The sequence below is a fragment of the Haemorhous mexicanus genome, chromosome 32, assembly GCF_027477595.1.
Source record: "Haemorhous mexicanus isolate bHaeMex1 chromosome 32, bHaeMex1.pri, whole genome shotgun sequence".
NCBI lineage: Eukaryota > Metazoa > Chordata > Aves > Passeriformes > Fringillidae > Haemorhous > Haemorhous mexicanus.
Genome location: NC_082372.1, coordinates 2264328 through 2319458, shown reverse-complemented (window position 1 = coordinate 2319458; position 55131 = coordinate 2264328). Strand labels below are relative to the sequence as shown.

At 53.9% G+C, this 55131-nt stretch overlaps 4 protein-coding genes and 1 long non-coding RNA gene across 8 annotated transcripts; 2 read left to right on the top strand and 3 right to left on the bottom strand.

Moving 5' to 3' along the window:
* Positions 1 to 10465: 10465 nt before the first annotated feature.
* Positions 10466 to 13103, bottom strand: LOC132340560 (uncharacterized). Of its 2 annotated transcripts, XM_059871631.1 has the most exons (3): positions 12947 to 13101; positions 11906 to 12466; positions 10466 to 11800 (listed from the first exon to the last, which is right to left on the bottom strand). In XM_059871631.1, the coding sequence occupies exons 1-3, from the start codon at positions 12959 to 12961 to the stop codon at positions 11351 to 11353; spliced, it is 1026 nt and encodes a 341-aa protein (XP_059727614.1). In that variant the 5' UTR covers positions 12962 to 13101; the 3' UTR covers positions 10466 to 11350. The 2 variants fall into 2 exon arrangements, with proteins under 2 accessions (XP_059727614.1, XP_059727615.1); XM_059871632.1 differs by having other exon boundaries at positions 10466 to 12466; positions 12947 to 13103.
* A 3401-nt stretch (positions 13104 to 16504) lies between these two features.
* Positions 16505 to 23639, bottom strand: LOC132340627 (uncharacterized). Of its 2 annotated transcripts, none has more exons than XR_009489939.1 (2): positions 19921 to 23639; positions 16505 to 19783 (listed from the first exon to the last, which is right to left on the bottom strand). It is a non-coding gene; the product is annotated as an uncharacterized LOC132340627 (long non-coding RNA). The 2 variants fall into 2 exon arrangements; XR_009489938.1 differs by having other exon boundaries at positions 20072 to 23639.
* Positions 23640 to 24150: 511 nt separating this feature from the next.
* On the top strand, positions 24151 to 31355 carry LOC132340507 (uncharacterized). 2 transcript variants are annotated; one of them, XM_059871543.1, is made up of 6 exons: positions 24151 to 24262; positions 24743 to 25050; positions 25123 to 25750; positions 26168 to 27175; positions 27493 to 28548; positions 28752 to 31355. In XM_059871543.1, exons 2-6 carry the CDS (start codon positions 24830 to 24832, stop codon positions 29607 to 29609), a joined length of 3771 nt encoding a protein of 1256 aa, XP_059727526.1. In that variant the 5' UTR covers positions 24151 to 24262; positions 24743 to 24829; the 3' UTR covers positions 29610 to 31355. The 2 variants fall into 2 exon arrangements, with proteins under 2 accessions (XP_059727526.1, XP_059727525.1); XM_059871542.1 differs by having other exon boundaries at positions 24743 to 25750.
* Positions 31356 to 33986: 2631 nt separating this feature from the next.
* LOC132340609 (serine/threonine-protein kinase PAK 3-like) lies at positions 33987 to 35779 on the bottom strand. Its single transcript, XM_059871696.1, has 3 exons — positions 35588 to 35779; positions 34541 to 34678; positions 33987 to 34091 (listed from the first exon to the last, which is right to left on the bottom strand). The coding sequence occupies exons 1-3, from the start codon at positions 35729 to 35731 to the stop codon at positions 34002 to 34004; spliced, it is 372 nt and encodes a 123-aa protein (XP_059727679.1). The 5' UTR covers positions 35732 to 35779; the 3' UTR covers positions 33987 to 34001.
* Positions 35780 to 41477: 5698 nt separating this feature from the next.
* LOC132340468 (zinc finger protein 3-like) lies at positions 41478 to 44289 on the top strand. The gene is made up of 3 exons (XM_059871493.1): positions 41478 to 41514; positions 42172 to 42244; positions 43537 to 44289. The coding sequence occupies exons 1-3, from the start codon at positions 41478 to 41480 to the stop codon at positions 44138 to 44140; spliced, it is 714 nt and encodes a 237-aa protein (XP_059727476.1). The 3' UTR covers positions 44141 to 44289.
* The last annotated feature ends 10842 nt before the right edge of the window (positions 44290 to 55131 follow it).

The window sequence follows — 55131 nt, the reverse complement described above, 5'->3', positions numbered from 1 at the left end:
CCACAAACTAATTAAGTTCCTTAAAGCTGATGTGAAAAACACCAATCACTTGTTTTTTAAAATTTTAAAGATTTAATAGTAATAAAATAGTTATAAAAATAGTAATACAATTAGAGTAATAATAATTTAGACAATTTGAATTAAGACAATATGAGACAATAAAAACAAAGAGTTACGGACGTCCAGGTACCTTTTTCTGGGCAGGAAAAGCCCCAAAATGGACACTCGTTAACAAAGGATTAACCCTTAAAAACAACAGCCAGCTGCATATTCGTACACTTCATGCATGATGTATAAATTCCATTCAAACACAAGATTCGGCCTGGTCATCCTCAACTTCTTCCTCCTAATCCTAACAGCCCCTTCGAGGTGGGAAGAAGTTAGTTCCTTCTGATAAGGGAGCAATAAATTCTTTTTCTCCGAAAGATTTAGGTGTCCTGTGGCTGCTATCTCGCTGCAAGTCCTTTCTTTAAAAAAAGTATCCTACATAGCATAGTTTCTATTTTAACAATTTTTATAACCTAAAACTATATTTAACACACTGCTGAAGAGAATTAATACAGCATCACTTTCTAACACAACACATATAATATTTATTTTAATATTTGCAAAAAGCCAATCATAAAATACACATTTTTCACACTGAGATCGCAGAAAGTGGAAGGGCAGTTACACCAGTGAACCAGGTTGTAGTCCCACCCTGATCCTTTGGGAGCTAGCTCAGAGAGAACATGAAAACATCCATTTTGGGGTTGAAAATCTTCTGAAACATCTAAAAAAGGTAGTAATAGGAAAGGGTATGACTGATATTCTACAATCAGTAGTGATCAAATGTGAGATCTGGTGGAAAAACAACCCTACATGAGGAAAAGAGTTGTGTTAGGAATAACAAAGGCAGGGGATCTTCCTGGAGATTAATATTTTTGTAGATCTTGATTAAGTGCTTAACATATGGGGACTTCTCTTCATAGTCTCTGCACGCCTTACAAAGCTCTTTCAATCTTCTATCAATCATGGATTCCCACTTTGGGTTCCTCCTCCTTTTGTAGTGGACAGGGGCTGCCAGGATCTGCCAGCCTCCCTGCAGTCTCCCAGGCCCCTTCTCCGGTCGCCGGCTGCCGCACCTCTGCCCAGTGAGCCTCAGGCTCAGCACTGGAGTCTGAGGAATCGCTGTCCTCCGAGGAGGAAGAGGGAGGTCTTTTGGTAGAGGAATGGTGCTCCTGGATAACCGGTGTGAGCCGGTGTTGGGAGCTGTTGGTAGCTAAGACGGCTGCCTTCTGGCCACTATCACGCCCACTTCCAGTTCCATTGATGTGGGAACTCGAAGTGTCACGGCCACCAGGGCTGGAGACTGAAGCAGGGAAGGTGGAGACCACGAGGGGAGAGCCAGGGCCCACCTTGGGAAGGGTGGTGCTGATGGCAAGGGGCAGTCCCAACGCAGGGGTGACCATCGACAGGGTGGGTGGAGGGGAACATGTTGCAGGGGAGGAATTCAATGACAGAGGAACTCCTGGAATGGAGAGAGGAGGAGGAGGGAGGTCCTGGGGGCCGTTTTGTAATGGTAAGATGAAATTTGGCACCACTTGGGCTAAGATGCCAGGTCCCCTCACAGGCCAGTGCCATCTTGGCTAATAAAACTGGACAGGGGAAGTGGTAAGAGGGCATAGGAAGGAGGGTTAGGTTCGGGCTCAGGATGGCGTGGCCAGCACCATCCTGAGAGAAGGACAGGAGAGGTCGAGGCACAGCAGAAAGCTGGTGGCATTCCTGCTCCTCTTGGTGGGTTCTGTCACTCGACCTCCCCTTAGGGGACGAGGGACTAGGGACATGAGGGGAGGAACACAGCAACTGGGGAGACAACTGGGGATCTAAACGTGTAACCTCTCCTGAACTCTCCCCTGATTTTTTGATTGAATCATAAATAGAACAAAAAAGATGATAAAACAGACTTTTTTCAATGGAACAAAAACGAGGATAAAACTTCCCAACCTTAAAAATTCCCTCCATTTGTAAAACAAATAACTTTACCCCAACATTATCCAAAAATCCAAGTGATAAAACTGATTCCTTCGTAACATTTGCAAAATATTTTGAAAGAAAATGAACAAAAGCTTTCAAATTCCCCTTTGAAAAAGGAATTCCCTGAGCAACAAGGGTTGCTTTAAGTTGGATATAAATCTCCTGCTGCAGAATGGTGAGTTTTGTGCCCATTCTACAGTCTTCCCATCCACAAGATTTAAAATGAGAAAACAAAAGAAAAGGGTTGCTGCTTCCTGAGCACACTTTTCCTCTCAGCTTTTATGAAACATCACCTGCTGGTGGGGTGGCATTACAAGCCTGATTAGGGTATACACATCAGCTGGAATAAATGTGCTAAAGGTAAAAATATACTGCAGCAGTGACTGTGCAAGCTGGGATTTTAAGCCAAATTGTGAGATTGCATTTCTTACCCTCTCTAAAATCTTCCAATCAAAAGGTTCCCAAATTCTACCTCCACCATTAGTTACTACAGGAAAAGCCTGTAAATCATTTGCGACAAAAGTCCCTTTTATAATCACTTCTGTAATAACCCCCTGCCACTTGCTTTTTGCCACACCATGCTGGAGATGTCTTAAAGCAAATCATCTCAAACTACCCCTCATGGATCCTACTACAATGCATCTTTCACAGTTCTCTTTCTTCAAAGTATCTAGGGATTTTTGCAAGGCCATCTTTTGAAACTTTTTTCTAGCTCCATTTCTCTCTCAACAATATCTGTCCTATTCCATGGCATTTCTAAATCAGCATTTCTTGTCTCAAGGTTTGTATACATATGCACACTGTGTGGGCCTTCTGTCAGGGCCTGAGAACTCTCTACAAATCCATTTCCCACATTACCCCTCTCTCTTGAACAGAAACAACTTTTGGATGCCCTGGTTCATTTGCCATGCACAGTGAAGTTCACAAGGCACTATCACTAACAATGCCACAATAACTATCAATGCATATAAACCCATTGTGCAAAGCTCTTTCACCAAGGTGCAAAACTCCATCCTTCAAACAAGTGGTCAAACCTTGATCCATCATAATTTGTTTTAATTTGAATTGTTAAACCTCTCCATTTTTTAAGTTGTTTGTGGATGGACACTGAATGGTCAGACAAGTTCATGCAACACAGTCCTTCAAAATCCTCACAACCATGCCCATGTGCCAGTAAAAGAAAATCGATTGCTGCTCTGTTCTGTCAGGTTGCATGTCTGACAGCACAGTCCTAACATCTGTCATCATGTCACTGACTGCAATGGCAGTAGCACTGACTTCTTTACTCAGCCAACACCCCAACTGATATAATTGTTTCAGTGCCTCACCCGAGGCAAGCTGAGGCAGAAATACAGCTGATGTAACTCGTTTTACAGGGCCCCAGGTTTTGAAATTTTTATTACAGTTTTTCTCATAATGATAGGCAAATCTCCACGGAGGGATCCTGGTGCATGAGGAGGGTCCAGTCCTGGTGCTGGTGCCTGAGGGGGGATCCCGGTGCCAGGTGATTCGGGGGAGTCAGTGCTGGAGGGGGGGTCAGGGGGTCTGAAGAGGGGGTGGGTGCAGTCTTTGGGGGGATCCCGGTGCCCCCTGGGGCCAGGGTCAGTGCTCAGCAGCAGGGCCGCGTTGCTGGCAGCCATTGGCCATGGTTGGGAGTGGTGGGGGCAGAGGCGGGGGCTGCCCAGGGACCTCCCCCCAGCACCCCAAATCACAGCTGTGTGTGAAAAACAAAGTTCACTCTTGGAAATTTGTAAAAGTTTAATAAGGGCTATAAAAGGATTTTGGCACTCAGCCAAAGAACTCGCCCTTAACTTAACCCCTTGTTCTCCAGATCCAGTTCCTCTGCAGGGCTACAAACACATTCCTGAGTTTAGATATTATTCAAATATTCCTGGGAGGTTTTGAACTCTTTTTTGGTTTTAACCTCTGACTTGTCTGCAGGACATTCTGTAGATTGGGTCAATAGATTTGATTTCTTCTCCTGGTTCCATCCTATTGTTTCACACCCCCTGATCAATTCATAAATTCTTCTCAGGTTTGTGTCACTGTTATCATCAGGAGAGGTCTGCAGGTGTGAGAAGCAATGGAATTATTTTACACCTGAGTTAGTTAGAGAAAAGCATTTCAACTTTGCATAGTCTCTATTTTCATATTTATTATTTATCTATTTACTATTTGTCTATTTTTAATATTTTTAGGCCTATGATATAATATCTCTTTCTTACTCTAGCATTAAATCGGCTACACGGTGCACAGATAAACTGATAGATTATATTGTACAAAAAGCAGCTACAAGGAATTATGAACTGACCATATCAAAATACTTGTGATCAATAACAATGTGCAAAATCCAATACAGAAATGCAAACCCCAATTATTGTATTGTCACTTATGACCCAGCTCTGTTGCAGCCACAGCAGACAGCTGCCTCTCCTGCAAGGCACTGAGGGGCTCATTCACCCCCTGACCCATCCCTGCCTCCACGAGTGTCCCCAGAGTGTCCTCAGAATGTCCCCAAGTGTCCCTAGTGACGTCACCCCAGGAATTCCCATCAGGATTTGGGACAATTTCAATGACAATTCCCAGAAAATTCCCAGATTTGTCTCAAATACTGTGGGGAGGAGGGAGAGGACAAGTGACACGAGCAATGTCCCCGATGGTGTCACTGCCCCGCTGATGTGATGTTGCTGTGCCCGCAGCAGCCTCGGGATGTCCTCAATGGCTCTTTGATAATGCTCAGCCACCACATGGCCACTGGGGCCACTGTGGCAACCACAGGGGCTCGAGAGGAGGGCGTGGATGTCCCAAAGTGTCCCCAGAAGGTGATGCATGGCCAGGCGGGTGCTGGCCTCCCACAGCTGCTCAGCCTCAGCCACCATGGCCACCAAGGCCTCGGGGACATAAGGGGGCACCTCCTTTGTCCCCTCCAGGGCAGCCTCGATGTCCCAGAGCCAGCACTGCAGCTCCAGGGGAAACACGGTGGCTCTGTCCCATGCAGCCACCAAGTCCCCCAGCAGCCACAGGGCCTCCTCCGCTGGCAGTCCCATCCTGGTGGCCGCGTCCTCCCCGTCGTCGTGGAGCTCGGTGGTGTCATGGTGTTCTGGATTGCAAGGCAGGATGTATTCTATTACCATCTGTATGGCAGTTGTCTAGGTGTTAAGTGGGCAATTTCCCCTTATCTCTCTCCCTGAGAGATCACAATCACTCCTCCCTCAGCAGGGGGCATCCCGTGATAAGAGGCTATTGAATGTCACTGCATGGCTGATAAGAACTGTAACATCCCATTGTGAGATGCTCCGCCCAGAGGGAGGAGCCGAGCATTGCTATCCAGATATAATCAGGAGATTCTGACACACCAGCACAGCTTCTCCACTGGATTCACCAGAGGAACAGCAGCTGCTTCTACTTCCACGGATCTGCGGAGGAAGAATCACCCTTTTTCTACAGGACCCCCTGCTCCAACAGAACCACACCTGACACCTCAGGAGGACTGCAGCCACTTTTCCAACTGGACTGCTGCCAGCACCCTGACCAACAGGGTGTCAGGTTGAGTTCTGACTCTGTCATTTTAGTGTACTGCTTTGTTTTTATTTTATCATTTTATGTTTTTTCCCCCCTTCCCTATTAAAGAACTGTTATTTCCTGCTCCCGTATTTTTTTGTTGCCTGAGAGCCCCTTAATTTAAAATTCATAGCAATTTGGAGGGGTGGGGAGGGTTTGCATTCTCCATTTCAGGGGAAGCTCCTGCCTTCTTTAGCAGGCACCTGTCTTATCCAAACCTAGACACCACCTTTACAGCAGTGAAAGTAGCCGGTGTAGACCCCTGGATTCACTATACCCGAGTGAAGAAAGTCCATCCTGGATCACAGACTGTGTAAACTGTAGAACCAAGACTGCAGATAAGATATGTTTAATTACTTTGAGAATGTTATTAGTAATTGTGCTAATGTTATGGTCATTAACATCTTTGGGATGTAGGGTGCAAAAAGATCAACTAACCACTCTTCATTCTAGAATGAAGAGAGAGGCAGAAACACAAGTGATAAAATTTCTAATGCAGTTCGAGCTGAGAATGTAATGATTGGATTAGTTAAAGATTTTGCCAAAATACAAAACACCAGTAGAATAACTGCCTGTCTGCCAATACCTAAGGCAGCAAGAGATCCAGTAAATTGGAGAATCATAACATCAAAACTACCTGAAATACAAAAGAACAAAACAATTGCATGCAAACAAGTACTCGAACCGAGACAGGTAGTCAAAGAAACTTGGGAGAAAGTAGGAACATGGATGAGACCTATGAGCCAGAAAGACTGTATTCTAAGTCATGGCATACTAAGAACCCCTTTGGGACAGTCAAGAGGCATCACACAATGGCAATGCTATTTGCCACACTATAAAAAGATCATAGAAAATGTTACAGAAACTAGTCTGGTATGGCAGTGTGAGACCGAGGATCAGAAAGATCAGATAGAGCCTTGGGATAGTGCGTGGTCTGTGAGTATACTTCAAAAATTCCAATATATGGCAAACACCCCTTGGTGTATTAAGTGAGAAAGTTCTGAGAGTGAAACAGATCCAAGAGTAACATACACTGCCATGAGTAGCAGAACATGGGCATGCAGTAAAACTTATGACTGTACTTCTGATGATGCAGAGATAAAACAGATACCACCCCTGGCAATAGCCCTACAGATTGGTTGTGCTTGCAGAGAGATCAAACATAAACAAGGCAAAATGAATTATAAAGTGATTATAAGATGTACCAAGAGTACAATTAAAAGTCCAAGACAATTTGTATGGGCAACAAGCGATGGTACCTGGACAACACATCTGCCTGTAGATGAGAAAGTAAAAGAAATTACTTTGGGCCTCCCAACCTTATGTCCAATTTGGAAAAAGTCCCCATTTAATAGAAAACATGAACTTCTGCAAATAAGAGCAAGACGAGAAGTTCTAGACAACAAAAATCCAGATGACACTTGGCAAGAACCCTCTAGTGGAGTGAAACTTGAGTGGGCCCTAGAGTCTTTACTCGGTCCTATAGCAAACTATCAGAATAGAGAGATGCTGTACAAACTTACAGGCCAAGTAGATAGACTAGCAAAAATCACCAGAGAAAGATTTAAAGAATTAAACGTACAATTACAAGCCACCACAAAAATGACTTTGCAAAATCGATTAGCCTTAGATTTGTTACTCCTGAAGGAGCATGGAGTATGTGGATTTTTAAAGGGACGAGTTGATCATTGCTGCATTCACATCCCAAATGTAACTGCAGATGTAGAATATGACATCAATCAGTTGAAACAAATAGAGCATGAGGCACAAAAAGAGCAAAAAGATTTGACTACAAGCTAGTTAAGAAAAATCTTTAAAAAGTTAAGGTGGAATGTGAGTTCATGGATTAAATCTATCATTGAGAGTGTGATAATCTTACTAATTGTATTCTTAGCAATTTGGTTAGTTTACAGCATTTTAAAGAGAGAAATACAGAAGAAAACGTCCTAGAACCAGAAAATAATAAAGGCACTGACACAAGATCCACACCCACTATCTTCTAGTTCTCCAGCACGTGATAGCATCCATGACAACTTTTACATCAACCCTGGATTTGAAGAACATCAAACATAAATTGAGAAGTAAAAGACTGTATCAAGTGAAAACATTTACACCTATAGTGAAGTGAAAATGCTTTCAAAAAGGAGATAATGATAGTGGCGCCCTAGAAAATGCTAAGATAAACTCTGAAATGTTAAGCCTTGTGTTTTACCTGCGTAAGTAGTATAATTGCTAGCTGAAATGATTGTTTAGTGATTAAAATAATTATTGTATAATCATAAGAAGAACAATGAGAAACTGTATGTTCCTAGTCTAAGGTGGCCATGCTTGGCTGAAATCTATGTATACTATAGAACAATGTAAGTTCAATAATTAACATGAAAGGTATATAACGATAGAATATAAAAGCATATCCATCCCGAACCTATGTCGGAGTCAGATTTGGGTCTTTACCCCTGACACCCAGAGCTCTTCAATAAAAGCACCTGCATATAATCATTTCTCGTGATTATGTGTTCCTGAACGCTAACACCTATGGTGGCCCAGGTGGCCCCGGTGGCCCGGATGGCCCCAGTGGCCGAGCAGTGGCTGAGAGGTGCCAAAGAGCCATCGAGGACATCCCGAGGCTGCTGCAGGAAAGTGTCACATGGGGGCAGTGACATCATCAGGGACATCACTGCTGTCACTTCTTCACTCCCAACTCCCCTCACAGGATTTGAGACAAATTTGGGAAATTTTCTGGGAATTTTCATTGAAATTCTCCCAAATCCTAGTGTGACATCACTGGAGACACTCAGGGACACTCTGGAGACACTCAGGGACAGGGGACAGGGGTGAATGAGTCCCCTCCAGAGCTTCCAGCTTTCCACTGTGCCTGCAGCAGAGTGAGGGGCTAAATGACAATTTAATAATTGCCTTTTCACTTTTCTATTGCCTTTTGCACATTGTTATTGATCACCAGCAATTTGATTTGATATGGTATTTGATACTGATATTGATTATTGGTGATTCCTTGTAGCTGCTGGTTGGTGCAATATAATCTGTCAGTTTGTGTGTACACCATACAGCCAATAAATAAATAAATAAATAAATAAATAAACAAATAAATAAATAAATGTCCTCTATATAAATCAAACCAGGCTGATCTGAGCTCTGTGTCAGACACATCCCTTGACCCCACTGAGGGATGAGTGGTCACTAAAGCCATCCCAAAGTTCCTTGAGGGGAGCACAGCCAGGGAGCTGCTTCAAGGCGCTGTCACTGAGAGATTTCCCTTGAAAACCCTGGGTGGAGTGGAAAACTGGGGACACTGGGCTGGTGGCCCTGGGATTGAAATCGTGCCGCTGGGATAGAACTGGTGGCACTGGGTTGGTGACACTGGAATGGAACTGGGGACAGTGGGACACAACTGGGAACATGGGGCAGGCAAACTGGGACAGGAGTGGGGAAACTGGGAGGAGAGGCTGGGGACACTGAGGTGGAACTGGGGACACTGGAGCAGAGCTGAGGACACCAGGTTGGTGGCACTGGAATTATGACACAGGGTTGGTGGCACTGGGATTGAGCTGGGGACACTGGGGTGGTGACAGTGGGACAGCCCTGGGGACACTGGGCTGGTGGCACTGGGATGGAACTGGGGATACCAGGACAGGGCCGGTGGCAGTGGCACAGGGACATTGGCATTGAACTGGTGCTACTGGGATTGAACTGGTGGCACTGGATGGGTGGCACTGCAATGTCCCTGGTGCCACCGTGTGGTGTCCCCGTGTCCCCGCAGTGGCCGAGGACACTCACCTGCTGCTGGCCCTGCCTGCAGTGGCAGTGTCCTGCCAGCTGGCCCTACAGAGGAGGGGACATCGTGGTGTCACCTGGCCACCAGCAGGCCATGGCTCTGTGGGGGCGGGGCCTGGGCAGTGACATCACCTCATCCTGCCCCTTTCCAGCAGGTGCCATGACTTGGCCATTAGCTCTGGTAATGTTCAAGTAGTGTTCTGGTTAATTAATTAATGATGACATCAGCAACCCAGTGCCAGCCCAGTGTCCCCAGTCCTGTCCCAGTGCCAGCCCAGTGCCACTAGCCCATTGTCCCCATACCAATGTCACCATCCTAGTGTCCCCATCCTGTCCCAGTGTCCCCCATCCTATCCCAGTGTCCCTGTCCCAGTATTCCCATTTCTGTCCCAGTGTCCTCACTTCAGCCCAATGCCAGCATCCCAGTGTCCCCACTTCAGCCCAATGCCAGCATCTCAGTGTCCCCTATCCTGTTCCAGTGCCCCCATCCCACTGTTCCCAGTGTCACCAGTTCCACCCCAGTGCCATCAGTCCCCAGCCCCTTTCTGACGTCCCCATCCCAGTGTCCCCTCCCAGTGTCCCCAGTCCAGTCCCAGTATCCCCATCCCACTGTCACCAGTCCCCTCCCACTGCCACCAGTTCCCATCCAGTGTCCCTGTTCCAGTGCCACCACTTCCAGCCCAGTGTTACCACCCCAGTGTCACCTGGGTTGCCCTGGTGTCACTGCTCCAGTGTCACCAGTCCCATCCCAGTGTTCCCCATCCTGCCCCAGTGTCCCCATCCCAGTATTCCCATTTGTGTCCCAGTGTCCCCAGTTCTATCCCACTGTCACTATCTCAGTGTTCCCAATCCCATCCCAGTGCTCCCATTTGTGTCCCAGTGTCTCCAGTTCTGTCCCAGTATCCCTGTCCCAGTGCCTCCAGCCCAATCTCACCAACCCAGTCCCATCCCAGTGTTCCCCATCCTCTCCCAGTGTTCCAGTTGTGTCCCAGTGCCACCAGTTCCATCTCAGTGCCAAAAAAGTGAAAAAAAGAAGAATTTATGAATTCTTTTCCCATCACCAGAGAGTGAAAACACGACACGATGGAACCGCAAGGAGAAATAAAATAAATTGGTTTAATGCACAAGATGGCGTGGAGGCAAGTCAAGGGTTAAAACCAAACAAAAGAACATCTGAACTTCCAGGAATGTTTGAATATAATTTATATAGAATATAGAAAAATATATGTATATTTATGTATATATAAAATGTTAATATAAAATATTATTTTAAAATAATATAGTAAATCAACATAATTATATATATGAATATAATATAAATTCTGTTGGTATAAAATATATTAATGTAAAGTATTTTTATAAAATCTATATTTCTATTTTATTACTCATATATATATATTTTTAGATCAATAATATATTATGAATATGCATCAACCTCCGTGAATATGCATGAACCTCTGTGATGTAACAGAATATAAAGAACGTGGTTTAATTAATGGGGAGCTTTTGGCAATTAGCACCAGGATTTTATCCCTTAACAAACTTTTATAAAAATCTCAATTCTGACCACTGCCTCCCGGGGGGGTCTTGGCTGATAATGGGGAAGGAGGACAGGACCGAGCCCCAAGGGACCCCCCCCAGATTCTCCTGCACAAGATCCCAGTGACAGCAGGAGCTGGTGGCATCCGAGGGGCTCTTGGTGACACCAGGAGCTGGTGGCACCCGAGGGGCTCTTGGTGACACGAGGAGCTGGTGGCACTTGGGGAGCTGGTGGCACCCGAGGGGCTCTTGATGACACAAGGAGCTGGTGGCACTTGGGGAACTGGTGGTACTTGAGGGGTTCTTGGTGACATGAGGAGCTCGTGGCACTCGCGCTGGTGACACTTGAGGGGCTCTTGGTGACACGAGGAGCTGGTGGCAGCTGAGTATCCACAAGTCTCTCCAGTGACATCACTGCCCCAATGACATCATAGTGGTGACATCACTGTCCCTGCAGCAGCCTTGGGATGTCCTTGATGGCTTCTTGGCACCACTCATCCACTGTGCGGTTACAGGGGCCACCTGGGCCACCAGAGGCACTCAAGAGGAGGTTGTCAATGAGCTCAAATATCCCCAGCAGGCGCTCTTTGGCCAGGCGGGAGCCAGCCTCCCACAGCTGCTCGGCCTCGGCCACCTTGGCCACCAAGGCCACAGGGACATTGGGGGATGCCTTCTTTGTCCTGTTCAGGATGATCCTGATCTCCCAGAGGCAGTAATCCATGTTCCTGATGAACATGGTGGCCCTGTCACACACGTCCACCAAGCGCTCTAGTGGCCCCAGGGCCACCTCTGCCCAATGTCCCCTCCTGGTGGCCGCCCTTGCCTGGCTGGCAGCCACCACGGCCTCTCCCATGGCCTTGTTGGTGGCTGCCTCCTCCTCACTGGGGGCCAGCTCCTCCTCATTGTGGGCCAGCTCCTCCTCACTGATGGCTGCCTCCTCCTCACTGGGGGCCAGCTCCTGCATGCTCGTGGCCACCTCCTCCTCACTAGTGGCCACCTCCTCCTCACTGGTGGCCACCTCCTCCTCACTGGTGGCCACCTCCTCCTTGTCGGTGGCCGCTGCCTCCAGGACATTGCATGTGGCCCCCACCCAGGCCACCTCCTCCCAGTCCAGGGCCACCGTTGGCCGCTGGGCGGTGGCCGCCAGTCTGTGCCAGGCTGTCCCCCGGCGGGCAGTCTCGTACCACAGGTCCCTGGCCCGGGCAGGGGCCGCGTCCGCGCAGGCAACACAGAGCTCGGCGGCCTCCAAGGCCAGCTGGTCCCATCTGTCCCTGAGCGCGGCCACCAACTTCTGCCAGGCCTTGGCCACAGCTCTCACATCGGCCCAGCTGATCCAAGAGGTGGCCCTGAGGGTGGCCAGGGCCTGGCCCAGGGAGGGGACACTGCCGTGGTCCAGGGTCTCACGGAGGCTCTGGGTGAATCTCCTCAGGGCAGCGCGCAGGGAGTCTGGAGACAAGCACTGCTGCACGCCCTGGTGTGACCCGGTCACGGTGGCCGCCACTTCACCCAAGGTGGCCACCACGGACACCAGAGCCTCCAGCAGCTGGGCAGGGGACACCTGGAAAGGGGACAGGGGAGGTGTCAGGGACCTGGTGGCATTTGTGGCCTCCTGCGGTGGCCCCTGTGCCCTCCCGGGGTCCCCTCTGTGCCCCTCCCTGGAGGGCTCTGCTGTCCGTCTGTCCCTCCCTTGTTCCCTCCGCCACCCCCTGCCCCTCCCCTCGTTGCCCCTCCCGCCCCCTGCCCCTTCTGCTGTCCCCTCTGCCACCCCCGCCCTCTCTGTTGTCTCTTTTGCCACCCCCTGCCACCACACTCGTAGCCCCTGCCACCCCCCGTGTCCCCCCATCCCCCACTCCGCCTTCCACCCCCTCTGTCACCGCCCCCCTTCCTTCCACTCTCTCCTGTCCCTTTTGCGACCCCCTGTCCCCTCCCGCCACCCCCTGTACCCTCCATCCCTCACCGCCCCCTCCCCCCCGTATCCCCTCCCCCCCCCGCCGTGTCCCCTCTGTCCCTCCCAGTGCCCCCTCCCCCCCCGTCGCACCTCTTGATGCTCCATGCTCACGGGGGACACCTTGGGGACACCTTGGGGACGCTCCGGCAGTGAACGAGCCCCAGGACAGGCGCCGGTCCCGGCCCAGAACCGGCCCCGGTAGCGGCGCGCGCGGCAATGGCGGAGCCGCTGAGGGACGAGGGCCGGAAAGGGGCGTGGCCCGCCGAGGTGACGTCACCGCCCCTCCCCGCACCTGGACCGCCCCAGCCCAGGGGAAGCCCCGGGATTTGGGCGCTTTGTAGGCTCCGTCCCGGGGGGCTCGGCTCCGTCCCAGGGGTGTAAACTCTATCCCAGCGGATTTAGGCTCCGTCCCGGGGGGCTCGGCTCCGTCCCAGGGGTGTAAACTCTATCCCAGCGGATTTAGGCTCCGTCCCGGGGGGCTCGGCTCCGTCCCAGGGGTGTAAACTCTATCCCAGCGGATCTAGGCTCCGTCCCGGGGGGCTCGGCTCCGTCCCAGGGGTGTAAACTCTATCCCAGCGGATCTAGGCTCCGTCCCGGGGGGCTCGGCTCCGTCCCAGGGGTGTAAACTCTATCCCAGCGGATCTAGGCTCCGTCCCGGGGGGCTCGGCTCCGTCCCAGGGGTGTAAACTCTATCCCAGCTGATCTAGGCTCCGTCCCGGGGGGCTCGGCTCCGTCCCAGGGGTGTAAACTCTATCCCAGCGGATTTAGGCTCCGTCCCGGGGGGCTCGGCTCCGTCCCAGGGGTGTAAACTCTATCCCAGCGGATTTAGGCTCCGTCCCGGGGCGCTCGGCTCCATCCCAGGGGTTTAAACTCTATCCCAGCTGATCTAGGCTCCGTCCCGGGGGGCTCGGCTCCGTCCCAGGGGTTTAAACTCTATCCCAGTGGATTTAGGCTCCGTCCCGGGGGGCTCGGCTCCGTCCCAGGGGTTTAAACTCTATCCCAGCGGATTTAGGCTCCGTCCCGGGGCGCTCGGCTCCGTCCCAGGGGTTTAAACTCTATCCCAGCGGATTTAGGCTCCGTCCCGGGGCGCTCGGCTCCGTCCCAGGGGTATAAACTTAATCCCAGCGCATTTAGGCTCCGACCCAGGGGGTTTAGGATTCATCCCAGGGGGTTTAGGCTCCGTCCCAGGGAATTTACGCTCAGTCCCAGAGGATTTAGGCTCCATCACAGGGGATTTAGGCTCCATCCCAGGGGGTTTAGGCTCCATCCCACGGGATTTAGGCTCCATCCCAGGGGGTTTAGGCTCCATCCCAGGGGGTTTAGGCTCAGTCCCAGGGGATTTAGGCTCCATCACAGGGGATTTAGGCTCCATCCCACGGGATTTAGGCTCCATCCTAGGGGGTTTAGGCTCCATCCCACGGGATTTAGGCTCAGTCCCAGGGGATTTAGGCTCCATCCCAGGGGGTTTAGGCTCAGTCCCAGGGGATTTAGGCTCCATCCCACGGGATTTAGGCTCCATTCCAGGGCATTTAGGCTCCATCCCAAGGGATTTAGGCTCAGTCCCTGGGGATATCACTGGCCCCCACTATTTGATTGACTGCATTTTCAGCCTCAGTGGGGATTTCACCACATTTTTCCTGTATAAAAAGTGCAGCAACTTGGACAAATTTGGATTCAGGAATTACAACTCGTACACCCTTCTCTTTTTTGAATGTAATTTCTGCTTCCAATTTTTCTATCAAATCCCTCCCCAGCAATGGTTTAGGGGAGTCAGGCATATGGAGGAATTGATGAGTTCCCCAGAGCTTCCCCAGTTTAAATTTTAAAGGTTGAAAGAAAAATTTAGTTTAAATTTTAATAAATAAAATAAATAAAGTAAAAGTAAAATAAATAAAATAAATAATAATCAAATTTAATACATAAAATAAATTTAAAAAATTTTAAACTTTAAAGGTGTAAAGAAAGGCAGTGTTTCGCTCACCTCGGTCACCCCAACAACATGTAGAGTATCGTGACTCAGTTTCCCTTCTGCAGTGTTTAACCCCAAATGTGCTGCTCCAGTGTCTATCAGAAACTCTGTGGGAACCCAGGGCACAGGGAATATTTCTCAGCCTGCTCTGAGGGGCCCTGACCCCCAGAGGAGACCTGCCTTTGACCCTCACCCATGGAGAAAGCTCCAAGAATGACTTCAAGATAGAGTGGAGCCTACAAGAGTGTGAGATGGATAATAGAGAACATGTAATTTGCCACTTGGGTGAGAGTTAGAGCCTGAATGAGGGATGTGGGAGTCCAGGTGGCTCTTTAAATTGCAATTTATTATATCCATGAGGTTACAGCAGGCCAGGGTCGTGGGCAACAGAGCCTGTGCCTACAGCTGTCAGCTCCAGCTGCAGGCAGGCCTGGAGATCCTTTAATTTTGGGTACAATGCATTTTATACTTTTCTTTGCTCACCATCTTAATACAGCAGAAACAATCTATACCTTAACTTTTACCTATAGCCTATTGTTGTATTTCACTGAATAGTTTATTTAGTTGTTGTTGTTGCACTGGTGATGGGCAATTTCTACTGAGCATGTTGGGTCAAGTAGATGGGTTTTCCCCCTCCCTCATTACATGGTCTCCCCCTCACACCCCCCCCGTTATACACATGGTCTGTCCCATAGGTAATTCGCCCCTCCCCAATGGCATCCCATTGGCTCCGGTCCCCTCTCCCCCGCCCCCATCCCCTAGGGTATAAAACCTCCTGTGTGAGAGGTCCACGCCCTCTTTTCTACCTGGGTGACCCCATCACCTGTGTCTTGCACCAAGCCAATAAACAAGATACTTGCACCCACGTGGAGAAGAGCGCCTCTCGTCTTTTACCTTCGTCTGTGCGGGTCCGTGTGGGCTAGAGTCTTAAGCTAGCCGGATTGGACTCGTAAGAGGCCCAGGAAAACCACGGGATACCACAGCCTATCATAACTACTGTAATTACCATATTCATGTTGCTGTTCTCCAATCACTAAAAGTCAGTACATTACAGTTTAAGCTAGAAGGTGTTTTTCAGTTTTCTTGCAGTGGAAAATTCTGAGACCTTTTTTCTACTTGCCACATTTGCTGACTTGTTTTCCTGTGCTCTCTTTCTGCTTGGTAAAAACATCTTCTTGTTTGGGGTGGGTTTATCCTTTGCTCTAAGCCATAAAACCCCTTCTAACTAATACACCCTTTGCCTCCTTGGTTATCCAGTACGACTGGCTCAGCAATTCTTTTCTTCTACATCAAAACTTGCTTCCATCTCTATTCCTTCTTCAGAGTCTGCATCCAAAAATATCTCTGCCAAGCACACACACCTGTGAGACTTTCTTGTCAAACTTTCATCCCTCCCAAGAGAAGTGGGTTTCCCATCCCACCTTCCCATGTCTGCCCCATGGTCACACAGACAGAAACACAGGTCAGCCCGTGGGGTGCACCCTCTCTGTCCAGCTGGGGGACGTTGGGCTCTGACTTTGGGGCCTGTGACTCGCACGGGTGATATGGCAACTGTTCCTCCTCACCTCCTCCCTCTTCTCCCCCATCTCCTCTTTGAGTTCCTTGACCATGGCAGAGACACGAGCCCGCATGGGGCCGTTGATCATACTCTCATAATTTCTGTGAAAAACCACAATCACTTATTTTCAGAATTTTAAAAGTTTAATAGTAATAAAATGGTTATAAAAATAGTAATATAATTAAAGTAATAAACATTTGAACAATTTGGATTAGGACAATACAAGACAATAAAACCAAAGAGTTATGAAAAGTCCAGGTACCTCTCTCTGGGCAAAATAAGCCCAAAAAAGGACACACCTTAACAGAGGATTAATCCTTAAAAGCAATAGGCATATTCATACACCTCATACATGATGCATGAATTCCATTCAAACAAAGGATTCTGCCTGGTCAGTGTCAACTTCGTCCTCTGAATCCTGACGGCGTCTTCATGGCTGAGCAAGGCAGGAAAAAGTTGGTTTCTTCTGATGATGGAGCAATAAATTCTTTTTCTCTGAAAGATGTAGGTGTCCTGTGGCTGCTATCTGGTGTGAGTACCTCATTCCTTTCTTTAAAAAATATCCCGCACACATAGTTTCTATTTTAACTACAAAAGTTACATTTTAACTGCAAAACTACAATTACAATACTATTAAAATGGTAATACAGCACTACTAATCATACATAATACACATAGTAAATATCTGCATAGAGCCATATAATATGTACTTTTGACAAGAGGTGAAAAACAAGTTGGCTTTGTCAGTGCTCTGCTCCCCGGGACCTTGCACCGAAGGAATTTAGAAATGCATCTCCAGGTGACGATCGGTGCGGACACGACTGCGTCCCCTCTGCAAACCTCATCCTAGAGGCAATCCCCCAATTCCTCCCAAGTTCTCAGACTCAGTGCAGCGCCCAGCTCCACTGGGAACCCGTGATCTCTGGCCCAGCCCAGCAGATCACAGAGCACTTCATCTGAGACTGCAATTCCCATGGGAGGTATGACATTCCTCCGCATGGCCAGAACAAGTTGTTCATCTCTGGAAGGTTGGTTCCCCATTTTTAAGGAAAACCCATCCCTCAGCAGGCGTCCACTTCAAGAGACAGTCTGCTGTGTCGGGAAAAGCCATCCCCTGCTCAGTTCTCAGCCTCCCGGGGGAGGTTTGTTTGGTCTGTCGTTTGCCCCCAACCCTGTGGTCTGAACAGGACCAGTCTCCTCAGGAAGACACGGGGCAAAGGCAGAGTTACCTCACTCAAGAGGGCAAACGGTGTCCGATCGCAGAGGGTCGCTGGGTCGCTCATCTCGGGACGTGTCCCGGCTGTCCTGCGATTCCATGAGGGGTCACCAGACCACGCCCATGTTCAGTCTCAGCTGTGAACTCGGCCGGATCCCTTAAGGTCCTGTTTCTTCAGCCTCGGCTGCACCAAAGGTCGGGGTCCAGCAGATCCTGTGCCTCCAGCCTAGGCTGCAGCACACGTCGGCGGTCACCGGATGACGCTGTTGAGTCAGGGATGGAATGAAAGACTCCGGTCCTCAGGTGGATCAGGAGGCAAAAAGCATTTAATGAAAGCAGCGGGTCTTGTATAGTGTGACTCGCTAAGGTGAGATCTGATTGGTCTCAAAGTGAAAACCTCTCACACTCTTGGTGAACTATGAATAGCACACTCTGGAGAACCCTATCTATAAACAATGGTTGCAGAAAGAGAGAGAATAATTGTTTGAATTCTTTTCTCTAAGTTTGCCACAGCTCCTCACAGCTTCCCAGGAAAATCCTGGCAGAGCTGTGTCTCTCTCTGTTCAGAGGATATGTGATTACCACAGGTGTCAGGGTGGTTATCCAAGTCAGCCTTCCCTTATCACTGAATGCTAAATAAAAAGGGTTAACAGGCCTATCAGCAACACCAGCCACTGTCTGATATCATTAGCATTTAGAGTGGATCTGAACCCTTCGAAAACTGGTGGGGCAGACCCAAAGAGCTGGGTGAAGGGTTGAGAGAAAATTTCTCCCGGTGTCATTTCCTCACAGTGGGTGCCATTATTAAAGTGACCCCAAAACCGTACAGTTAGGGTGTGGTAGCTCTGAATCCATGTGCCTGCTTTCCAGAGGAAGTTAAAAATCCGTTAATTGCTCACCTTATTAACCTGTAAAGCAAACTGGATAACAGCCACAGTAGCCTTGGTTACAGGACCCATGTTGAGATAAGGGCCTGCAAATGGGAGAAGTGTAGCCAGGGCCATGTGCCACCCAAAGCAGGGTAAGCTGGACCACATGGTGACACCTAACGAGGTTTCAATAGCAGCACACAAAAATTAGATTACTCAAGAACTGTTATTCCTTTTTCTCTCAATGCCCTCAAGCTGCATATTGGTGCCAAAATCTGTCTTGGTTTGAACAGACAGGAGTCTGCTAAGGAAGGCAGGAGCCTCCCCTGAAATGGAAAATGTAAATCCCCTCCCTGTGCTATGATTTTTGAATGTGGGGCTCTCAGGCAAAGATATGGGAGCAGGGATAACAGATCTTTATTAGGGAAGAAAATAAAATAAACAATGCAGTAAACTAAACCCACACTGCCTGAGTCAGAACACAACGTGACACCCTGTGGGTCAGGGTGTTGGCAGCAGTCCAGTTGGAATTGTGGCTGTAGCCCTCCTGGAGTGTCAGGGGTGGTTCTGCTGGAGCAGGGATCCTGTAAAAGGGTGTGTTCTTCCTCTGAAGATCCAGGGGAAGAGGCAGCTGCTGTTCCTCTGGGAATCCAGTGGAGAAGCCGTGCTGCTGTTCCAGAATCTCCAGATTATATCCGGGTAGGAATGCTTGGCTCCTCCCTCTGGGAAGAGCATCTCCCAATGGGATGCCATAGTTGTTATCAGCCATGCAGTGACATTCAATGGCCTGTTATCAGCAGATGTCTCTGGAGGGAGGAGTGGTGGGGGAAGAGATAAGGAAAACTGCCCAATTATCAGAAGACAACTGCCATGCAGATGGCAAATAGAACACAATGTGCTTGGCAACCCAGGACACTGAGATGTATCAGAAGTTTGAGATGTATCAGGAGTTTTGAGGGAGGTGGAACTGTGGGGACGTGCAGGCAAGGCAGCAGGGGGTGGCTATGGTGTGGAGAAAATGCAGAGCAGTAATGAAGAAAACAGTGAGGACAGGACAGTGGCAGCCGGTGTCTGAGAAAGGCAGGGACAGGTGAAGTTCAGGATTCCCAGGGAACATGAAGTTCAGGATTCCTGGGGCACACGAGGTTCAGGATACTAGGGCACACGGAATTCAAGAATCTCAGAGCACATGAAATTCAGGATTCTGGGGGCACACGAAAGTCAGGATTCTCGGGAGACACGAAATTCAGGAGTCCCGGGGCACACAAAGTTAAAGATTCCTCTGGCACATGAAGTTCAGGATTCCCAGAGCACACTGTTAAACAAAGGTTGGAAATTGTTGTAAATAGTTGATAGACCATTAAGCATGTACTGTTCATTTGGTTATTATATTGTAAAAGGGGTTAAAAGGGTAGTTATAAGAAATACCATACCCAACGTACCCCAACACACCTCAGTAAAGGGCACCACCCCCAAGGGAAACCAGCCAGCCTGGACAGAACTGCCATGGGCCAATCAAGCACCTTAAACCTTCATGCAAATGAAGGATCCAAAAAGAAACCAATCCAAAGGGACAAAAACAGGATAGAAAGGGGCTTCTGACCCACTGAATCTGTGCCGCTCCACCTGGGACATCGGGGCCATCGCTGCTGAGGCAGCCCCAGCGCCGGCGCTGCAGCATCCTCGACGGGAACGCTCCTGCTCGGCCCGCGGGCCCCCTTGCTTTGGGCCTTTCTTTTTCTTGTAATAAATGCTGAAATCACTTTGGTACTGGGAGCCTGCTCGCGTTTTTATCAGTTATAGTTATAAAGTTCAAGTTTTGTTCAGCTCAGAGTTGACAGTCAAAGTAACATCTCAGTTTCCAGTACTGTTCCATAGAGCGCTCTCCTTGTACCCCAAATTGGGACCAAATTGAGGGAAGGCAGTCGGTACCATGAGGGTCATGGCAGAATGGCTCCAGAAGAAGGGAAAACCAGAGGTGGGAGGCAAGACTGGATCGGGAACTCCTTCTGGGAAAAACTCTCAGGGCACCGAGAAAACCCCTGTGGATCAGAGGTGAGGAGGCCAGTGCGTACCAGACTGCCACTGGTAGCAGTGCTGCTACTCACTGACTGCAAAGGAAGTGGAGGAAACGCTTGTGAGAAGTGTTACTGTCCCTTGGATAGAGGAGATACAGTAAGTGCATTAATCAGAGTATACACAAACATGAATCCCAAATGTATCCATCACTCCCAGCTAACAGCCTGTAAAGAGGATAATAAAATATATTGGGTGGTGTAAAGAATGCCAATCACTTGTTTTTAAAAATTTAAAAGTTTAATAATCATAAAATGGTTATAAAAATAGTAATATATTTAGAGCAATAAATACTTTGACAATTAGGTTTTAGGACAATACAAGACAATAAGAACAAAGAGTTATGTAAGGTCCAGGGACCTCTTTCTGGGCAAAATAAGCCAAAAAAAGGACACACGTTAACAGAGGATTACTTGCAAAAAACAAAAGCCTGTTGCATATTCATAGATTTCATACATGATGCATAAATTCCATTCAAACACAGGATTCTGTCTGGTCAGTGTCAGCTGCTTCCTCTGAATCCCGATGGCATCTTCAGAGTGGAGCAAGACAGGAAGAAGATTGTTTCTTCTGATAATGGAGCAATAAATTCTCTGTCTCTGAAAGATTTAGGTGTCCTGTGGCTGCTATCTCGGTGGAAATACCTCATTCCTTTCTTTAAAAAAAAAACCCACACACATAGTTTCTATTTTAACATTATGTTTTAACCTAGAACTATATTTAACACACTACTGAAGAAAATTAATACTGCATAACTTCCTAACATAACACATAATATTCATTTTAATATTTGCAAAAAGCCAATCATAAAATATGCATTTTTCACAGCTGGCTAAAACTATTGCAAACCCCAGCTAGGAGATGTCATGAGAGTGCCCTGTGAAAGAAAGATGGGTAAGTTTTGAACAAGAAAGTGAAACCAACTTAGAGGATACATTCAAAGAGAAAGAAGTGCAACTTCTTTCTCCTTGCCAGTGAAAAGGCAAACGGATAGAGAGGGACAAATATATGAAAAGAATCTTTTTATCAATATGGTGGAAAAGATTATGAAAGAATTTAATCTGACTGATTGTTGGGTGTGTGGGGGGACACACTTAAGTGAAATTTGGCCATGGGATGGTATCAATTTAGGTCCCCTAGACATTTTAAAATGGATTACATCAAGAAAAAGTATGGTAGTACCCAAAAGCAGGGAAGGAGAGTGGAAGCTAAAATCAACAATAATAGGGAAAGGTGTCCTGGTTTAGGGCACATTTGGGAGAGAATCCCCAAAAAGGGCTTCTCCATAAAACAAACCCACACAGCCCCTCCCCCCAACCGGTTTGGGAAGAATTCCTCGGAGAGAGGTGGAAAGAACCTGTTTATTTAACAGGCACAGCACCCCCCAGCACACACAATGAACAAAACCGGGTGACACCACTCTTCCACTGCTCTGACAAAGATGACAAATTCAGAAAGTCTCTCCTGGGGGTTTGCTCTGTTATCAGTCCCTCCGGTGCTGAGGCAGCTGCTGCAGTCACAAGGTGCAAACTCTCTCTCCGTGCTCCAAATCCCAGTCGGGAGCAGTCAGCAGGTCCAACGGGGTGGGGGGAACAGTCCAGAAAGGAGTTTGGACTGTTTAGCTAAATTAACTAATGAAGGGACGGGGGGGGGAAGCAAGAGCAAGCAAAGCAGAAGCGAAGCAGAAGCAAAAAAGCAGGGGCAAGAACCAAAAAGCAGCAACATGCACTGGTGCAATCTGGATGTCCCGCCGAGTGGCTGATAAGAGGCCAAAACAAAACCTTCACTCCATGTCGTGGTTTGAGAGGAAATGGTTTTTTTGGGATGGTGTGGTCACGCCAATCGGTGTCCAGATTTTAATATTGGCACCTGGTTTGTCCATTGAGGGCATGGATACGCCTCTGAGAACACAGGGGTTAAAAGCTGTGAACTCCCACTGGAAGTTCCTTTTGAGTTCCGGCCCTGGACCAAAGGAGACCTCTCCCCTGTCCAGCTCCTAGCTGGGCAGGGGGGAGGGGAGCCATGCGGCCGGAGGGAGGTAGGCCAGGCCTGGGCCCAAGGGTGGAGGAGCATTGCACTGCGAGGGCTTCGGGCAGCCATCCCCCATTCCCCCCCGGAGGGAGAGAGAGAGAGCAGCCTGTGCCTGTGATAGCGCGGCTGGAGTGAAGGAGAAGGGGGGGTGCCCAGCAGGGCAGCCAGCTGTGGGAGTTCATGAACCAAACCAGCAGAGCCTGGGACTTTTAACCCTTCTTGGGAAGATGGAAACCTTGCAAATGCTGATTCCTCCTGGAGTTGGTGAGATTGAGAGAAGTTGAGAAGAATCCTAGGTGGGAGGAGATGATGGAGTGGCTTTTGGCTGGACTTTTCTTGGATAGCTATGGACAGAACCCTTGAGTTCCTGTGACACAGAGACTGCATCCTAGGGGGAGGCAATGGCTCAGAGCCAAGAAAGTGCAGTGATGTGAAAGTGTGTGAACAGAGACGACGGGTGAGGAGGGTGGTGGTGGTGGTGGTGCCCTCCGTCTTCGAAGAAGAAGAAGAGGAAGATGATCTCTGTTCGAGAGACCCCTCAGCCCCAGGGGGTGAAACATGGGGGGGACAGGTGTCCCAAAAGGAGAGGGACTGTGCTCTTTTTTGGAACTGGACAAAGCATCCTTAAAGGGAAAAACCCTAGAAGCAGCTCTGGTCCATGTGCAGTGGTGAGAGCACTGGACATGGAAGGAAGAGGTCACGATGGCAAAATGTTCTCCGGGCGGTGCCACACGTGACACAGAGACACGAGAAGTTTCGACTGTTTCCTGGGTGAAGTCTGTAGTGCAAGAGGGACTCCTCTCTTCTCAAAGAACTGAGAATTGATTATCCAAAGGGTGGCAACGGAATTAAGAAATTTGGTGGGGGGAGGAGGAGGAAATTTGGAAGGTTTTCATCCCGTGTTCTGTGTGTTTTTTCCCTGTAGTTTTATGTTAATAAAGTTTTTTTCCTTTCAATCATAAGTTAGAGCCTGCTCTTCTCTGTCTCTGATCACATCTCACAGCAGATACCAGGAAAAGAGGTTTTCTCATGGAAGCACTGGCATTTCGCCAGGCTCAGACCGTGACAGCCACCAAGCTCCACAATGCCTGCAGGGAGGTGGCCTCTAAGTCAGGCTACAGAGTGGCCACTGCCCGGGCCAGGGAGCGCAGGCCGAGGCTGCCCATGATGGGGCAGCTCAGGAAAACATGGTACAGCTGGGTCAGGCCCTGGGCGGGGAGGAGGGGGCTGAGGTGGTAGCCGGGCGTGAAGCCCAGGTGAGGAGAGATGCCAGGGTGGCTACCAGCGAGGCAAGAAGGGCCAGCACAGTGAGACAGTGGGTGGAGGAGGCCCTGGGGCTGCTGGAGCGCTTGGTGGCCGCGTGTGACGAAGCTGCCGCGTTCCCTCGGGAGCTGCAGCGCAGGGTTGGGGACATCGAGGCTGCCCTGGAGGGGGCAAATGAGGCATCCCCCAATGTCCCCGAGGCCTTGGTGGCCAAGGTGGCTGTGGCTGAGCGGCTGTGGGAGGCCAATGCCCACCTGGCCAAGGATCACCTGGTGGGGACACTTGACGACATCATCAACTGTATATCAATAGTGGTCCTGACAGCCCCAGTGGAGTGGCCGAGCGGTGCCAAAGAGCCATCGAGGACATCCCAAGGCTCCTTCGACCCCTGAAGCATCCCCAAGGTGTCCCCAAGGTGTCCCCAGTGAGTATGGAGCTCCAAGAGGTGCGATGGGGGGGAGAGGGGGAGAGAGGGAGACAGAGGGGACACTGGGGCCAGGGGGCAATGGGGGATGGGGAGGACACGGGGGCTGGTGGGAGGGCACAAGGGGTCACAAAGGGGACAGGATGGAATGGCAGGAAGGGGGGAGGTGACAGAAGGGTGGAGGGGAAAGGAGGCGAGGGGGCAACGGCTGATGGGGGGACACAGTGGGAGGAGACATGGGAGCTGGTGAGGGATGGCAGAGGAGACAGCGGGGGGTGGCAGGGGCTATGGGTGTGGTGGCAGAGGGACAGCAGAGAGGCAGGAGGTGGGAGGGGCTGCGGGGGGAGGTGCAGGGGGTGGCAGAAGAAACATGAGGCTGACACATGGAGGGAACAAGGGGGACCCCTCAGGGGCAGGGGGCCACCTCAGGAGGCCACAAGTGCTCCGAGGTCCCTGACACCTCCCCTGTCCCCTCCCCAGCTGTCCCCAACCCTGCAGCAGCCACAGGTCACCGTGGTGGCCACCCTGGGCGAGCTGCTGGCCGCCCTGCCCAGGCGGGACGAGGAGATGCTGCCCGTGTCCACATTGCGTCTGTACTGGGACCTGGAGGAATTCACCAGGGCCCTCTGGGACACCCGGGACTGCACTGATGACCCCTGGTGGCACCGCAATGTCAGCTCTGATGATGATGACCCTGTCACCTCCCTGAGCCAGGCCCTGGCCACCTACAAGAGTGCCCCATGGACCCCCCGGAACCACATGACAATGGTGGCCAGCAAGTGGCAGGGGTCAGTGTCTGAGCTCGTGAAAAGCTGGGCCAAGCTGGCCAGGGCAGCCACCGAGCTCCGCAACACCTGCAGGGAGGTGGTCACTGAGGCAGCCACTGAGGCGGTCACCGCCACCACCCGGGCCAGGGAGCTGCAGGACGAGGCTGCCCGTTCTTGGATAGATCAGGAAATCATGATGGAGCTGGGTCTGGCCATGGACTGGATTGAGTGGGCTGTGATGGACACAGAGCATGAGGCACAGGTGAGGAGAGATGCCAGGGAGGCTGCCAGCCGGGCAACCAGGGCCACCATGGTGAGACAGCAGGTGGAGACGGCCCTGGGGCTGCTGGAGCGCTTGGTGGCCGCGTGTGCCGAAGCCACTGCGCTCCCCTGGGAGCTGCAGCTCAGGATTGGGGACATTGGGGCCGCCCTGGAGGGGACAAATGAGGCATCCCCCAATGTCCCTGAGGACTTGGTGGCCAAGGTGGCCGAGGCCGAGCGGCTGTGGGAGGCCAACGCCCGCCTGGCCAAGGATCACCTGGTGGGGATGCTTCAAGACATCATCGACTGCTACTTCGGCTGTGTTCCCAACAACCCCCATTGCCACAGGGTGGCTGAGCGGTGCCAAAGAGCCATCGAGGACATCCCAAGGCTCCTTCGACCCCCAGAGCGTCCCCAGAGTGTCCCCAAGGTGTCCCCAGTGAGCATGGAACTCCAAAAGGTGTGATGTGGGGGACAGAGGGGACACATGGCAGGAAGAGGGGGAACGGGGGGTGAGGGGGCAGTGAAGGATGGAGGGGACACAGAGTGATGGGAGGGGACAAGGGGTTGCAAAGGGGACAGGAGGGAGTGGCAGGAAGGGGGGAGGTGACAGGGAAGGGGACATGGTGGGTAGGGGGCAGTTGGGGATGGAGGGACCCGGGGGGATGGGGACACAAGGGGTGGCAGAGGGTGGCAGAAGGGACAGCAGAGAGGCAGAGGGCAGGCGGGGCTATGTGAGGAGGGGCAGGGGGTGGCAGAGGGAACAAGAGGTTGACAAAGGGAAAGAGGGGACAAAGGGGACCCCTCGGGAAGGGGGCCACCGCAGGAGGCCGTAAGTGCCACCAGGTCCCTGACACCTCCCCTGTTCCCTCCCCAGCTGTCCCTGGCCCTGCTGCAGCCACAGGTCACCGTGGTGGCCATCCTGGGCGAGCTGCTGGCCACCCTGCCTAGTCGGGACGAGATGATACTGTTACTTATGGCCCCAAGATGGCTGTACTGGGACCTGGTGGACTTCACCAAGGAGTTCCAGACCACCCAGTACTGCTTTGATGACACCTGGTGGCAAAATGTCATCTCCGATGATGATGATCCTGTCACCTCCCTGAGCCAGGGCCTGGCTGCCTGCAAGAGCACCCCATGGACCACCCGGATGCGTGTGACAATGGTGGCCAGGAAGTGGCAGCAGTTGGTAGCTGTGCTTGTGGACAGGTGGGCCGAGCTGGCCAGGAAGGCCACCAAGCTCCGCAACACCTGCAGGAAGGTGGTCAATGAGGCGGCCTACAGGGTGACCGCCTTCACTGCCCAGGGAAGGGACCTGCAGGACGAGGCTGCCCGTGATGGGACAGCTCAAGAAAACATGGTGGAGCTGGGTCAGGCCCTGGGCGGGGAGGAGGGGGCCGAGGTGCTGGCCAGGCATGAAGACCAGGTGAGGACAGATGCCATGGTGGCTGCCAGCGAGGCAACAATGGCCACCATGGTGAGACAGCGGCTGGAGGTGGCCCTGGGGCTGCTGGAGCACTTGGTGGCCGCGTGTGACGAAGCCACCACGTTCCCCTGGGAGCTGCAGCTCAGGGTTGGGGACATTGAGGCCACCCTGAAAGAGATAAATGAGGCATCCCCCAATGTCCCCGAGGCCTTGGTGGCCAAGGTGGCCATGGCTGAGCGGCTGTGGGAGGCCAATGCTCGCCTGATCAAGGATCACCTGGTGGGGACACTTGATGACATCATTGATTTCTTGTTCACTGGTGATTCTGCCAGCCTCAGTGCCCGTGAGGTGGACGAGCGGTGCCAAAGAGCCATCGAGGACATCCCAAGGCTCCTTCAACCCCTGGAGCATCCCCAGAGTGTCCCCAAGGTGTCCCCAGTGAGCATGGAGCCCCAAGAGGTGCAATGCGGAGTGAAGCAGGGGGGGAGGAGGGGGACAGAGGGGACACTAGGGCAGAGGAGGCAGGGGGGGATGAGGGAACACAGCGGGTTGGCAGGTGGTGGCAGGGGCTTAGAGTTTGGTGGGCGGTGGCAGAGGGGACAGCAGAGGGGCAGGGAGTGGGAGGGGCTACGAGGGGAGGGGCAGGGGGTGGCAGAGGGAACAAGAGGCTGACAAAGGGATGGAGGGGACAAAGGGGAACCCTCGGGTGCATGGGGCCACCCAAGGAGCCTGTAAGTGCCACCAGGTCCCTGACACCTCCCCTGTTCCCTCCCCAGCTGACCCCGTCCCTGCTGAGGCCACAGGTCACTGTGGTGGCCATCGTGGGTGAGCTGCTGGCCACCCTGCCTTGGCGGGACGAGGAGATGCTGCCCAAATCCCCGGAGTGCCTGTGCTGGGACCTGATTTGCTTCACCCAGGAGCTCCAGGCCACCCTGCACCGCATTGATGACACCTGGAGGCGCCAAAATGTCACCTCCGTTGATGATGACCCTCTCACCTCTGGTGATGATGATCCTCTCACTTCCGATGATGATGACCCTCCCACCTCCCTGAGCCAGCCCCTGGCCGCCTGCAAGAGCACCCCAGGGACTACATGGGACCATGTGACAATGGCAGCCAGCAAGTGGCACAGGTCAGGGTCTGTGCTTGTGAACAGCTGGGCCCGGCTGGCCAGGAAGGCCACCAAGCTCCGCAATGCCTGCAAGAGGGCGGTCAATGAGGCAGCCTACAGGGTGGCCGCCTTCACCGCCTGGGAGAGGGAGCTGCAGGACAAGGCTGCCCGTTATTGGACCGCTCAGGAAGACATTCTGGAGCTGAGTCAGGCCCTGGGCAGGGAGGAGGGGGCCAAGGTGGTGGCCAGGCGTGAAGCCCAGGTGAGGGAAGAGGCCATGAAGGCTGCCAGCGAGGCAAGAAGGGCCACCATGGTGAGACAGAGGATGGAGGTGGCCCTGGGGCTGCTGGAGCGCTTGGTGGCCACGTGTGACGAAGCCACCACCTTCCCTCGGGAGCTGCAGCGCCTGCTCGGGAACATCGAGTTCCCCCTGGAGGGGACAAATGAGGCGTCCCCCAATGTCCCCGAGGCCTTGGTGGCCAAGGTGGCCCTTGCCAAGCTTCTGTGGGAGGCCAACATCCGTGTGGTTAAGAATCACCTGGTGGGGACAGTTGAATACATCATCAAGTTCTATTTCTTTGGTCATCGCACTGGCCCCAGTACCTGTGTTGTGGCTGAGCGGTGCCAAAGAGCCACCGAGGACATCACAAGGCTTCTTCGACCCCAGGAGCGTCCCCAAGGTGTCCACAAGGTGTCCCCAGTGACCAAGGAGCTCCAAGAGGTGCTATGGGGCAGAGAGGGAGATGGGGGGATGCTGGAGGGGGCATGGGGGCTGACACGGGGTGGCAGCAGGACAAGAGGCTGACAAAGGGACAGAGAGGACACAGGGGACCCCTGGGGGGCATGGGGCCACTGCAGGACGCTGTAAGTGCCACCGGGTCCCTGACACCTCCCCTGTCTCCTCCCGGTATGTCCCCTCCACAGCTGCAGGCACTTGTGGCCGTGGTGGCCACCCTGGGAGAGGTGGTGGCTACCGTGACTGGGCCACACAGAGCCAAGTGCCTGCGCAAGTCCCCAGACTCCCTGCAAGAGGACATGAGGAGATTCAGCCGGAGCCTTCATGCGATCCTGGACCACGGCAGTGTCACCTTCCTGGGCCACGGTGGTGTCTCCTCCCTGGGCCAGGCCCTGTCCGCACTCAAGGTCACCCCTGGGACCACCTGTGCCTGTGCCAGTGTGAGAGCTGCAGCCAGTGCCTGGTGGGAGTTGGTGGCCAGGCTCGTGGACAGCTGGGACTGGCTGGCCAGGGAGGCCACCGAGCTCCGTGACAACCACAGGAAGATGGTCACGGACCAGCAGCCTATGGTGGCCCTGGACAAGGAAGAGGTGGCCTGGGAAATGGCCACGCACGATGCCCAGGTGGTGTCAGCCACCAATGAGGCCATGGCAGAGGCTATGGTGGCCACCAAGAGAGGACATTGGGCAGTGATGGCCCTGGGGCCGCTGCAGCGCTTGGTGGCCACGTGTGACAGAGCCGCCTTGTTCAACTGGAACATGGAGTGCCAGCTCAAGGACATCGAGGCCATCCTGAAGGGGATAAATGAGGTGTCCCCTGAAGTCCTGCAGACCTTGGTGGCCAAAGTGGCCGAGTTTGAGCGGCTGTGGGGCGCCAGCACCCGCCTGGCCAAGGATCACCTCTTGGGCGCACTTGGAGACATCCACGACCTCCTCTTGAGTCCCTGTGGTGACCATGGTGGCCCTGGTGGCCCCAGCAGCCGTGCGGTGGCCGAGCGGTGCCAAAGAGCCATTGAGGACATCCCAAGGCTGCTGCTGGGACAGTGATGTCACCACTGTGACATCATCGGGGCAGTGATGTCATTGGAGAGACTTGTGGACACGTGAGTGCTACCAGCTTCTCGAGTGCCACCAAGAGCTCCTCAAGCACCACCAGTTCCTCAAGTGTCACCAGCAACTCGTGTCACCAAAAGCTCCCTAAGTGCCACCAGCTCTTCGAGTGCCAGCAGCTCCTTGTGTCACTAAGAGCCCCTCAAGTGCCACCTGCCAGGGACAGAACTGGAGCCACTGGGCTGGTGGTAGTGCCGTGTCCCTGGTGCCACGTGTGTGGTGTCCCCATGTCCCCACAGATGGGACACGAGAGGTGGCACAGGGGCACGGGGGTGGTAGGAGCAGACAGGGGGTTGCAAAGGGACAGAGGGGACAGCAGAGCCCTCCAGGGTGGGGACAAGGGGGACCCTCGGAGGTCGCAAGTGCCACCAGGTCCCTGACATCTCCCCTGTCCCCTCCACAGCTGGAGGTGATGGTGGCCATGGTGGCCACCCTGGGCAAGCTGGTGGCCACCACGACCAGGCCACACCAGGCCAAGTGCCTGCACATGTCTCCAAACTCCCTGCATGAGGACATGAGGAGACTCACCCGGAGCCTCCTCATAGGAGGCTCCGGGTGAGTCTCCCATAGGACTGTGAACCACGGCAGTGTCACCTCCTTGGGCCACCGTGGTGTCCCCTCCCTGGGCCGGGCCCTGGCCACCCTCAGAGCAACACCTGGGACCACCTGGGCCGATGTGAGAGCTGTGACCAGCGCCTGGCAGGAGTCGGTGGCCAGGCTCGTGAACAGCTGGGACCGGCTGGCCAGAGAGGCCACCGAGCTCCGTGACACCTGCAGGGAGGTGGCCACTGCTGAGGCCGCTGTTGCAGCCACCGCCAAGGCCAGGGACTGGCAGGATACGGCCGCCTGCTTGGGGACAGCTCCGGAAAACATGGTGGCCATGGAACAGGAGCTGCCACTGGCCCTTGACAGGGAGGAGGGGTGTCGGCAGTGGCTTCGTTTGAGGCCCAGATGGTGGCAGCCACCAACGAGATGCTGGCGGCCACCATGGCCATGGGAGGGGCTGTGGTGGCCAAGAGCCAGGCATTGATGGCCACCACGAGGGGACAGGAGGTGGAGGCCGCCCTGGGGCTGCTGGAGCACTTGGTGGCCACGTGTGACAAAGCCACCGCCTTCCCCCGAGAGCTGCAGTGCCTGCTCAGGGACATCGTAGACACCATGGAGGGGACAGAGGAGGAGTCCCCTGATGTCCCCGAGGCCTTGCCAGCCAAGGTGGCCGTGGCTGAGCGGCTCTGGGTGGCCAACACCTGCCTGGCCAAGGATCACCTGCTAGGGGCACTTGATGACATCAACAACATCTTCAATTGTGATTCCAACAGCTCCAGTGCCCCTGTGGTGACTAAGTGCCAAAAAGCCATCGAGGACATCCCGAAGCTGCTGCAGGGATGGTGATGTCACTGCCATGACATCATCACAGTAGTGACATCCTCAGGGGCATTGCTGCTGTCACCTGTGCCCTCCCCGTGCAGTATTTGAGACAAATTTGGGGAATTTTCTGGGATTTCTCATTGATACTGTCCCAAATCCTGATGGGAATTCCTGGGGAGACGTCACTGGGGACACTCAGGGACACTCAGGGACAGGGGACAGGGGTGAATGAGTCCCCTCAGCAGCTTCCAGCTTTCCACTGTGCCTGCAGCAGAGCCGAGTCATAAATTGCAATTTTATAAATTGCTTCTGCAATTCTGCATTGGTTTGTGCACTTTTGTATTGCCTTTTACACATTGCTATTGATCACCAGAAATTTGATATGGTATTTGATACTGCTATTATCAGTGATTCCTTGTAGCTGCTGGTTGGTGCAATATAATCTATCAGTTCATGTGTGCACCATACAGCCTATAAATAAATATTTAAATAAATAAATAAATAAATAAATAATTATTCTCTATATACATCAGACTGGTCTGATCTGAACTCTGTGTCAGTCACATCCCTTGAGCCCACTGAGGGACGAGTGGTCAATAAATCCATCCCAATGTTCCATGAGGGGAGCACAGCCAGGGAGCTGCTTCACGGCGCTGTCACTGAGAGATTTCCCCTTGGAAACCCGGGGTGGGATGGAAATACACCCGAGCAGATGGCAAAATTAAACTGATATCAAAGCCTCGTGGAATGGGGGTTAAAACATGGGATCTCTAAAGCTGGAAATGGGTCAGAGCTTCACCAAGTGAGGCAAAATGATGATGAATCAGCCACTGATTTTTTAAACAGGTGAAGAGAAACTGCCATCAAATATACTGATGTAGATCCTGAATCAGCTGAGGGTAAAGCACATCTGGTTTTGTTTTGTGTGGGTCAGGCTTCAAATGATAAAAGAAGAACAGATAAAGGGAGTTGAAGACATGGATCAACTGCTGGAGGGTGCCTGGAAGGTGTTTTGAGACAGGGGCCCAAGGGAAAGAGTTCATCCCAACCCAGCAAGAAGGGAACTCAGGAAAAGTCACCCAAGAAAGCTTCCCCTGCGGAGAAGGAGCAGAGTGCATCCTGTAAGAAATGGGGGCACTGGAACAAGGACTGTCCAGTGCTAAAAGAAAAACCATCAGTCCCCAGCTGCCAGCAGAACAAACCTCAAGCAGCTCAGGCTCTGAGTGATGGGGGCCGAGGGCTGTCATGGAAATGATTAGCACTGACTCCATGACTGCAGGAGGCTGATCAATCACCTTATCCTACCATACTGTATTGTTCTGTACTAATTAATAAACTCACCCCCTCACAGACAGTCCAATACAGACAGATCCAATTGGTCAACCAATCCAAACACCATCACCAATTAAGATAATGGCCAATTAAGAAAACACCCTTTGGTAAACCAATCTGCATAACACATTGCGCACGTGCACAACAACAGGTGCAGCAAGGAAGCAGATAAGTGAGAGTTAAGCCCCTGGGCCTCCACACAGTGCATCTTCCTTCTCTTCACAGCCTCCTTCTCTTCCACACAGATAAAATTTAGGATTGACAGATCCTGGCTTGGGAGAACAACAAGGTGTGAGCAACTGGGGTTTTCTGAGAGAGGAGCCTCACTCTTTAGAATTTTTAAACGTTTAGTAAGGGATAATTAGAGACAAATCAGTAACAGCACTGGGTGCTTGGCATGGCCAGAGGCACAATGGTTAACCACAGCAACTCTTCTTGTCTAGTTTTTCCATTGTATTGTTCAAATTATACACATTCAAACTTTTTTTGAACTCGTTTACATGTTCCAGGAATTCTTTAGGTTGGTTTGACCCCCAAATCACCTTTTTAGAGTACGTGCAGGAATCGTGGGTTGTTGTTTTGAGGGTTGTGTGTCACTCCCTCACAAGGGCCCCCTGTTCTGTGGTTGCAGCAGGTGACAGTTACTGACAGTGGAAGGGTCAGTGGCAGGGGCCCTCATCACATCCCTTCCTTAAATGTTATCTGACCAGGCAGACAGTTTTAGCTATTTCCACAAGTCCTTTAAACCAACGTAAGCTATTTCACAAATATCTCTGAGTCATTCTCATTATTGTCAGTTAGATATAAAAATAAAAGCATTAGCTATTATTTCACAACTACAGCTACTTCTGCAAAAGTTAACATTACAATGCACAACACATGGCATCCACTTTAATAGTTTGTGAAAGCCAAAACTATAATGTCTGTTTTTCACACTGTCCATAAACTAAAATATCATCCATAAATGATGTTCTGAGGATACGAGCTGCACAGGGGCCAGGGCATTGGCCACAAGAACCTGACAAATTATACTATAGCAAAAGCAGTGAAAGGTGATTACAAACTGTACCATATCAAACTCGCTGTGATTAAGAATAATTTGCACAAGTCCATACATAATAGCAAAAGCCAACACTGCCTAGTTATTTACACCAAAGCCAGGGCAGGTTTTTCCCTTGCATGGAGCACTTGGGCCTTCCCCGGGCCCCTTCTGCCCTCCTGCAGAGCCGCTGGCATTTCCCAGCACACACAGTTTGTAACCCAGAGCCGGGTGCAGCCCCGAAGGCTCCAAGCGCCTCCTTCCAGGCTGACTCTGCAGGTGCCGAGGCTGCTCTGGGCTCTGCCAGGGCTCTGCTGGGGCTCAGCTCTGGGCCGGGCTGGGCCCGCTTTCCCCTCACATGGCTCCGGGCAGCTGAGGCACAGCGGGAGAAGGAAGGGACACGTCAAGGGAGTCGAGGTTTGAGAGAGTTTTTATTCCAAAAACTGCCATAACCAACAAGAACCATAACAAACAGACTGTGCAAACTACCATAACCAACTAGCAGTACTATCTACCATAACTATCAGTGCTAACTACCAAAACTAACTAGTTGTCCTAACTACTGTAACTAAAGGCTCTCCTCAAGTGCTTCATCTCCTCCGCTGCTCCTTCAGTTGCTTCGCTGCAGTGATCACAGGGGTCAGGCTGGAGAGAGGCTTGGCTGATGACAAAAATGGGTGCTGCCCAAAGGATAAAGAAGAAAGAAATGAACTGTTACTTCCCAGAGTCAAGTTCCTCACAGGCTCTGTTGCAGCAGGACAAAGGGAAATGGTTTAAAACTCAAGAGAGGGGAGCAGGCTCAGATTAGATCTAAGGGAGAATTTTTTAACCAGGAGAGTGGGGGAACACTGACAGAAGGTGCCCAGAGGTGTGGGAGGTGCCTCCTCCCTGGAAACCTCCAAGCTCAGGTCGGGCAGGGCTCGGAGCCCCCTGACCTGTTGAAGATGTCCCTGCTCGCTGTGGGGCACCAGGCCCAGCTGGCCTCGAAAGGAGCCTGCCAGGCCAAAGCAGGCGAGGATTCTGCTCGCTCTGCGTGTGGAAAGCAGCGAGGCTGGAGACTGTCGGAGGGGGTCCCACAAGAAAACCCCTCCCTCGCGCTGCTGCTTGCCCTGCAGCCCTTGGCATTCACCTGCAGCAGCTCCTGGGCAGCCCAGCGCCGCTCCTCGTCCGGCTCCAGGCTGCACTCGAGGAAGTCCCGCAGCAGAGCCGACAGGCGCCGGGGCTCCTGCAGCTGCGGGGTCCCGTTCTGCCGGATCAGAGCGCGAGCCTGCAGGGAAAGCAAACTCAGCGCTCTGCCAGCTTCCTTCACACCCACACGGGCTCACATCCACCCCGGGTCCTCAGCCCCGCTCCAGGGGCACTTTCCTCCCTGCCAGAGATGCTGCTCACAGCTCATTTTTCTGTGCCAGCCAAAAAACCCAAACCCTGGGGCTGCCACAGTCACTGCAACATCCAAATGATCTCGCCTTCAGAGCCAGTTTCATTGGCTGACTCTGTTAGTAGGAGCCTCCATCAGAAATAGCACATTTTGCTTCTCCAAATGTGGACACCAGCTGTACAGGCCATTTTCCAGAGTCAGTGTGGTCTGCCTGGGTTATTCCACAGGATTCTTACATCAAGTGCATCTCTGCTGTGCCACTGACACTCAAGTGAATGCATTCCTGATGCCCCATCCCAGAAACTGCCAGGCCAGAAACAGGAGGTTTGTGATGCTGAAAGCTCAGGCTTGGAGACACAGAGAAAGTAGCTTGGACTAGGAAAGAAATTTGTTAGAGTATAGGGATGTTGAATCATCATCTTCAGGTTTTCAACAAGTTTCCCAGTGAGAAGAATCAGCGGGGAGATCCTCTTGCAAAACCTCCTTTAGCATCTCCTGCAGAAATCTTGTTGGGTTTGGGGATGGGATGTGGAGTTGGGTTGGGCTTTTCTTGCAGGGAAACATTAGGGCTGATGCACTTGCTTCACATTCCCATGTCATCCTCACAGCCAGAAGAGCTGCAACAACGTAAATCCCAAAGCAAATTGTTGCTGGAGACTGCAGATTATTCGTCTGTGTTGAGGCTGGAGTCCTCTGGGAATTCCCTGCCCATGTGCAGAAACCTCCAGCTGCTGCTCCCAGGGCAGGGTCCCCCTGTGCTCACAGGCCTCTGCAAGCACTGGAGAATTTGCCTCTTACCATGGCCCCCGTTTCCCTGAAGTAAGGAGGTTCTCCTTCCACCATCTCGATGGTCACAATGCCAAAGGCCCAGATGTCCACCTTGGGGCCATAAGGAGATCTGGTCACAACTTCTGGGGCCATCCAGTGAGCAGTGCCCACCATGGAGCTGCGCCGGTCCTGCTCAGGGCTGAGCTGAGCACAGAGGCCAAAATCAGCTGAGGACAGAAACAAACCCTGTCAAAGGCAGCTGGAATGAGGAAACCAAGCACAAAGATTCCCCACTCTCCATCTGAGAATGCAGTAGTGCAGTCAGCGGGAAAAGTCCTCAGGGCTGTAGCCAAGGAAAGATGGAACTGGATCCTTACAGAAACCCTCAGCTTTCATGCAGTGGCTTTTACTGATTCCCATGGAGCTTTAGATTCCCACTGCTGCCCCTCTGGAAGGGCCATAGCCAGAGCAAAGGCACGGCTGGCACCCTGCTCCTCTCCTGAGCTCTCTGCAGGGGCAGCCGCTCTCAGCTGGCAGCAGGGCCCGGGCAGTGCCCCCAGCAGCCCTTGTGGGGCTCTGGCCTCACTGGGAAGCAGCCCCACAGCCGCAGCCCGGGAGCGCCGTGCCTGGCCAGGAACACCCACCCAGCCTGACAGAGCCGTCCATTCCCAGGAGGATGTTGGAGCTCTTCAGATCCCTGTGGATCACCCAGTTGGAATGGAGGAAATCCAGGCCCTGCAGACACTGAGAGAGAACAAGAAACACCAGGGTAAAAACCAATGGCCGGAATATATCACACCAGAAAGGACAGTTCAGAATTCTGCCAGCAGCAGCTTTGCTGGGACAGGCCAGGAGTGCAGTGCACACAAGCTCCAGGCAAACGGTGCAAGGCAAAGCTGAGAACAGCAAATCAAATCAAAAAAGGACAGAGAGTACAACAACAGCAGGAGAGAGAACAAGAACAGAGCAGAAGTGCAGTGATGCTGGCAGGCCGTTCACTGCAGAGGCTCTTTCTTCTCCAGCTCATGAAAACAGCACAGAAACAAAGCCCTGAGCATGGAGCCACTCCTGTTCTCATGCCTGTTTGGAAGGACCATCGTGTCCCAGCCATGGGAGGGACAAGCAGGATCCCTCACCTCCCGACTGACAGCTGCCATCTCTCCTTCAGCCATGCGTGTCTGTCTGACAACGTCCTGCAAAGTTCCTCCATCCATGTATTCCATCACCAGCCACAGCTCTCCATCAACAAGGAAGCTGGAAGAGGAAAACAATGGCATGGAGATGAATGGGCAGTGCTCAATTCCCCCATGGAAAAGCCTGGATGGAGTTTTGTTTCCAGGTCACTTGTCAGTGAGGACAGAATCAGATGGAGAGACATTCCTGCCAGGCTGCCCAGCCCTTGGAATCTGCACAGTCTAAAGGAGAAGGAGACACCTGTGAGAAAGGAGAGGCCTTAGATGGCAAGCAGGTGAAAAATGCAGGTTAGCAACAGCCCAGATCAATGTGGAACCACAACACTTGCCCCCAGCTGGTTCAGCTTCTGAACTCCTCAGTTCCACCATTCCCTCCAGAACAAGGACACACAACTGCCAGGGCTATCCAGGGGAGGAGGCTGTGCAGCACTTGGGACAAAAGCAGTCAGAAAACCTTTCAGAAAGTCCCTTCAGAAACAGGCAAGGCCAGTGAAAAATGGGCAAATGAGGCATTGCTGGAAACAAGAACCTGGTCTGCCTGCCATCTGTAGCAATGGAAAAGGGCTGGGAAGAAGAAGCCAAGAGAAATAATTTCTGCTGTGGTTCATCAGCACTTGTTGGGAGACACAGCAAATGGGGTCAACTTGAAGGAAACACCAAACCAAAGCAACAAAAGCACACACAGGGAGTGAACTGCCAGGCTGTTGTTTTGGGAAGATGTGGCTGGGTCAGGCATTTTCAAAACAGGCTACAGACTAGGGATGCAGGAAAGGTTAACGCAGGGCCCGGGCACGGGATGAGAGCTGAAGCACTCACCTGACCAAAGAGTTGACAATGTTGGGGTTCTTCTTGTCCTTCAGGAGCAGGATCTCATTCACAGCTCGTTCCCTGTTCTGCCCTTGGAGACTCATTTTCTTTATGGCCACCTGAAGGGACATGGCAGCCCTTGAACTGCAGGAGTCTGTGGCAGGAGGCCACAGCAAACACGGAGCGAGTCTGTTTGGAGCGACGGAGCCAGGCTGTGCCAAACTGCCTTGGGATGGGACACCAGAGCTCAGCAAGTGCCATTCCCACAGCCCATTGCTCTGCCAGCTGGGGGCTGCTCACAGGACACATGGCCAGAGACATTTGGCCTTGCAAGCTCTGCAGAAATGGTCCCTCAGCTGTCAGCCTCAAAGCTCTAACAACATCCTCTGCACCTACAGTCTGCTCAAATGGCCTCAACACTCTCATTATTATTCAAACCCATTTGGAAAGCAGGAGGTAATTCTGGTTCTGGGAAAACAGAGCAAAACAGCCAGGAACCCTTTAGTAATTCTATGGGATTTGGTCATGATTTCAGATGCAACTTCTCTGTTTGGGATTGCACAACAAAGCAAACACGCACATCCATGGCTCAGGTGATCCCTGTCACAGGCTGTCACTGACACCAGACCCAAACACACCTGCAGGGTTTGGGAGAGAGCTTTGCTCTGGACATCCATCTTCTCATTTCTCTCCCTCTCTCTGTGAACAGCTGAAGTAGGACTAAAACCCCAAATTGAGCCCAAGCAGGATCTCTCCCTAATCAGGCCTTGAGGCTCTCTTTGAAGATGAAAGACAGGATGGAAATACTGCTAAATAGTGTTCCTGTCAGAGGCTGGGGTGAAGATAAATTGGGCCTCAGTCTCCAGCAGCTGATGCATTAACACTTTTAGATATGCAGACCAAGCCAGCGTGTCCTGCTCTGACAGACACCGCTGCCCTCCTTGCGTTCCTTTGGCATTTCAGAAGGACCAAGTCTGTCCCAGCTGTGCTCTGCAGGCTGACACTGCTCTGCCTTCAGAGGAGCAGCCTGGGCAGGAAAGCTCTGCTGGCCCCCAAAGCTGCAGCCACAGCTCCCAGCAGAGGGGAAAGCCCTGGAGAGCTGCCAGGCGTGCTGGGCGTGTTGACACTGACCTCTCCTCCAGTGGCCCTGTCCAGTCCTTTGTAAATGGTTCCGAAAGCCCTGGAGACAAAACAGCAGAGAAGAAAGAGGCAGCACTTTAGGCCCTGGCAGTGAAAGCCAGCCCAGACAGGAGATCTCTGCTGCCTGCAGCCTTCACAAACACCTGGGTGCATCGACCCTTCCAACAACAGCACAGCAGCCACCAGCCCTCTGCCATGCAAGGTGTGCAAGAGAAAACTGAGACCCAGCACGAAGGAATTGGGCGGGAGCAAATCCCAAATGTCCACCCTGAACTGCTTTAGTTCAAAACCTAGGAGGGGAAATGGGTGTCTAAAGAACTGGAAAAGAATGCATTTCATCCTTTTCCATGTCCTGCCTAAGACCTGCAGGTTCCTCAGGGGCCCTGCCATCAGGCAGGTGATGCATTTTCCCCCAGGGTGCATCAGCTCTGTGTCTGTTACTGAATGGATGGGGTCTGCTACCTGTGCTAGAATAGAGCCCTAATTAGCTCATCTCTGGTTTCTGTTTCTAAACCTTTAGGTTGATCATTCTGACCCGTGGATAGTTTTCAAAGGAAAATATTTGAAAGAAATCTTCTTGAGAATTGCTTTCTGACAGTCACCAGATGGTGAGTTGCTCTTTTAGGCAATCCAGTTCCAGGGACAGAAGATCTTCCAGGTCCTGCTCCATGCTGCAGGCAGGACACTGCCAGCATCAGGGGCTCTGACGGTGACTCCTGACCACAGTTATCAATTCTGATCAGGACTGAGAGACAGCAGGATGGTAGCCCAGTGTCTGAAGGTGTTTGGAGCTCTCCTGACTTCTCACTGGATCCTGCACCAGCACAACCCCTGGCCCTGCTTGTGCAGAGGTCGCTGCCGTGCCCTTACCCTTGGCCAATCTGCTCCAGCTCCAGGTATTTCTCGGCAGGCTCCGCCTCGCTCACGGTGTTCCCTGAAAGAAACCACGTGGAAGACGCTCCCTCCCAGAGTGAGAGCCCGCCCTGCAGCAGAGCCAGAACGCAGCCCCACTCCCTGGGGCCGTGAGCCCCTTGGTCTCAGCTGGGGAAGGACAAGAAATGGCTCGGTGACATTCAGCTGCAGAGCAACCCTGGGTGCAGCTGATGCCGAGACACACACACAGCGCCCTGCTTGGGCACCCAGGGACAGAGCAGACGTACTCAGCTGCATCAGGCACCACTCCCCTCTCCCCTCTGGCTGCAGGGCTGTGCTGCTGTCAGAATGCTCAGCCCAGGATCCCACAGAGGAGGGAGGTTCGGTGTCCTCTTCCCAAGCAGAGGGAGGTTCTCCATCCTCTTCCCAAAACGCTGCAGGTTCTCCATCATCTTTCCAAGCCAGGGGATGTTCGCTGTCCACTTCCCATGCTGGGAGATGTTCATCCTTCTCTTCCCAAGACACAGGATGTCCTCCATACTCATTCCACACCGGGAGATCTCCGACATCCTCATCCCATGACTTGGGAGCTTGGCCATCCTCGTCCCACACCAGGGGACATCCACCATCCTCATCCCAGGACGGGAGATGTCCTCTGTCCTCATCCCACACTGTGGGAGCTTGGTCATTTTGGTCGCACACCAGAGGGAGGAGATGTCCACTGTCCTTGTCCCAATCCGCAGGAGCCTCGCCGTTGCATTCCCACACCGCGGGATGTTCGCCCTCGTCTCCCAGAACAGCAGGAAGCTCACTGTCATCTCCTGGCTCTGAGGGAAGCTCACTGTCATCTCCTGGCTCTGAGGGAAGCTCACTGTCACCTCCTGGCACTGAGGGAAGCTCACTGTCACCTCCCGGCACTGAGGGAAGTTCACCATCGTCCCCCAGAACAGCGGGAAGCTCACTGCTGTCTTCCTCCTCTTTGGCCTCCTCTTTGGAAGCAGAGGGAGCCACAGGAGGTGCTGGTGCTGCTTTTGTGCCCTGTGGACAGACGGCAGCGTGAGGGATGGGAAGTTCTATCTCAGTTCTCACCTTATTTATCCTCAGCTGCACATCCAGCTGCACTAAGCAGAAATTGGGTTTGGAGCTGTTCCAACTAACAATGGGCTAAAGTCAACATTGCCACTTATTGCTGGGAATTCAACATTCCACCATGGCTAAAGCCAGCCAGCAATCCTCTGCCTGCAAAGCCAGACCTGCAGCTCTTCAAAAGCTCTTCAGCAGAAAAGGAGAAAACTGACTGGGGTCCCTTTGATGCTGCTGCTGCTGAGACACTGACAGGAACTTTCCTTCAGCCTCCCAGGCTGGCACTCAGCTGCCACATGCCGAGCTCACAACTTGCTGAACAATTCCAAACACCAAGGTTCCTTTCCCACTCACCGAAGGAGGAGCTGCTAGGGATCCACAGAAGAAGTGCCCTGAAATGGGAGAGGGAACATGAACCAGTTGCTGTTAGGAGAAAAACTGCCTGTGGTGGGAAATGCCACAGAGCAAGGCAACCCCAAGAGAGCATTTTGCTTTCACTGCATCCTTCCCGGAGCCACAGTCCCTTCCCACAGCAAGCAAGAGAACAGCACAAAGTACTGGGCTGGGTCAGTTCTTGGCTGGAGCAGCAAACGGAGGGAGTTCCAGGCTCTGCTGGCACAGACTCCCTGCCTGAGGGAACAGAACCCCTCAGGGCTCTTTGCAAATGCTGTGCACGCCCCGCTGGCTGCAGACACCCCCTTTTTCAGCTGCAGCTGCTGGCAGGAACTCTCCCAAAGCAATGGTGTCTTCATGGCAATTTGGTTCCAAAGTCAGCTCAGCTCCAGAGGAAGAACACAAAGCACACAGCAAGCCCAAAGCCACAGATGCTGCACAGAGGGAAAGCCTCGACTTACGTGCCAAGTGGGTTAAAAAATACCCCGAATAAGCCACAGAGTAGAGAGTGCAAACTGCAGCAGCCACGTGCTGGATCATTTTGGCTGCGCTGCACACGTCTGCAGCCTGTAGCCCTGCGAGCACAGAAGGACACCCGTCAGGGCTGGGCTGGCTGCTGAGAATGCCTCGGGCAGGAGGATCCTCCTGCAGCGAGCCCAGAGCCACTCTGGGCACTGAGGCCTCTGTGTCCCACAGCAACGGGAACACCACGGGGACGTGGCACTGCTCCTGTGACACCACAGCAGCAGCTCACGCAGAAACCGCCTGGAAGGTTCTCCTGTGTCACAAAGGAGCACAAAGATCCCTCCCAGAGCACAGCCTATTGCCCAAAGGATGCCAGAGGAACTCAGAAAATGCAGCACACAAGGACACCCCACAGCCCAGCCTGAACACTGAGGGGGAACAAGGACATCACCAAACCAAAGGAAACGTGACCTTTAGTCACTGATACTTCTGACTAAATGCAGCAAGCCTTGTTCCATCGGGGATCTTTGTTCTAGTTCTAAAAACAAGCAAGGGTCTCCACTCTAAATACACAGATGGCAGGAACTGGGGAGGAGGAGGGATTAGGAAGGAGGAGGAGGAGGGAGAGAGGAAAAGGAAGAGCAGGAAGAGGTGGAGCAGGAGCAGGAACAGGAGGTTCCAGTGTCCCCTGTGGCCGCAGCCACGGGACCATCGCCCCCACCTCGTCCTGCAGGTGAGAGGGGAGGGGGAGCTTGTCCCAAATCTATCAGGGGGGCCCTGAGAGGGTTTTTTATTGGGGTGTGTTTGGAGCTTGCAGATTGTGGAATTGACCCCAAATATCATCTGGCATCCCTGGGAGGTTTTTTTCTGTGTGTGTGTAGGTTTGGGTCTTGCAGGACCCCAAGGCTGAGCCCCTTGGGGGGATCTTTAGGGGGCCACGTGGCCATTGCCCAGTATGGGCAGGGGAGGACATTGGTCCTGGGGACCCCCGGGAGAGCAGAGGAGGGGAACCCCTGGGACCCCCAGAGTGGGGAGAGCAGAGAGGGGCGATCCCAGAGCTGGGGGACCCCGGCTGGCTGGAAAGGGGGGGAGCCTGGAGAGGAGGGACCCCTGGGACTCCTGGGATCTCAAACTAGAGCATCAGGGGAGAAGGGACCCCATGGACCCCCAAAAGCCCCTGGATCATCCCTAAGCAGGATGCTGGAGAAAGGGGAAGCCCTGGAGCCGTTGGACCCCCATCATCCCAAGGAAAGGAAAACTCTGGAACCCCAAAAGTGGAGAGATCAGCGATAGGGAACTCCTGGGAGAGATTTTTTTGGGCTGAATCTTGACATTGTGGAGATTTCCATGGACACAAGATTCCTGATGTATTCTAGAGATGGACTTGGCCACGGGGAGCCTCTACTCCAAGGCGCTCCCACCTTGGTTTCCCCCAAACCAGGATCTGTCATTGCCAAGCTGTGGCCTGATGGAGGAGGAGGAAAAACCTCAGAGATCCCTCATGAGGAGGGGCTGCAAACCCAGCCCAGGGAGCTGCAGGGAGGAAAGAGCCCCCCTGTTGGGGAAGATGCAACAGGAAAGCCTTACAAATATGATTGCCTGGCAAAAGATTTTGAGAATATAGAAACTATAAGCAAGATTGAAATGAAAGCAGGCTTTGAGATCCCTTAGTTAATGAACAACAGGAAAACAATGGTGTGGCTGGCTGAAGGTAATCCCCTTTGGATGAAACAAGACTCTCTGCAAGTAGGCAGGTCCAAGGGTCCGAGCAGAACCTGCCAGCTTGGCAGAAGGGGTCCAAAGAGTAGTTTTTAGGGTTTAAAATGTAGCACAGTATGGTAATGTAGTGATTCTTATAGGCTGTATGTAAATGCTATAGGATTTGTATGCTGTACTAGATTGGTTAGTGACAATCAGAACATGATTTATTGTATTGTAACGGGAACTTCGCGCTCTTGCTTTTACTCTTGCGCTCTTACTTTTACTCCTGCTCTCTTGCTCTCACTTACTTTTCTATGCTCTTAGCTCTTGCCTTTTACGTTATTACCCTCTCATCCTCTCTCTTCTCTCGGGCCTGCTCCGAGCTGCAGCTGGCAGCTCCCAGCAGGGCCCTGCACCCACGCCCTTTGCAATAAACCGCAAGTTCCACGACCTGGCTTCAGAGATCTCTCGTCTCCGTCCGTCCCGACCGTGCTACCTCCGTCTCGCCTACACCCCCCTGAGCCAGGAAGGTGTCCGGAGATCCAGCCGGAGCTCAGAGCTGGTGGAGAACCCTCATGGCAGGGAGAAGCCACACAAGTACTTGGAGTGTGGGAAGGGTTTCAGCCACAGCTCCACGCTGATGGAACACCAGAACATCCACACTGGGGAGAGGCCCTGTGAGTGTGGGGAACGTGGGAAGAGTTTCAGTGGGACCTCTGACCTCAGCAAGGACCACAAGATCCACACTGGGGAACGGCTCCATGAGTGCTTGGAATGTCAGAAGAGCTTCAGGTGGAATTCAGAGATCGTCACTCACACTCACCAGCACTTCCACACCAGGGAGAGGCCCTGCGAGTGTCCCGAGGGTGGGAGGTGCTTTGTGCGGTGCTCCAGCTCCATCCCCCATGGGAGGATCCGAGCTGGATGATCCCCAGTGACCCCCGTTGGGCAGAGCCCTGGTGACCCCCGATCCGGGTGATCCCCGTTGGGTGGGGGAAGGTGTTGGAGAGATTTCTTTGCCCTCTCCTTGTGCTGCTGTGATTTGGTTGGTAATGAATTCCCTCCGTGTGCCCAGGCCGGGTCTGTTGTGCCTGTGTCGGATTTGCTGAGGGATCTCTCCCGGTCCTTGTCCCCACGGAGGAACCCTCGGTTCCATTTTCTGTCGCTGTGCGGCCGCGGGGGGCAGGGACAGAGCGGCTCTGGGGGTGCCTGGCATCGGGCCAGCGTCACCGCTCGCCACGGGCACCCCGGAGATCCCGCGAACCTGGGCACGCATTTCTGGGCTCACCTGAGCTCCCACCTGCCCAGCGCCCCAAGGCTCCCCCTCCCTGGAAAAGCCGCCCCCGGGGCTGCAGCGTCCCGGGAACCCCTCAGCCAATCACAACACAGCTGGAACGCGCTGCAGCCAATGAGAGCGCGGGGCGTTGATGACTCATCAGTTGTGTGGCAGAGCCTGTGAGCTCGGCTCCCCAGCAGTGGCGGGAGCCAATGAGAGCGCGCGGCGCTGCCGAGCCCGCCCCGCTCCGGACTGGTGCTCCCAGCGCAGCGCGGCTGCTTCGGGGCTGCGGCCCCTGCCCGGCGCTGGCCGTGGGGCGAGGGGCGGCAGCTGGGGCCGGACTGGTGGCACTGGGGGTGCTGGGAGCACCCCCGGCTGCGGGCGCGGAGCTCTCGGGTGAGCGGGGGGGCGGGAGGCGGTGGGACGGGGGGGAGAAGGGGGAAAAGGGGAGGAGGAGTCCCGAAAACTTAGACCGAGGGGCCTGGGGATCCAGGGATTTGTGGGAAAATGGGGAAATGGGACCCCAGAAGTGATTTGGAGAGCGGCCGGAGGTGGGAGGGGAGAGGATGGGAAAGGGGAAATGGGGGAAGGGTGGCAAAGAGGAAGCGGCAGTGCGGGCAGGAGGGTCCTGTGGCGGCCGTGGGGCACAGGGGATGCAGAGTGGGGATCTGAGGTGGCCCCCAGAGCTCTGGTGGTGCTGGGTGCGCATCCCCTGACCTGGGTCCTGCACTCACAGGGGTGTTCCAGTTCATGGGAAAGTCCGAGTGTCATTTCATTAACAGTACGGAGAAGATGAGGTTCGTGGCGAGGTTCATCTACAACCGGGAGAAGTTCCTGATATTGGACAGCGACGTCGGGGTGTACGTGGGGTTCACCCCCTATGGGGAGATGAATGCCAAGCGCTTGTACAGCCACCCGGTTCAGATGGTGGACACGCTCTGCCGGCGAAACTACGAGCTTTATGCCCCGTTCACAACGGTGGAGCGCCGAGGGGAGCGCGGGGCAGAGCGCGTCCCCTCGGGCCCTGCCCTGCCAATGACCCTGGAGCTCCTGAAATTCCCAGAATCCCTCGAATTTGGGAATCGCCCCAGAGCCCGCAGCCCTCCTTGTGCCCATCACCGGGACATCCTCTCCCTCCCAGTGACCCCCCCCGCCGTGGCTCCTCCAGCCCATCCCAGTCCATCGGAGTCCATCCCGGTCACTCCCAGTGCTCCGCGGCGCGTCCATCTCGGTTGAGCGTGGAGATAACGCCTCTCAGCCAATCAGAGCGCGTCGCTTCGATGACCCATCTGTTGCTAGGACGATTAGATTAGAGGGCCCTGCGATGGACTGGGCCTCGCGGCGCCGCGCACGTCATTCCCAGTTCCATCCCAGTTCCTCCCAGTCCATTCCCAGATCCCTCCCAGTGCCTCCTCAGTCCCTCCCACTTCATTCCCACTTCATTCCCAGAGCACCATCCTCAATCCGAGGGACGCTCACCCCCTCCCATTTCTCTCAGTGCCATCCCAGTCTCTCCCAGTCCATTCTCAGTCGCTCCCAGTCCCTCCCCAGTCCGTCTCCAGTCCCAGAGCACCATCCTCAATCCGAGGGACACTCACCCCCTCCCATTTCTCTCAGTGCCATCCCAGTCTCTCCCAGTCCATTCTCAGTCGCTCCCAGTCCCTCCCCGTCCCCCTCCAGTCCATTCCCGTACATTACCATTGAATTCCCACTCCATTCCCAGTCCATCCCCAGTCCCTCCCAGTCCATTCCCAGTCCCTCTCCTGCCCACCCCAGCCCTCCCCTCTCTCTCCCAGTGCCCCCCAGCTGATCCCAGTATGTCCCTGCTCTCTCTCTCTCCCCCAGTGCCCCCCATCGTGTCCATCTCGCTGGTGCCCCCCTTGAGCTCCCAGCCCGGCCCCAGCCGCCTGCTCTGCTTCGTCATGGATTTCTACCCTACCCACATCCAGGTGAGGTGGTTCCAGGGCCAGCAGGAGCTCTCAGAGCACGTGGTGGCCACCGACATGGTCCCCAACGGGGACTGGACCTACCAGCTCCTGGAGCTGCTGGAAACTCTCCCCCCCCGGCGCGGGCTCACCTACACCTGCCAGGTGGAGCACGTCAGCCTGGAGCAGCCCCTGAGCTGCACTGGGATACGGGGGAGCCCCTGGGGGCGCTGGCAGAGCCACTCGGCTGTGCTGGGAGCCACTGGGAGGGAGCTGGGCTGGAACTGGGAGAGGGGCTGGGGGCTGGGCAAGGGCTGGGAAGGGGTTTAGGCGATGCTGGGGAGGGTGGGGTGGGGTTGGGGGAGTCCTGGTGGGCACTGGGAGGGAGTTTGGGGGTTTAGGCGGTACTGGGTGTGACTGGGAGGGGGTTTCGGGTGCTGGGTGTGACTGGGAGGGAGTTTGGGGGTCCTGGGTGTGACTGGGAGAGGCTTTGGGGGTCCTGCAGACCTGGGGAGACACTGGGAGGGGGCTGTGGGATCCTGGGAGGGACGGGAGGGGCTTTGGTGACTCCCGGGGAGCCCAACAAGGGATCGGGGGGAGGTTTCAGGGGGTCCTGGCTGGGCCGGGGGCCACAGGGAGGGCGCTGCGAGGGGCGCGGAGTGTCCGTGAGAGGTTTTGGGGGTGCTGAGCCCTGCCGACCCCCCAGAGATGCCGCTGGACGCCACCCGCAGCAAGATGCTGACGGGCATCGGGGGCTTCGTCTTGGGCTTCGTCTTCCTGGCGCTGGGGCTCGGCTTCTACCTGCGCAAGAAGGTGAGGGAGGGTCCCGGGGCTCATGTTCCCCCCGGCCCGGAGCGTGTGCGCTCCCCCCGGGGCCCCCCAGCCCGGTGTCACTCCCTTTTCTCTGCCCGCAGAGCTCCTGAGCCGCCGGCGGCCGCAGCCCCTCCCCGTGGGCTCGGGCCCCGCCGGGACCCCCCGCTCCGTCCCCGCTCCGCTGATTTTGGGGGGGTCCCGTGTGTCCCCCCAGACCCGCTGGCGCTCTGCCCCCACCCAGTGCCCGCTCCCAGTGCTCCCAATAAAGCTTCCCAGTTGGCCCCGGTGCCGTTTATTGGGGGGCGATGGGGAAGGGTTGGGGGGGGGGTGATGGGACGGATTTGGGAAAAGGGAGGGGGACAAAGGGTGGGGGCTGGGCCCGGGGGGAGCGGGAGGAGGGATGGAGGAGGAGGAGGAAGGAGCGGTTGAAGGGCCTGAGAGAGAAGGGGAAGAAGGCAGGATGAGGAAGGGGGAGGAGAGGGAGGAGCGATGGAACCGAGGGAGGAGGGGTGGGAGGAAGAGGAGGGGGAGATGAGGCAGAGGAGCGAAAAGAAGAGAATCAGCGGCGATCCTCCGGCCTTCCTCCAGGTGTCCACGGGGGGAGCCAGGAAGATGTGAAGGCCCCAGCCAGGTGTGTTCCCAACACGGGCGCTCCGCCCACCGGGGATCACCCAGCGCGGATCCTCCCACGGGGGATGGAGCTGGAGACGCGGAAGGAGCCCTTCCCGCACCGGGGCACTGCGGGATCCGCGGGCAGCGATCCCTCCTTCCTCCTCCTCCTCCACCTCTCCTCCCGCTCCCCCCGGGCCCAGCCCCCACCCTTTGTCCCCCTCCCTTTTCCCAAATCCGTCCCATCGCCCCCCAATAAACGGCACCGGGGCCAACTGGGAAGCTTTACTGGGAACACTGGGAGCGGGCACTGGGTGGGGGCAGAGCGCCAGCGGGGCTGGGGGGACACACGGGACGCCCCCAAAATCAGCGGAGCGGGGACGGAGCGGGGGGTCCCGGCGGGGCCCGAGCCCACGGGGAGGGGCTGCGGCCGCCGGCGGCTCAGGAGCTCTGCGGGCAGAGAAAAGGGGGTGACACCGGGCTGGGGGGGCCCGGGGGGAACGCACACGCTCCGGGCTGTGATGTTGGCACTTTTGGGTTGGTTTAGGGTAGAAGCAGACAGTCTAACATAGGTGATAGGTATTGGAAAATATTGGTAAATAAAGTACACGTAGTTTTTAGTATAAAGAAACAGCACCGCCTCAGGGCAGTGCAGTGTGTCTAGGAAAGACCTGCTAGACAGACCTCTGCGGGTCAGGAAAAGAATGTTTTAGATCAGAGAAAATAAACTTGAAAACCAGAGCCAAGGAATTCCGACTCCTTCTTTGAACCTCGGGCTGGGAAAAAAGGACTGTCGGGGTCATCCTGACCGCAGGAAACCCGAGACCATTCCCCCTACTTGCCACATTTCCACAACCTTTTCCCACTATACCCTCCTCCTCCCGTTCATTCCGGGCTCCCACCGCGCCCTTTTCCCCCTTCTCCCCCCCTGTCCCACCGCCTCCCGCCCCCCCCGCTCACCCGAGAGCTCCGCGCCCGCAGCCGGGGGGGCTCCCAGCACCACCAGTGCCACCAGTCCGGCCCTAGCTGCCGCCCCTCGCCCCACGGCCAGCGCCGGGCAGGGGCCGCAGCCCCGAAGCAGCCGCGCTGCGCTGGGAGCACCAGTCCGGAGCGGGGCGGGCTCGGCAGCGCCGCGCGCTCTCATTGGCTCCCGCCACTGCTGGGGAGCCGAGCTCACAGGCTCTGCCACACAACTGATGAGTCATCAACGCCCCGCGCTCTCATTGGCTGCAGCGCGTTCCAGCTGTGTTGTGATTGGCTGAGGGGTTCCCGGGACGCTGCAGCCCCGGGGGCGGCTTTTCCAGGGAGGGGGAGCCTTGGGGCGCTGGGCAGGTGGGAGCTCAGGTGAGCCCAGAAATGCGTGCCCAGGTGCGCGGGATCTCCGGGGTGCCCGTGGCGAGCGGTGACGCTGGCCCGATGCCAGGCACCCCCAGAGCCGCTCTGTCCCTGCACCCCGCAGCCGCACAGCGACAGAAAATGGAACCGAGGGTTCCTCCGTGGGGACAAGGACCGGGAGAGATCCCTCAGCAAATCCGACACAGGCACAACAGACCCGGCCTGGGTACACGGAGGGAATTCATTACCAACCAAATCACAGCAGCACATGGAGAGGGAAAAGAAATCTCTCCAACACCTTCCCCCACCCAACGGGGATCACCCGGATCGGGGGTCACCAGGGCTCTGCCCAACGGGGGTCACTGGGGATCATCCAGCGCGGATCCTCCCATGGGGGATGGAGCTGGAGCAGCGCACAAAGCTCCTCCCACACTCGGGACACTTGCAGGGCCTCTCCCTGGTGTGGAAGTGCTGGTGAGTGACGATCTCTGAATTCCACCTGAAGCTCTTCTGACATTCCAAGCACTCATGGAGCCGTTCCCCAGTGTGGATCTTGTGGTGCTTGCTGAGGTCAGAGGTCCCACTGAAGCTCTTCCCACATTCCCACTCCCCAGTGTGGATGTTCTGGTGTTCCATCAGGGCGGAGCTGTAGCTGAAACCCTTCCCACATTCCAAGCACTTGTGTGGCTTCTCCCTGTCATGAGGGTTCTCCACCAGCTCTGAGCTCCGGCTGGATCTCCAGACACCTTCCTGGCTCAGGGGGGTGTAGGCGAGACGGAGGTAGCACGGTCGGGACGGACGGAGACGAGAGATCTCTGAAGCCAGGTCGTGGAACTTGCGGTTTATTGCAAAGGGTGTGGGTACAGGACCCTGCTGGGAGCTGCCAGCTGCATCTCGGAGCAGGCCCGAGAGAAGAGAGAGGATGAGAGGGTAATAACGTAAAAGGCAAGAGCTAAGAGCATAGAAAAGTAAGTGAGAGCAAGAGAGCAAGAGTAAGAGTAAGAGCGCAAGAGTAAAAGCAAGAGCGCGAAGTTCCCGTTACAATACAATAAATCATCTTCTGTGTTGGATATTCTGATTGTCACTAACCAATCTAGTACAGCATACAAATCCTATAGCATTTACATACAGCCTATGAGAATCACTACATTACCATACTGTGCTACATTTTAAACCCTAAAAACTACTCTTTGGACCCCTTCTGCCAAGCTGGCAGGGTCTGCTCAGACCCTTGGACCTGCCTACTTGCAGAGGGTCTTGTATCATCCAAAGGGGATTACCTTCAGCCGGCCACACCATTGTTTTCCTGTTGTTCATTAACTAAGGGATCTCAAAGCCTGCTTTCATTTCAATCTTGCTTATAGTTTCTATATTCTCAAAATCTTTTGCGAGGCAATCATATTTGTAAGGCTTTCCTGTTGCATCTTCCCCAACAGGGGGGCTCTTTCCTCCCTGCAGCTCCCTGGGCTGGGTTTGCAGCCCCTCCTCATGAGGGATCTCTGAGGTTTTTCCTCCTCCTCCATCCGGCCACAGCTTGGCAATGACAGATCCTGGTTTGGGGGAAACCAAGGTGGGAGCGCCTTGGAGTAGAGGCTCCCCGTGGCCAAGTCCATCTCTAGAATACATCAGGAATCTTGTGTCCATGGAAATCTCCACAATGTCAAGATTCAGCCCAAAAAAATCTCTCCCAGGAGTTCCCTATCGCTGATCTCTCCACTTTTGGGGTTCCAGAGTTTTCCTTTCCTTGGGAAGATGGGGGTCCAATGGCTCCAGGGGTTCTCTTTTCTCCAGCATCCTGCTTAGGGATGTTCCAGGGGCTTTTGTAGGCCCATGGAGGTTCATGGGATACTCTGAGATCCCAGGAGTCCCAGGGGTCCCTCTTCTCCAGGCTCCCCCACTTTCCAGCCAGACGGGATCCCCAGCTCTGGGATCGCCCCTCTCTGCTCTCCCCACTCTGGGGTCCCAGGGGTTCCCCTCCTCTGCTCTCCCGGGGGTCCCCAGCACCAATGTCCCCCCCTGCCCATACTGGGCAATGGCCACGTGGACCCCCAAAGATCCCCCCAAGGGGCTCAGCCTTGGGGTCCTGCAAGGTCCAAACCTACACACACACAGAAAAAAACCTCCCAGGGATGGGAGATGATATTTGGGGCTCAATTCTACAATCTGCAAGCTCCAAACACACCCCAAAAAAAAACCCTCTCAGGGCCCCCCTGATAGATTTGGGACAAGCTCCCCCTCCCCGCTCACTTGCAGGACGAGGTGGGGGCAATGGTCCCATGGCTGCGGCCACAGGGGACACTGGAACCTCCTGTTCCTGCTCCTGTTCCTCCTCTTCCTGCTCCTCCTTTTCCTCTCTCCCTCCTCCTCCTCCTTCCTAATCCCACCTCGTCCCCAGTTCCTCTGTTTGTGTATTTAGAGTGGAGAACCTTGGTTGTTTTTAGAACTAGATCAAAGATCCCTGATAGAACAAGGCTTGCTGCTTTTAGACAGAAGTATCAGTGACTAAAGGTCACGTTTCCTTTGGTTTGGTGCCGTCCTTGTTCCTCCTCAGTGTTCAGGCTGGGCTATGGGGTGTCCTTGTGTGCTGCATTTTCCGAGTTCCTCTGGCATCCTTTGGGCAATAGGCTGTGCCCTGGGAGGGTTCTTTGTGCTCCTTTGTGACACAGGAGAACCTTCCAGGCAGTTTCTGTGTGAGCTGCTGCTGTGGTGTCACAGGAGCAGTGCCACGTCCCCATGGTGTTCCCGTTGCTGTGGGACACGGAGGCCTCAGTGCCCAGAGTGGCTCTGGGCTCGCTGCAGGAGGATCCTCCTGCCCGAGGCATTCTCAGCAGCCAGCCCAGCCCTGACGGGTGTCCTTCTGTGCTTGCAGGGCTACAGGCTGCAGACGTGTGCAGCGCAGCCAAAATGATCCAGCACGTGGCTGCTGCAGTTTGCACTCTGTACTCGGTGGCTTATTCGGGGTATTTTTTAACCCACTTGGCACGTAAGTCGAGGCTTTCCCTCTGTGCAGCATCTGTGGCTTTGGGCTTGCTGTGTGCTTTGTGTTCTTCCTCTGGAGCTGAGCTGACTTTGGAACCAAATTGCCATGAAGACACCATTGCTTTGGGAGAGCTCCTGCCAGCAGCTGCAGCTGAAAAAGGGGGTGTCTGCAGCCAGGGGGGCTTGCACAGCATTTGCAATGAGCCCTGAGGGGTTCTGTTCCCTCAGGCAGGGAGTCTGTGCCAGCAGAGCCTGGAACTCCCTCCGTTTGCTGCTCCAGCCAAGAACTGACCCAGCCCAGTATTTTGTGCTGTTCTCTTGCTTGCTGTGGGAAGGGACTGTGGCTCCTGCAGGGATGCTGTGAAAGCAAAATGCTCTTGTGGGGTTGCCTTGCTCCGTGGCATTTCCCACCACAGGCAGTTTTTCTCCTAATAGCATCTGGTTCATGTTCCCTCTCCCATTTCAGGGCACTTCTGTGGATCCCGAGCAGCTCCTCCTTCGGTGAGTGGGAAAGGAACCTTTGATGTTTGGAATTGTGCAGCAAGTTGTGAGCTCAGCATGTGGCAGCTGAGTGCCAGCCTGGGAGGCTGAAGGAAAGTTCCTGTCAGTGTCTCAGCAGCAGCAGCATCAAAGGGATCCCCATCAGTTTTCTCGTTTTCTGCTGAAGAGCTTTTGAAGAGCTGCAGGTCTGGCTTTGCAGGCAGAGGATTGCTGGCTGGCTTTAGCCATGGTGGAATGTTGAATTCCCAGCAATAGGTGGCAATGTTGACTTTAGCCCATCGTTAGTTGGAAGAGCTCCAAACCCAATTTCTGCTTAGTGCAGCTGGATGTGCAGCTGAGGATAAATAAGGTGAGAACTGAGATAGAACTTCCCATCCCTCACACTGCCGTCTGTCCACAGGGCACAAAAGCAGCACCAGCACCTCCTGTGGCTTCCTCTGCTTCCAAAGAGGAGCCCAAAGAGGAGGAAGACAGCAGTGAGCTTCCCGCTGTTCTGGGGGACGATGGTGAACTTCCCTCAGTGCCGGGAGGTGACAGTGAGCTTCCCTCAGTGCCAGGAGGTGACAGTGAGCTTCCTGCTGTTCTGGGAGATGAGGGCGAACATCCCGCGGTGTGGGAATGCCACGGCGAGGCTCCTGCGGATTGGGACAAGGACAGTGGACATCTCCCAGAGTGGGACGAGGAAGGTGGATGTCCCCTGGTGTGGGACGAGGATGGCCAAGCTCCCGAGGCATGGGATGAGGACAACGGACATCTCCCAATGTGGGATGAGGATGGAGGACATCCTGTGTTTTGGGAAGAGGAGAGTGAACATCTCCCAGCATGGGAAGTGGACAGCGAACATCCCCTGGCTTGGAAAGATGATGGCGAACCTGCAGCGTTTTCGGAAGATGATGGAGAAGCTGCAGCGTTTTGGGAAGAGGATGGAGAAGCTGAAGAATTTTGGGAAGAGAATGAAGAACCTCCCTCCTCTGTGGGATCCTGGGCTGAGCATTCTGACAGCAGCACAGCCCTGCAGCCAGAGGGGAGAGGGGAGTGGTGCCTGATGCAGCTGAGTACGTCTGCTCTGTCCCTGGGTGCCCGAGCAGGGCGCTGTGTGTGTGTCTCGGCATCAGCTGCACCCAGGGTTGCTCTGCAGCTGAATGTCACCGAGCCATTTCTTGTCCTTCCCAGCTGAGACCAAGGGGCTCACGGCCCCAGGGAGTGGGGCTGCGTTCTGGCTCTGCTGCAGGGCGGGCTCTCACTCTGGGAGGGAGCGTCTTCCACGTGGTTTCTTTCAGGGAACACCGTGAGCGAGGCGGAGCCTGCCGAGAAATACCTGGAGCTGGAGCAGATTGGCCAAGGGTAAGGGCACGGCAGCGACTTCTGCACAAGCAGGGCCAGGGGTTGTGCTGGTGCAGGATCCAGTGAGAAGTCAGGAGAGCTCCAAACACCTTCAGACACTGGGCTACCATCCTGCTGTCTCTCAGTCCTGATCAGAATTGATAACTGTGGTCAGGAGGCATCGTCAGAGCCCCCTGAGGCTGGCAGTGTCCTGCCTGCAGCACGGAGCAGGACCTGGAAGATCTTCTGTCCCTGGAACTGGATTGCCTAAAAGAGCAACTCACCATCTGGTGACTGTCAGAAAGCAATTCTCAAGAAGATTTCTTTCAAATATTTTCCTTTGAAAACTATCCACGGGTCAGAATGATCAACCTAAAGGTTTAGAAACAGAAACCAGAGATGAGCTAATTAGGGCTCTATTCTAGCACAGGTAGCAGACCCCATCCATTCAGTAACAGACACAGAGCTGATGCACTCAGGGGGAAAATGCATCACCTGCCTGATGGCAGGGCCCTTGTGGAGCCTGCAGGTCTTAGGCAGGACATGGAAAAGGATGAAATGCATTCTTTTCCAGTTCTTTAGACACCCATTTCCTCTCCTAAGTTTTGAACTAAAGCAGTTCATGGTGGACATTTGGGATTTGCTCCAGCCCAATTCCTTCGTGCTGGGTCTCAGTTTTCTCTTGCCCACCTTGCATGGCAGAGGGCTGGTGGCTGCTGTGCTGTTGTTGGAAGGGTCGATGCACCCAGGTGTTTGTGAAGGCTGCAGGCAGCAGAGATCTCCTGTCTGGGCTGGCTTTCACTGCCAGGGCCTAAAGCGCTGCTTCTTTCTTCTCTGCTGTTTTGTCTCCAGGGCTTTCGGAACCGTTTACAAAGGACTGGACAGGGCCACTGGAGGAGAGGTCAGTGTCAACACGCCCAGCACACCTGGCAGCTCTCCAGGGCTTTCTCCTCTGCTGGGAGCTGTGGCTGCAGCTTTGGGGGCCAGCAGAGCTTTCCTGCCCAGGCTGCTCCTCTGAAGGCAGAGCAGTGTCAGCCTGCAGAGCACAGCTGGGACAGACCTGGTCCTTCTGAAGTGCCAAAGGAATGCAAGGAGGGCAGCGGTGTCTGTCAGAGCAGGACACGCTGGCTTGGTCTGCATATCTAAAAGTGTGAATGC

What these genes read in the sequence shown, in the direction of transcription:
- LOC132340507 (XM_059871542.1), top strand. Translation starts at nt 24,830, where the DNA reads ATGCTGCCCGTGTCCACATTGCGTCTGTACTGGGACCTGGAGGAATTC. An exon ending in TGAGCATGGAGCCCCAAGAG is followed by an intron (nt 27,176 to 27,492) that starts GTGCAATGCGGA and finishes TTCCCTCCCCAG; the next exon opens with CTGACCCCGTCCCTGCTGAG. An exon ending in TGACCAAGGAGCTCCAAGAG is followed by an intron (nt 28,549 to 28,751) that starts GTGCTATGGGGC and finishes TCCCCTCCACAG; the next exon opens with CTGCAGGCACTTGTGGCCGT.
- LOC132340609 (XM_059871696.1), bottom strand. Translation starts at nt 35,731, where the DNA reads ATGGTGGGCACTGCTCACTGGATGGCCCCAGAAGTTGTGACCAGATCT. An exon ending in TCAGGGAAACGGGGGCCATG is followed by an intron (nt 34,679 to 35,587) that starts GTAAGAGGCAAA and finishes CTTTCCCTGCAG; the next exon opens with GCTCGCGCTCTGATCCGGCA. An exon ending in CTGCCCAGGAGCTGCTGCAG is followed by an intron (nt 34,092 to 34,540) that starts GTGAATGCCAAG and finishes TCCTTTGGGCAG; the next exon opens with CACCCATTTTTGTCATCAGC.
- LOC132340468 (XM_059871493.1), top strand. Translation starts at nt 41,478, where the DNA reads ATGCTGCACAGAGGGAAAGCCTCGACTTACGTGCCAA. An exon ending in AGCCTCGACTTACGTGCCAA is followed by an intron (nt 41,515 to 42,171) that starts GTGGGTTAAAAA and finishes GAGGTGGAGCAG; the next exon opens with GAGCAGGAACAGGAGGTTCC. An exon ending in GCCCCCACCTCGTCCTGCAG is followed by an intron (nt 42,245 to 43,536) that starts GTGAGAGGGGAG and finishes CTATGCTCTTAG; the next exon opens with CTCTTGCCTTTTACGTTATT.